Below are 71,790 nucleotides of genomic sequence, written 5' to 3' on the forward strand. Positions count from 1 at the left end.
TTTAGTGACTAGTGAGAGTGATTTGTTGTGTTCGTTTGAGCTCTTGCGCTTGGATCGCTTTCTTCTTTCTCATTCTTTCTTGTGATCAATACTCAATTGTAACCAAGGCAAGAGACACCAATTGTGTGGTGGTCCTTGCGGGGAAGTGTTGTTCCCGGTTGATTTGAGAAGAGAAAGCTCACTCGGTCCGAGGAACCGTTTGAGAGAGGGAAAGGGTTGAAAAAGACCCAGCCTTTGTGGCCTCCTCAACGGGGAGTAGGTTTGCGAGAACCGAACCTTGGTAAAACAAATCCGCGTGTCACACTTCATATTTGCTTGTGATTTGTTTTTCACCCTCTCTCACGGACTCGATTATATTTCTAACACTAACCCGACTTGTAGTTGTGATTAACTTTGTAAATTTCAGTTTCGCCCTATTCACCCCCCTCTAGGTGACTTTCAGTTTCCTTTCGGAAGTTGGAGGGAGTCCCGAAGCAGACGGGCAGATCGAGTTGCCCAAGGGGTTGGACGCGTTTCCCGGGGATGATCCCGTGAAAGGGCGCCGCGCCGGCCCGGATCGAGGACAGATCGATTTGCAGGAGCCCGAGGGTCTCGGCGTAGATGATGTTGAGGCTGCTGCCTCCGTCCATGAGGACCTTGGTAAGCCTGATGTTGCCGATGACGGGATCGACAACGAGCGGGTACTTTCCCGGGCTCGGCACGCGGTCGCGGTGGTCGCCCTGGTCGAAGGTGATGGGCTTGTCAGACCAGTCTAGGTAGACTAGCGCCGCCACCTTTACCGAGCAGACCTCCTGGCGCTCTTGCTTGCGGTGCCGAGCCGAGGCGTTCACCACATGCCCACCGTAGATCATGAAGCAGTCGTGGACCTCGGGGAACTCCTCTGCCTTATGATCCTCCTTCTTGTCGTTGTTGTGGGCTCTGCCACCTTCCGCCGGTGGCCCGACCTTATGGAAGTAGCGCCGAAGCATGACGCATTCCTCAAGGGTGTGCTTGACGGGACCCTGATGATAGGGGCATGACTCCTTGAGCATCTTGTCGAACAGGTTGGCGCCTCCGGGAGGCTTCTGAGGGTTCCTGTGCTCGGCGGCGGCGACAAGGTCTGCGTCGGCGGCGTCGCGTTTCGCTTGCGACTTCTTCTTGCCCTTCTTCTTGGTGCCGCGCTGAGCGGACGCCTCGGGGACGTCTTCCGGCTGGCTCCCCTGAGGCTGCTTGTCCTTCCGGAAGATGGCCTCGACCGACTCCTGACCAGAGGCGAACTTGGTGGCGATGTCCATCAGCTCGCTCACCCTGGTGGGAGTCTTGCGACCCAGCTTGCTCACTAGGTCGCGGCAAGTGGTGCCGGCTAGGAAAGCGCCGATGACATCCGAGTCGGTGATGTTGGGCAGCTCGGTGCGCTGCTTCGAAAATCGCTGGATGTAGTCCCGGAGGGATTCTCCTGGCTGCTGGCGGCAGCTTCGGAGATCCCAGGAGTTCCCAGGGCGCATGTATGTGCCCTGGAAGTTGCCGGTGAAAGCTTTGACCAGGTCGTCCCAGTTGGAGATCTGCACAGGAGGCAGGTGCTCCAGCCAGGCTCGAGCGGCGTCGGAGAGGAACAGAGGAAGGTTGCGGATGATGAGGTTGATCGTCCGTCCCACCCAGCTGGCAGGCCAGCCGGTAGTCCGCGAGCCACAGTTCCGGCTTCGACTCCCCCGAGTACTTGGTGATGGTAGTCGGGGTTCGGAACCGGGTCGGGAACGGTGCCCGTCGTATGGCCCGGCTGAAAGCTCGCGGACCAGGTGGTTCGGGCGAGGGGCTCTGATCCTCCCCACTGTCGTAGCGTCCCCCACGCCTGGGGTGGTAGCCTCGGCGCACCTTCTCGTCGAGGTGGGCTCGATGGTCGCGGCGGTGGTGCTCGTTGCCGAGGCGACCCGGGGCCGCAGGCGCTGAGTTCCGTGTGCGTTCGGTGTGGACCGAGGCTTCCCGCATGAATCGGGAAGTCATGGCGCGATGCTCCGGGGGGTACCCCTGCCTTCGGGAGGCAGAGCTCTCGGCCCGTTAGACCGCGACATCTTCCAGGAGATTCTTGAGCTCTCCCTGGATACGCCGCCCCTCGGTGGTGGATGGTTCCGGCATCGCTCGGAGTAGTATCGCTGCTGCAGCCAGGTTCTAGCCGACCCCACTGGAGGTTGGGGGCAGCCTTGCCCTGGCATCGTCGGCGATGCGGTGTAGGTCGTCCTGGGCCAGATGACGCGCTTCTCCGGCCGGTGCTCGGCCTGCCCACTCCTGCCCGATATTTTGCCGAAGCTGCACAAGTTGTCCTGCTTCCTCGTCGAGCCTGGCCTGTACCTCGCGGATTTGCTCGAGCTGTGCGTCCTGACCCCCCGCAGGGACTGGGACCACAGCTAGCTCCCGAAGGATGTAAACGCGAGGCGCAGGCCTAGGGGGATCACCGTCCTCCGGCATACCAAGATGGTTGCCTTCGTCGAGACCCCCTAGATCGACGTGGAAGCATTCGCGACTTGGGCTACAGTCCTCGTCGCCGAGGCTGTGGCTGCTATCAGAGCAATCGGAGAGGCAGTAGTCACATGCGGTCATGAAGTCCCGCATGGCACTGGGGTTATCGAGCTCGGAGAAATCCCAACCAGTGTCGGGCCCGTCATCTTCCTCGGAACCCGGGGGCCCGCAGGTCGAGATGGCCGTCAGTCGGTCCCAGGTTGACCGCATATGATACCTCGGAGGGTTTGGACATGCCTTTATGAAAGCGTCCACCGAAGCGGGGTCGCTTGGTGGGTCGCAGCTGAATCTAAAAGGCATGGAACGGGAAACAGACGATACCTCTTGGTCGACGGGCGGTGACGAAGTCGCGTCGGGGACGGACTACACCGTTGTCTCAGGTACGAGGCTAACGCCCAGCAAGTCCTTCGCGAGCGTGCTGGCGTCGTCCGTCTGCTTGGGGTTGGCGTGTTGCGGGGAAACAACGCTCGTCTTCGTCTCAGACGCGAGGTCAACGCCCGACGTGTCCCCCGTTGGGGCGCCGGCGCCGTCGACTCGCTCGACAGCCGACGAGGTGCCGCCTCCTGCTTGGCCATGCCTGCCTCGCCTCCTCCTCCGTCGACGGGGAAGGTGACGGGACAGACCCGGATGTTGCTCTTCCGTCACGTGGGGAATACGTCGTCGATTCCGCCGCCGGCGGGCGGGCTGACGGCCGCCATTGTCGTTGTCGCGCGGCGGAGGAAGGAGTATCATGTCGTAGCTGCCATCGAGGGACATGAACTCAAGACTCCCGAAACGAAGCATCGTCCCGGGTTGGAGAGGTTGCTAGAGACTACCCATATGGAGCTTGACGGAAAGTTGTTCGTCAACACGCAGCAGGCCCCTACCTAGCGCGCCAACTGTCGGCGTTTCGACCCCGGGGGGTCCCTGGACCGACGAGTAAATTGTCGTTGTGTGTCCTAGCCCAGATGGGTCGGCACGAGACGGGACACAAAGGGGGGAAACAGTAAGGGGAAACCGTGACCTTCGTGTTGTCCTGCGCCCAGGGCGGATGCGCTTGCAGTAGGGGGTTACAAGCGTTCGCGTGGGAGAGAGAGAGAGAGCGAGAGCCTTGTGCGTCGGCCCGTTCTCCCGCACGGCCAACCTTCTCGTACGAGAGCCCTGGACCTTCCTTTTATAGGCGTAAGGAGAGGGCCCATGTGTACAATGGGGGGTGTAGCAATGTGCTAACGTGTCTAGCAGAGAGGAGCCAGAGCCCTAAGTACATGCCGTCGTGGTTGTCGGAGAGGTTTTGGCGCCCTGTTCATGTGATGTCGTGGCCGTCGGAGGAGCGCTTAAGCCCTGTGGAAGTACAGCTGTCGGGGCTGTCGGATCCTTGCTGACGTCTCCTTGCTTCCGTAAGGGGCTGAGATCCGTCGTCGTCATGGAGCACACGGGGTGTCATCATTACTTGTTTACCGGGGCGAACCAGATGGGTCGCCGGTCTTGTTCCCCGTAGCCTGAGCTAGCTAGGAGTAGGGTAATGATGCCCCCCTGTGACGTGGTCGGTCCGAGCCCGGGGTCGGGCGAGGCGGAGGCTCCTCCGAGGTCGAGGCTGAGTCTGGGCCCGGGGGTCGGACGAGGCGGAGACCGTCTTCCGAGGTCGAGGTTGAGTCCGAGCCCTGGGGTCGGGCGAGGCGGAGTCCGTCGTCCGAGGTCGAGGCTGAGTCCGAGCCTTGGGGTCGGGCGAGGCGGAGTCCGTCGTCCGAGGTCGAGGCTGAGTCCGAGCCCTGGGGTTGGGCGAGGCGGAGTCCGGCGTCCGGCGTCAAGGTCGAGCCCGAGCCCTGGGGTCGGGCGAGGCGGAGCTTCCTATGGCGCCCGAGGCTGGACTTAGCTGCTGTCAGCCTCACTCTGTCGAGTGGCACATCAGTCGGAGCAGGGCAGGCGGCGCTGTTTTCCTGTCAGGTCGGTCAGTGGAGCGGCGAAGTGACTGCGGTCACTTCGGCCCTGTCGACTGAGGAGCGCGCGTCAGGATAAGGTGTCAGTCGATCCTTGCATTAAATGCTCCTGCGATACGGTCGGTTGGCGTGGCGATCTGGCCAAGGTTGCTTCTCCGTGAAGCCTGGGCCTCGGGCGAGCCGAAGGTGCGTCCGTTGCTTGAGGGGACCCTCGGGCGAGACGTGAATCCTCCTGGGTCGGCTGCCTTTGCCCGAGGCTGGGCTCGGGCGAGGCGGGATCATGTCCCTTGAGTGGACGAAGCCTTGACCTGAATCGCGCCCATCAGGCCTTTGCAGCTTTGTGCTGATGGGGGTTACCAGCTGAGATTAGGAGTCTTGGGGGTACCCCTAATTATGGTCCCCGACAACGTCGAAGCAGCGAAATCAGCAGGGTCGACGAGATCAGAAGATCACGAGCAGTCGCGTGCGGACGCTTCCCAAAAACCTTATTCACCCTCTCCCAGTGCAGGATCTCGAGGGCGAAGGGTTCCGGAGACCTGCTCTCCTGATCGCAGATGCACGTTTGCGGTCGGGATGAAGTGAACTGAAGGCGGCTCTGCTGTGAAGAGAGGCGAAAGCGGAAACTGGGATGAATTGGATGCTGGCTGCCATACGCCTTTTATAGGGCCGAGTCCGCGACCAGATAGCTACCTTCGATCTTATCCGCACGCGAAATCGGTTAGGATTCTAAACTTAACAGTCAAGTAACCAAAAAATTCAAACGACAAAAGGAAGCCACGCCCCTGCAAGGCGAGGGGCCGGATTTCGGCGAACCATTCACGCGCATGTTGTGCGCCCTTCGCCCAGGCGAGACGAGCGAGCGCGCGTGTGGCTCTCCACACTCTCTCCTCTCATCCATGACTTTGTGAGTGAGTGTGACTTCCATATTTAAACTAGCTCTACTCCACTAGAACTAGCAATATGGTGCTATTGGTTCCACCATTCCCTAGCCATACACTTATACGAGCTTTTGAGATTTTTCTGGAATTTATTTGAATTTCTCAATTGGGCCTAACCCATAAATCCTAACACATGGTGGTATGCACATACGACCTCGGAGATGACCGCTTTGAGGGCGCGATGGAAGGAAATGCCGAGCCGTTCGCCCTAGACATATACTAGTGTATGAAGCGCGCATATGCGCGCATGGCGATCCGTTTAGTGTTATCATATAATGTATGATGATTATATGATTAACAAAGAGTAAATTAGGATATAAGAGTAAAGACAATGCAGAGGTGACAATTATAGCAGGTACGGTAGTTGCATAGTCAACCGACTTGTTCGTAGATTTGTACAAATTTATATATTACATCATTAGTGGTTCAACGACCGGAGATCTGTTCAATATCTACAGCACTGCTAAAGTTTCAGCAGTTTGGTTATATATACACAAAAGCATTCGCGCTCCAAAAGTGATGATTCACTCCAAAAGTGATGATTCTCATCATAATACTTGTGCAAAAACAGGCCAGCGTTAGTAGTTAAACAGTCTCTAAGTTGTGTCTTTTTTTGTATGGATATGAGAAGAATACTTTGATTATATTGATTAGAAATTATGTATACAACAGGAGAGTAGATGGTGTAATACCTTCATGAGAACATTATCAGATCGTTGATGTAGAACCTAGCTGTGCACTCTTGATCCTATGTGTTTGTTAGTGTTAGTATGAATCAGGATTGATACCTGCAGAATTTAAATAGTGTTTATGATTTGAGTTTAAATTTTTTTTATAGATACATACTTCTTAGGAGGTGACGCGAGGCTGTCTTTATTGAGCTCAGCTGAAACCTGTTCATCAACCTGTAAATAAGTGAATAAGAATTGTCAAGTAACATTGCTGGTATATAATAAAAGTGAAGAAATCATTTTTGTGGCCTTTTTTGGCAATGTTTTTCAAACTATTATTTTATGGCATACTTTGCCTTTCTTATTTTATGGCATTGCCATACAACATTGCCAAAAAGACCATACAACATGTGTAGGTGATTAAGAAAAAATAACCTTCCTTATTTTCGGGGCTAAGAAGTGTACAAGAAGTGCTAAGTAACCTTTCAAATAAGAGGTGCCAGCATGAAACTGTCTTTCCTATTATATGGCATATTTTGCCATAACCTATCTCAGTCGTACATCACTAAACTGACATGGAATAACATACATATATTTGATAGTTAAAAAAAGGGACCATTGCCAGGAAACTCATGGTTGCAAGCTCGTGGCTGCACGTTGAATTGTTTGAGTGGCAGGCAGCAACACATTGGGCCGTAGTACTGGGCCAGCTTTTTACAGCGTGCATGCATGCATGTTTGTGTGAGATAGACCATCCAGCCAGTCATACGGCCGGAATCGATTCATTGGACTACATGATTGTTTGGTGTCTGCACATTTAGCTTCTCATTGCCTCCATTCCTGTGCTACCAAAGCCTTAGATTCCTATGGCTCGACCATTGCCAGGACATGCTAGAGAGTGGCCTAGATGGAGCGGCACAGATGTGGGAGGCAGATGGCATCCAGCAGTGCTTCCAAAGGCTGTGGGTGCTGGATGTGCGCTACATATGCTGTGATCAGATCTTGTCTGGACGGATGCTAGAGTTCATGACTGAGCTGAGGGTGCTAAATGTGATCGGAGCCAAGGATTGGAACATACGCCAGTTACAGGGGCAGCTTCCTAATATTTGCAAACTTGGAGTAGCAAAGTCTACAATTCCATGTGGTACAACTCTCTGGAAAGATGACTTGTTGGCAGGATCGAAAAGCTTGCGGTTTCTTGACCTCTCTGGTAATAACGAAATAATTAGTGGAAAGAGTTGCATATCTGCCACAGAAAAAAGCTGCAGCCTGGAGACCATCGTCATTCATCAAGGATGTGCTGGACTAGAGAAGATCTCATTGGCTGGGTGTGCTAAGCTAGATAATGTACTCTTGACGGGATCATTCAATGAGCTCGTGAGCCTTGATATCTCAGGATGAGCTATGAAGAGGCTGGATCTCAGTGCAATGATAGTGCTGAAACTTGATGAGATCATTCTACTAGACTGCAACATGCTGCATGCAATCCTATGGCCTCTGAAAGGAAGAAAGAAAAGATATCCTAGCAAGCTGCGCATTCAAACAAAAAAGGGATGTAGTCGATAGCAGAACAGCCAACTAAAGTTGGATGTGCTTTCATTTGTAAGAAAAAATGGCATCCAAAACTTCAACAAAATATTTGTTTCATATGGTCTAGGAGCAGAATATCCCTATATAGCATACTGGATAATAGCCGTGCTGATAGCAGCAGTTAAACTTGGTAAACCAGCAAGTGTAAATACTATTATGTGGACTTTGAGCTTATGACGTGCAGTTGCTGGGTGCTGACTGTTTTGAGTTTTCCTGAACAGGTTCTGACCCAGATTGTTGCGGCGGTGAAGGTGAAGCAGCGGTGCTCCCTATGTACAGCTTAGCAATTCAGTGTGGAAGGGCTTTGTGCTTACTGATATAGCTTAGATCCATACTGAACTCTTCCAGTAGCTTTTATAGCTATCTAGTTTAGGAGTCCAGATTTGTGATTTTGGCAATTTAGGTGTTCAGTTTTTTTGTACATTGGTTGAGCTAGTTGTGTGTAGTTGATTTATTTGAGAGTTTGTAGGAACATGTGTAATTCAAATGTATGAAAATAACATACTTACATTTGTGTCCTGTAGCATCTCAGAATACGTAAGTCTGCGTCGTGGCTGCCAAAATACAGATGATGAGTTCATATAGGTATATATAAGTTGATACAGAATAATTGTAGTTAATATTAAGAAATATCTTACCACATTTTCTTGTTTGGTAGAAGTGGATAGTTTGGCAAACGATGTTGCTGGAGATTCTTGTGTGGTTATGACATCAAGTATGTTGTCCTGTGTTAACATCTGTTGTTGGGAAAGGTTTTCTGTGGCACATGGTATCGATGCTTGTCTTCCATGATTTGTTAGGACAGAAAGGATAGAAAAGACTCGATTTGTGACAGAGAATGCAGACATGTTGATGGTAACTGCAAATGTGAATTTGAGGGAGACAATGGCAGCTAGGTCTGGAGGAGGACCCCGAGAAACATCTGATGTGCTAAAAAGGGTTTGACAAGATTTTCCTACTATTCGTTTAGCTATAGTATCAAAGCAAAAGAATTCTGCTTCGGATGTTCCATCAGTGGCAATGAAGCTGAGTTTATATCTGCGAGCTATGAATTGTTAGTGTTGTATAGCAGTTATTAGATAACTATGTCTACACGCAAAATCATAACTGGTTTGGTGTTTGTGTATACGGTTACCTGAACTCAGTTTCTGTCCCATTGCACGATGTACATTGGTACCCAGTAGATGTCTAGGATGAAGACTTGTTGCACTTGATACAGGATGGGAACCACCATCTACCATCTTGTACGAGGCGTGATATAGTGACAGTGCATTTGAAACCTTGTTGCTGCATTTTGGAAAAGAAGTCTGTTGTCAATAAATATATTGCACTTTATATACTGATGAAATCTAATAATAGAGAAACATGTGGTTATTACAGGGAACATATCCGGATCTAGCTGAAGTAGTTCTTCAATGGTCTTGTCTTCGATGTTGAGTGTTTGAGAAGCCTGGAATTCTTGCTCAGTCGCTTCAGGGCGTATCATTTGAAGCTTAGTGTTTACCAACCTTTAAACGATATAGTAAGAATGATGAGATATTATCAAAGAATTGTGTAATTAGGAAGGAAAGTAAACATTTATGTTTTTATTAACGAAATGTGTAGAAATTTGTTGTTGTAATGATATTGAATGGATTAGAGAAGCATTGTTATTTTTCTTGGAATAATGTAGCAGCAAAGTGTGTACTGTCTATAAAAGATCAAAGAAAATTAAGATAATTCTGAAATGTACATCGGTTTTAAAATATGTACTGAGAAGAGACAGAGTTCGAAGAATTCTCTAGAAAATTGTGGTAATAAATAATGGAGTTTTGTAACAAAAAGAATGGCTTTGGTAAAATTTCCTATAAGAGGTTTGTGAAACTAAATGTGAAGATAAATAATCACTTAATGAGTATCCATTTAGTTGTTTAAATTATAAGTATATATTGAATAATTTAATTTGAAGTATGTGTTTTTAGCAACAAAAATATCTGAACAACTTCAGACTAAAGAGTTGGTATAGTTCAGTTTTGAAGTCACTGATAAATAACTGCATGTATTGTATGCTATTTAAAAGGTATTCAATGAGCATACAACCAGTTGTCTATTAAAAATATAAAAAATGTCAAAGCTTACAAGGTGTAGGCGTACCAATAATTTTTATTACGAGGAGCAATGGTGTGGAGATTATTTATGAATAAAATATAACTACAAAGATAGGTAATGTTTGACTTTTTTCCCTTACTTGCTGTAATACACCTGGGCTTCAGGAATGTCTGGGTTGAAATACCATGTACATGCTGCCGTGGCACTTAGATATGCTTCTCCTACATTGTGAGTAACACACTTGTATTGTATCTATAAATGTAGATAGTGTAACTGTAATTTTAAAGTGTTTAGTACACTACCTTTGAATCGTTTAGCAAGGCATCCAACAAATAGTACGACAACAGGTTTGTTATCATTCTCGTCGCAGTTGTTGTCGACAGAGAAGCTAGATGCTTGGTGTCCCCAAAGCGTCACTTTTGTAGAGGTATTGCTGGTGCAATAAAATTAAAAAGCGTTTGTGCAACCAAAAAAAAGGAAAGCATGTTGATGAAAATGTTACTATGAGAGAATTATTTTTTTGCATGATTTGATAATAATGCAAGAATACAGTGAAGCTATTCTTACTTTATGTCCTTGAGAAATATGTCTCTGATGATATTTGAGTTGTTGTAACCAACATGGTGTAAAGATCCAATTTCTGTCAAGATTCCTAGAACATCTGTTCAGTTGCCAAAGAAGCAATATATGAATTTAACAGAGTAAACAACTTTGCATAGGGAACAATGACATAAAAATTTATGAATCGTGTCTTACCAATCAAGTACGTTTTGTTGTCAACATTGTTGCCTATATTTTCGAAAGATGTGAGTTTGTAGGCGTATCTTGGAAAGGTGGGTGGTGGATCTTGGACTAACTTTGCTTGAGTGTAAAGAGTGAATTGTATCATCATACTGTTGTCAACAGGTTTGTAATAGTTTCTGGATGGAGCAACACGAAAGCGTTTGAGCTCATAGACTTTGTCAATTTGGATTAGTGAGCCTTTGTCAGCTACTAGGGCGGCTTGAATCTCAGCGTGGATGGCTGTTCCCTGGTATTAAAATAGGTTAGGATGAGTCTGTAAGATGTTCCAGTATAGTGAGTAAGTAATACAGCTACACTAACAAAAAAGCTATAATGCATGAAGTCTATAGTGTGATAAATGCGAATTGAATATATTTATTTATAAATTTGTAGTTTGTGTAATCAACTTTGTACTTGGAAATGGTATGAAGTCAATGTTTATAATTACACTGTATGACTGATAGTTAAATTTTTTTTGTAAGCATTGTTATATGAATTTTAGTTCATAAATGAGCATGGTGTGATACACATACCATCTTAGAACTATGGATGTTATCTGCGTGCCTGTGTTATTGTTACATGTGGAAAATATTTTCTATGGTGACAAGAATGTTGTTAAACATGTAAAGAATTGTATTGTATAGAATAAGTTTTGGTGCAGTGTACGTTGTTTAATGTAATACCTGTTCATCAGCTAAGATGAGGTTGACATGGCGCAAAGGCCCATCATTTGTTGCGCCTCGGAATTCCCACTTTCTAATGATACGCACTCTTATTGCAGCATTTGTACTTTTAGGATCCAATTCTGCAATAGGCGTGAACAACATTGTTGAAAGTTATTATACCTGCACATAGAGAAACATAATATTTTAATAAGCTGTTGGTAAGGTGCCCAAAAAAAACGAATATAAAGTTTCATTGTACAAAGCGAACAAGGAGATTAGTAATAATATATATTATATATGTCTTACCTATCATATATGAGGTAGTCTGTATGCTCTATATATATATTATGTTTGATGTTCTTGTATATAAGCATGAGAGCAATGTTATGTTTATATACACATGCATGATAATAGAAATACATAATGCTATTCATGAGGATCTTGTTCGGCAATACGCTCAAAAACCTCTTTGTATACTATGTTTCGGGTTATAGAACTGCAATTGCCTGATTCATCTTCAATGAGAATAGAAAGACCTTTTTTTGATGTAACTCTTGATATGGCAACGTAGAGCTGACCATGTGTAAAAATTGGTTTTTTGAGATATATGCCAACCTTTGAAAGCGTTTGTCCTTGGCTCTTGTTGATTGTCATTGCATAACACACTTTTATCGGGTATTGGCGTCTTTGAAGGACAAATGGCCACTTCGTATTTTTCAATGTCAATGATACACGAGGAATGAGCACAATTTTTGACTTGTGAGTACCTGTCATTATTTGGCCTTCAATAACCTTGTCACCTAAAGAAGTTATAAGCAATCTTGTTCCATTACAAAGGCCTTCAGATTGGTTCAGATTTCGAAGTAGCATTACTGGTGTACCCTTTTTCAAGACTATTCGATGCTGTGGAAAATTATTTCCATTCAATGTATTCAAAAATTCGACGGGGTACAAAAGATCATAAGAGTCATGTGTATTAGGTGCTTTGATTACTTTGTCACAGCTTAAGTACTCCTTTGTTTGCTCAGGGATAAGGGAAACAATATAATCATTTATGGAATCAACAACATCATTTGTGGGTGTTAATATGGCACGAGCTTTTAGATATTGAAGGTCCATGTAATTAGTTTGCAGGTCTTCATAGACCTTTTCAACAATACATGCAGTTTTGTCACCTTGAGGCATTAGAAGAAATTCTTCGGGTATTTGTATCCATGTTGGCTCATCTTCGCCTTCTCGTGATGTAGCATGTATCTTTCCTTCTCCAATGTCGAGCATCCATTTGCTAAACTGAGACAATTCTTCTCGATCTTCTTGAGACAATGATGTTGACGAAAGCCTCATATTATGGGTAAGACGTAGGATATGGACATGAGACCAAAGAGAAGAGTTGATTATTGCTGAACTTACAATCTGTGAACGATTACCCCCTTCAATTACTGGCAAAATTTGTCGTAAATCTCCTCCAAGAACAACAACCTTTCCACCAAAGGGTAAATTGGTAGCCATAGGAGATGAAGATGATAAGATATCCCGTAAAGATCTGTCTAATGCTTCAAATGCAAATTTATGTGTCATCAAAGCTTCATCCCATATTATTAAAGATGTAGTTTGAATTAGTTCACACAACATTGTGCCACGTTTGATGTCACATACTGTTCCTTCACATGGTATTTTGAAACGAGAATGCGCTGTTCGGCCACCTGGTAGGAGTAAAGAAGCCACACCTGAAGAAGCGACAGATAACACTATGTGTTTGCGGCTGCGTAAGAATGTTATGATGGAGTTCCATAGATATGTTTTGCCTGTACCACCGTAACCAGAGACAAAGTAGAAGCCTGGTCTTTTTGTTAGAACAGTTTCTGTAATAGTTTTGAAAGCATGTAGCTGATCATTGTTTAGCCTTGAGATAAGCATTTCTGATTCGGATTGCATAGCATTAATATCATATGTAAGTTCATCATCAATAAGGCGAATTGTAGGCACTTGAAAAGACGAATTTGTTCTACATGGTAAGTTGAAATCCTGAATTCGACTTCCTCTTTTGCTAAATAAAGTTTCAAGTTCCTCTATGAGCTGATTTTTAAGTGTTTCATCAGGCATCTGGTACTCTGGGTGATTAAGCGTTTGTCTAGTGTTATATTGAATATCATCAGCTAATAATCTCCAAACTTTCTCAAAGAAAGACAATTCATCACCCACTTCACAGAAAAGAAGCATCGTGACAAAGAGTTGGTGAAGCTGATTTGATGTGGCCCAAGACGCAGCCTCATCGAAGGCGTTGTACCATTCTTGGTCATCTTCTAGGAGTCCATGTGCTCTACAAGCTTCTTTGAATGTTGGATGTAAAATATGATCGTATGTTCGTAATGATTCATAGCTCTGAGCTCCTTTTACAACCATTAGAAGCATTCTGACATAATATCTTTCTCCTGCAGATGGATGCACAAAATGTATGCGGCCTATTTTACCATGGCGTTGCCTGTGCTCCCATAATCTTTTCTTTTCATCCCATCTCCACTCGGATGGGAAGTCAGGGTAAGTTAGGGATCTAGCGTTCTCATGTCTTTGATTAGCAACAAACCACTCAGTTAGCATGGTTCGACGTAAGAATTCTTGTGATAGGATTTGCGACATGTTGGCATTAGCATGGTATGTAATGTAATTTTCATTAGGTAAGTGAACCGGCAATCTCTCCACGGGAGGAAAATGCCGATGGATTTCAAAACCAAAAATCCTCCAACATGAATCATATGGACATATAAATCTAGCATCTAAATATTCCTTGACCTCATTCCTTGTATTTGTCTCCTCATCAATAGGAGTGTCCTGACCATCTATAATCTGTTTCAAATACAACTTGCTGCGATCTGGACCCTTTGTAACATATTTGAAAAGGTACTTAATGAATATGCTTTTGTTACACCATTCTACATTGATGTGGGCCTGATATTTTTTGAGTAATGTCATGTTGTAGGGAACAACCCATCTATTGTCTAGCTTAATGTTAGATTTCATGACGAATCTATCATTATTTGATCGTTTGTAAACTGCAAATCCATTCATATCAACTACAGTTTCAATGTTAAAGAGCTTAGGATAGTGCTTGGAGCATTGATTTCTTTTCATGCAAGGCGAATTTTGATTGTAATATCCACATGGTCCATGGACCATATGTTCTGCAAGCAAGGCATATCCTAATGGATCAGTAGCCGGATCTGGTATCTCAGCAGTTATGTAAGAGTCTATAAGGTTAGCACTTGGCTGTGAGGTATCAGTTGACACCCAGAAAATGATATGTGCATGAGGTAATCCACGTTTCTGGAATTCTACTGTATATAGGACTGCATCGTGTAAAAAAAGAGATGAAAGTATTAGGAAAGCGCATGAGGTATTCTATGTTTCTGGAATTGTACTGTATATAGGACTGCATCACGTAAAAAAAGAGATAAAATGGTTAGAAAAACCTATAGTAGTTAAGTTTTGACATTTGTTGTAGTAATGGTATTAACAGACTCATCACTATTATGTATGGATTCGTGTTACTGATAGGTCTAATAAGAAAAGAACAAACTAAACAAAGAAGCCTGTATAGTGCAACTCATCATGTTGACAGCCATGAAAAATATTATTCATGCAAATGGCAAATGGAGCAAAGAGACAAGGAGCACAAAACTTTCGATAAATAAGTTTGATTATGTATAATATTGCAAGGGTATTAGTAGGCATGGCAATATTGTTTATAGGATTGCATTGTACGGAAGGTTGTATACGGGGAAAGCACGAAAATAGTAGGAAAACTCTTGGCAAGTAATTTTGCGTTTGTAATAGGTCAATGTTATTAATGGTCTTGTCAACATTTCTGTGCATTTGTATTAAATGTTTGGACAATCAAGGTTTCAATATGTACTATGTAAATGTTTTGAATCATAGGGTTGTATTCTAAAAAAGGACTGGACAAGGTGATATAGGTTTAGTGGATCATGGATAAATAAGTAGATCTAACCTTTGTACTAAGCTAAGAAGGTTATATTAGACGAAGTGATCTAAACTTAGTGTATAAACGATGAATAAGTAAATTTAGCCTTTATACTCAAATTGTGGGTTGGCAGCATAGATGGTAAAGTAGCAATATTGGAATACAGATTTGTAATGTATTTTTTTACTGTAGATAAAGTAGAAAAACGAATTAGTACAAGAAAGTTTGTTTACGAATAATTCTAAATAAACAATTAAAGCGAAGTTTATGTTTGTATAAAATTGGAAACAAAATATTCGCACCTGCTTTGCATGGTCCAAATATGTTTCCAGATTTTATATCATGTAGCAGTTCTTGTAATTTCATATGGAATATTCTTATCGCAATATCAGGTGCGTCAGAATTTTTTTGTCCACAGTGGTAAAGACTCTCAATAATTTCAGGCCACTTTGCATTACATGTGAAAGTTACGAAGAAGTCAGGTGGGCCATGAACTCTGCAGATAGCTATGCTGTCGTGATAGTTTTGTATCATGTATCGTCTTCCACCGATATGCGATGCTGGAAGCACAATTGTTTTCCCCATCTCTTCCCCGTTTATGCAACCTCTACTAACAGCATCTGATATACCTTGTAAATTTTCTATTCTTAATTTGTCCTGATTATTCAGAATGTAAGTAAGCCTATTTTCATCAATGCAGGCACGAGCATCGACCTTAGCTTGATTTGATAATATCCCATAAGAGAGAAATGGATTGGGTTGCCCAGGCTTATAATGAAATTGATAGCAATAGTAGTCTTGCATTGTCATATGGATTCTTGAATTTGGCTGTTTATTTTGTATCCCGCTATACATGACACCAACTTGGAAACCTCGCTCTCCATAAGGAAATAGGAGTGGATATTGAAGGGCCATATAAGCCGGATGTAACGATGAAATACGTTTCAATTCAGAATTTCTGGTTTCTATGATAATGTCCCGTTTAAAGGTTTCGAGGGAGAAATCACCGATAACAAGCATGGCTAAATCATCAGTTGTTGGCATGTCATATTGCACGGGATCTCCTTCTTTGGCTCCAATTATTCTGATGATAAATTCCTCATTTGCGTGTTCAGTAAGCCTTTTCTTAGCAATTCTGAATTTTTTAGCAAAAGGATTATGGGTGTCCAACATTTGTAATAGTTCATTAACAATCTGTGGCTGTATAGGAGAATCAGGAGCATCGTCACTTGATAAAGACCGTATTCGATTGTTTACCTCATGTGATGTATCATATACATAAAGTTGAAGGAATTTGGGGGGCTGGTCGGTCATTGGTAGTAGTGAGCCTATTCGATGATGGATCTGACCACATACCTTGAAGACTGGTGGGCCGCGACCATCATTCAATGATCTATCAATATGAGCGCCCATAGATGTAAATGCAAACAAGCAATTGTACTGCCTTATATTTTGCATGAAGGTCTTTGAAACCACATCGCCATCAAACCTTGCTAATGATAATAATGGTTCAGGCCTGGGTCTATAAGCAGGTATGCGGACTTTACCACCTTTACAACAACTATTGTAGATGACGGATCGTGTTCCCACAGATGACCTTATTCTCTCGCCGTGCCAAAAAAGTGCGGAGCAATGAATACATTGGTATGATGGTCTTCCATAATACGATCGATCATGGTATCAAAGCTGCAAATTTCGTCACCATGTATAGAAATAATGAAGGAAATTAAGAAAAGGCCAGTAAGAATTTATTAACAAAACATTTTTCGTTCTAACCTTACGATTCTTAAATAGTATTATTATTTGTTGTGTAGTTATCTTCTTAGCAACATTAACTAATTAATGGATTGACTAATTATCATAATTTACCTTTGATCGTTTTTACAAAATCTGGATCGAAGTGTCCGCATTGCAATGTGGGAGTATGCTGAGAGGGCATGCTGGATCCTAGTACAGTTGTATTAATTCCTCAATATTAGATATTGTTTAAAAATATTGGGAAAAAGGTGTGTTCATTGTCTTACCTGCTAATGCTAGTTTTCGCTGATCTAGCACTCGCTTACGTATACGCCTTGCTTCTGCATGAGATAAAGTTGATGGGGCGTAGCATGCATTGTTATAATCTGTCACGACAAACTTGTCATGAGCATATCAAAAGCTAGACTTTTGTTGTTTATTAAGGATTGTACTAAAGGACTTACTCCGCTTTCTGTGGCTGTTTGGATTTACGGGGTCCATGTCAAAGTAGTTCCCATAAATTCGCACCTATTTTTCCTAATTATATATGCCAATCAATATCACTACACCTTGTAGATGAAGAATAGGATAGTATTATATAGATCTCCTAGATCATACATGTATATATATATATAGTTGGTATGATCTCTCTCTCTCTCTTTCTATATACCATGTGGTTATATATATATATATTATATGTACATGTTTGTACAGATCAATTATATAGTGATCATCAGATATGTATAACCACATGGTTGTGTTAACAGTTTACAAAGCACGGGGAAAATGCAAACTGTGTAGATTGTTAACTGTACCTTTTTTGGAATGAACTATTCATGGTACTTTTGGTGTACACATATAATTAGCCAATTCGGTAGAGGAGGAAGTAGAGAGAAATCATATACATAGCAGATGCATTGGTTGCTACCCAAGGATAAATAGGTTGATGTCTTCATCACTAATTAGGAAACAGTGTATGAACAAAACTATTAAATTTGTTGTTAGAAAGGGATCACAGTACATAGCAAAATCAGTACATGAACCAAGTGGGTTGGGATGAAATGCTACAAAATGGAATAATTCACGCAGCAGTGCAATAGAACCCAAGGCACTTCGAAACAGAAGGTATGAAAAGACTTACCTCACGAATTTTGTCTTCAGCAGAGGACGAATATGACCTACATGATGAAAATTCAGAACTTAGAAGCTGGGCAAAAACCTTTATATCCTACGACACATAAACCTTTATATTCTACAACACATAATTAGAAGGCATCGCCATTTGGCACCTGAAGGCAGAAAGTGTTATTTTTTTTCCGGGGTCTCCCAACTTCATTGAGGTAAATAAGTGAAACCGAAAAAGCACACGTTGTTAGAACCAGTTTATTTATAACCATTAAAAAAACCTCACTGAGGTGAAGAAGAGAAACCGAATTACAAACCAAATAATATGTAAATCGACGACGGGAAAAAAACACGTTGTCGGAACCAGTTTATTTGTGACCACAAACAATTCACACATGTTTAATGTCCAGACAGAACACATTCTAAATCTAGTAACAATCTATTTGTTTTGTTCGCATAATACGCCCATAGGATTGTCTCTATCAGTTACAAAAATTTGTACGGTCATCCAATGAAGTTATTGTCTCTTGTTCCAAACTTAACTAAAATACCAAACTGTGGCGAGAAAATTTTCTCAATAATATTCCACGCTTACAAATGGCATGCGTGTTACTACATTGTAATCCATCAGATGCCTACCACTAGGTTGGTGACATTACGTAATAGCATCGGGCTGCAGTGCTAAGATTTTCCATGATACATACATGGAACTATGGCATACTCCAAAGGACTTCCAGATTCTGGAGAAACGGAAAACTGGATTTTAGTGGCGCCTTCACTCTTCAGCACCTGAAGGCATGAACTCAAGACAGTAACATCGAACAGCACTATGGCACTGTTACTACTACTACAACATCGGGCACATTACCACTTTGCAAGCACCACGATTCACACCTACACATATTCAGACACAAAATTGGGCAGCGATGGGCATGGACATTTCATTGAATAGAAAAAGCACACCTATTTGGGGGGTAAAAAAAATCAATTAGAACAACGATGGAGACGCCATCGAGCGGGGGCAGCTCGAGCGGGTTGGCCAGGTGGCTGGCGGTGATGCGCTGGAAGAGGAACTCCCCCACGATGGCCATCCAACCGCGGCACTACTCCAGCCACCCTAGCACGTCCCTCTTCCCGCCCCGCGGCTCCGCCATCGCCGCCGCCGGATGAAGTGCCAGCCTTGCAGTTGCCTGCAGGGGCGGAGTCGAGTCTTTGAGAGGAGGCGACGCCCTCGTGCGCGCGGCAGAGGCGAGGCGTGGCGTGTGTGGTAGGCTGCGGACAGAAGGACTGGAGGGAGGAATGGCGAGCAGCAAGGTCACCGATTTGGGGGGTAAAAAAATCAAACAACGAACCGGCAGATCTGCTGGTTGTTGCTGCTCAGTGCAGCGGCCCACGCAATGAGGAGGTGGAGGGAGGAATGTCGAGCAGCAAGGTCACCGATTTGAGGGGTAAAAAAAATCAAACAACGAACCGGCAGATCTGCTGGTTGTTGCTGCTCAGTGCAGCGGCCCACGCAATGAGGAGGTGGAGGGAGGAATGGCGAGCAGCAAGCTGAGCAAGGTCACCGATTTGGGGGGTAAAAAAATCAAACAACGAACCGGCAGATCTGCCGCAACTATACAATTCGGGGGAAAAAAAGAAAGGAAAGCAAACCTGCTGGAGTGCTGGAGACGGAAGACGCGGCGGAGGCTCGAGACGGAAGACGCGGCGGAGGCTGGAAACGGAAGACGCGGCGGAGGGAGCAAGGATGAGGGACAAGATGGAAGTTTGACTGTGTGAGGACTGAGGAGAGGAAATTTCCAGAAGCAGCGAAGGTAACGAGGGAGTGGTCTTCAGAGATATGTGAGCCGTTGATCCACAATCGAGTAGCTAAAAAAATTTCCGCTGACGTGGATAGCGTGAAGAACGCCGCTTTGAACCGGTATTGTATTTCCAGAAGCAGCGAAGGTAACGAGGGAGTGGTCTTCAGAGATATGTGAGCCGTTGATCCACAATCGAGTAGCTAAAAAAATTTCCGCTGACGTGGATAGCGTGAAGAACGCCGCTTTGAACCGGTATTGTATATGTACATGTTTGTACAGATCAATTATATAGTGATCATCAGATATGTATAACCACATGGTTGTGTTAACAGTTTACAAAGCACAGGGAAAATGCAAACTGTGTAGATTGTTAACTGTACCTTTTTTGGAATGAACTATTCATGGTACTTTTGGTGTACACATATAATTAGCCAATTCGGTAGAGGAGGAAGTAGAGAGAAATCATATACATAGCAGATGCATTGGTTGCTACCCAAGGATAAATAGGTTGATGTCTTCATCACTAATTAGGAAACAGTGTATGAACAAAACTATTAAATTTGTTGTTAGAAAGGGATCACAGTACATAGCAAAATCAGTACATGAACCAAGCGGGTTGGGATGAAATGCTACAAAATGGAATAATTCACGCAGCAGTGCAATAGAACCCAAGGCACTTCGAAACAGAAGGTATGAAAAGACTTACCTCACGAATTTTGTCTTCAGCAGAGGACGAATATGACCTACATGATGAAAATTCAGAACTTAGAAGCTGGGCAAAAACCTTTATATCCTACGACACATAATGAACACCTTTATATTCTACAACACATAATTAGAAGGCATCGCCATTTGGCACCTGAAGGCAGAAAGTGTTATTTTTTTTCTGGGGTCTCCCAACTTCATTGAGGTAAATAAGTGAAACCGAAAAAGCACACGTTGTTAGAACCAGTTTATTTATAACCATTAAAAAAACCTCACTGAGGTGAAGAAGAAAAACCGAATTACAAACCAAATAATATGTAAATCGACGACGGGAAAAAAACACGTTGTCGGAACCAGTTTATTTGTGACCACAAACAATTCACACATGTTTAATGTCCAGACAGAACACATTCTAAATCTAGTAACAATCTATTTGTTTTGTTCGCATAATACGCCCATAGGATTGTCTCTATCAGTTACAAAAATTTGTACGGTCATCCAATGAAGTTATTGTCTCTTGTTCCAAACTTAACTAAAATACCAAACTGTGGCGAGAAAATTTTCTCAATAATATTCCACGCTTACAAATGGCATGCGTGTTACTACATTGTAATCCATCAGATGCCTACCACTAGGTTGGTGACATTACGTAATAGCATCGGGCTGCAGTGCTAAGATTTTCCATGATACATACATGGAACTATGGCATACTCCAAAGGACTTCCAGATTCTGGAGAAACGGAAAACTGGATTTTAGTGGCGCCTTCACTCTTCAGCACCTGAAGGCATGAACTCAAGACAGTAACATCGAACAGCACTATGGCACTGTTACTACTACTACAACATCGGGCACATTACCACTTTGCAAGCACCACGATTCACACCTACACATATTCAGACACAAAATTGGGCAGCGATGGGCATGGACATTTCATTGAATAGAAAAAGCACACCTATTTGGGGGGTAAAAAAATCAATTAGAACAACGATGGAGACGCCATCGAGCGGGGGCAGCTCGAGCGGGTTGGCCAGGTGGCTGGCGGTGATGCGCTGGAAGAGGAACTCCCCCACGATGGCCATCCAACCGCGGCACTACTCCAGCCACCCTAGCACGTCCCTCTTCCCGCCCCGCGGCTCCGCCATCGCCGCCGCCGGATGAAGTGCCAGCCTTGCAGTTGCCTGCAGGGGCGGAGTCGAGTCTTTGAGAGGAGGCGACGCCCTCGTGCGCGCGGCAGAGGCGAGGCGTGGCGTGTGTGGTAGGCTGCGGACAGAAGGACTGGAGGGAGGAATGGCGAGCAGCAAGGTCACCGATTTGGGGGGTAAAAAAATCAAACAACGAACCGGCAGATCTGCTGGTTGTTGCTGCTCAGTGCAGCGGCCCACGCAATGAGGAGGTGGAGGGAGGAATGTCGAGCAGCAAGGTCACCGATTTGAGGGGTAAAAAAATCAAACAACGAACCGGCAGATCTGCTGGTTGTTGCTGCTCAGTGCAGCGGCCCACGCAATGAGGAGGTGGAGGGAGGAATGGCGAGCAGCAAGCTGAGCAAGGTCACCGATTTGGGGGGTAAAAAAATCAAACAACGAACCGGCAGATCTGCCGCAACTATACAATTGGGGGGAAAAAAAGAAAGGAAAGCAAACCTGCTGGAGTGCTGGAGACGGAAGACGCGGCGGAGGCTCGAGACGGAAGACGCGGCGGAGGCTGGAAACGGAAGACGCGGCGGAGGGAGCAAGGATGAGGGACAAGATGGAAGTTTGACTGTGTGAGGACTGAGGAGAGGAAATTTCCAAAAGCAGCGAAGGTAACGAGGGAGTGGTCTTCAGAGATATGTGAGCCGTTGATCCACAATCGAGTAGCTAAAAAAATTTCCGCTGACGTGGATAGCGTGAAGAACGCCGCTTTGAACCGGTATTGTATTTCCAGAAGCAGCGAAGGTAACGAGGGAGTGGTCTTCAGAGATATGTGAGCCGTTGATCCACAATCGAGTAGCTAAAAAAATTTCCGCTGACGTGGATAGCGTGAAGAACGCCGCTTTGAACCGGTATTGTATATGTACATGTTTGTACAGATCAATTATATAGTGATCATCAGATATGTATTACCACATGGTTGTGTTAACAGTTTACAAAGCACGGGGAAAATGCAAACTGTGTAGATTGTTAACTGTACCTTTTTTGGAATGAACTATTCATGGTACTTTTGGTGTACACATATAATTAGCCAATTCGGTAGAGGAGGAAGTAGAGAGAAATCATATACATAGCAGATGCATTGGTTGCTACCCAAGGATAAATAGGTTGATGTCTTCATCACTAATTAGGAAACAGTGTATGAACAAAACTATTAAATTTGTTGTTAGAAAGGGATCACAGTACATAGCAAAATCAGTACATGAACCAAGTGGGTTGGGATGAAATGCTACAAAATGGAATAATTCACGCAGCAGTGCAATAGAACCCAAGGCACTTCGAAACAGAAGGTATGAAAAGACTTACCTCACGAATTTTGTCTTCAGCAGAGGACGAATATGACCTACATGATGAAAATTCAGAACTTAGAAGCTGGGCAAAAACCTTTATATCCTACGACACATAATGAACACCTTTATATTCTACAACACATAATTAGAAGGCATCGCCATTTGGCACCTGAAGGCAGAAAGTGTTATTTTTTTTCTGGGGTCTCCCAACTTCATTGAGGTAAATAAGTGAAACCGAAAAAGCACACGTTGTTAGAACCAGTTTATTTATAACCATTAAAAAAACCTCACTGAGGTGAAGAAGAAAAACCGAATTACAAACCAAATAATATGTAAATCGACGACGGGAAAAAAACACGTTGTCGGAACCAGTTTATTTGTGACCACAAACAATTCACACATGTTTAATGTCCAGACAGAACACATTCTAAATCTAGTAACAATCTATTTGTTTTGTTCGCATAATACGCCCATAGGATTGTCTCTATCAGTTACAAAAATTTGTACGGTCATCCAATGAAGTTATTGTCTCTTGTTCCAAACTTAACTAAAATACCAAACTGTGGCGAGAAAATTTTCTCAATAATATTCCACGCTTACAAATGGCATGCGTGTTACTACATTGTAATCCATCAGATGCCTACCACTAGGTTGGTGACATTACGTAATAGCATCGGGCTGCAGTGCTAAGATTTTCCATGATACATACATGGAACTATGGCATACTCCAAAGGACTTCCAGATTCTGGAGAAACGGAAAACTGGATTTTAGTGGCGCCTTCACTCTTCAGCACCTGAAGGCATGAACTCAAGACAGTAACATCGAACAGCACTATGGCACTGTTACTACTACTACAACATCGGGCACATTACCACTTTGCAAGCACCACGATTCACACCTACACATATTCAGACACAAAATTGGGCAGCGATGGGCATGGACATTTCATTGAATAGAAAAAGCACACCTATTTGGGGGGTAAAAAAATCAATTAGAACAACGATGGAGACGCCATCGAGCGGGGGCAGCTCGAGCGGGTTGGCCAGGTGGCTGGCGGTGATGCGCTGGAAGAGGAACTCCCCCACGATGGCCATCCAACCGCGGCACTACTCCAGCCACCCTAGCACGTCCCTCTTCCCGCCCCGCGGCTCCGCCATCGCCGCCGCCGGATGAAGTGCCAGCCTTGCAGTTGCCTGCAGGGGCGGAGTCGAGTCTTTGAGAGGAGGCGACGCCCTCGTGCGCGCGGCAGAGGCGAGGCGTGGCGTGTGTGGTAGGCTGCGGACAGAAGGACTGGAGGGAGGAATGGCGAGCAGCAAGGTCACCGATTTGGGGGGTAAAAAAATCAAACAACGAACCGGCAGATCTGCTGGTTGTTGCTGCTCAGTGCAGCGGCCCACGCAATGAGGAGGTGGAGGGAGGAATGTCGAGCAGCAAGGTCACCGATTTGAGGGGTAAAAAAATCAAACAACGAACCGGCAGATCTGCTGGTTGTTGCTGCTCAGTGCAGCGGCCCACGCAATGAGGAGGTGGAGGGAGGAATGGCGAGCAGCAAGCTGAGCAAGGTCACCGATTTGGGGGGTAAAAAAATCAAACAACGAACCGGCAGATCTGCCGCAACTATACAATTCGGGGGAAAAAAAGAAAGGAAAGCAAACCTGCTGGAGTGCTGGAGACGGAAGACGCGGCGGAGGCTCGAGACGGAAGACGCGGCGGAGGCTGGAAACGGAAGACGCGGCGGAGGGAGCAAGGATGAGGGACAAGATGGAAGTTTGACTGTGTGAGGACTGAGGAGAGGAAATTTCCAGAAGCAGCGAAGGTAACGAGGGAGTGGTCTTCAGAGATATGTGAGCCGTTGATCCACAATCGAGTAGCTAAAAAAATTTCCGCTGACGTGGATAGCGTGAAGAACGCCGCTTTGAACCGGTATTGTATTTCCAGAAGCAGCGAAGGTAACGAGGGAGTGGTCTTCAGAGATATGTGAGCCGTTGATCCACAATCGAGTAGCTAAAAAAATTTCCGCTGACGTGGATAGCGTGAAGAACGCCGCTTTGAACCGGTATTGTATATAGGAAAATGCTTAGCGAGGGACATAATATACCGAGCAAGATGTATAAGGAATTAAGTGGTTTTTATTTTTTTATCCATTCAAGGCATTTTGCAAATCCGCGTTGACATGGAGTTGCTCTAAACTCAGAGTCGTAGTTAGATCCGCGTCAATAATCTCGACAAATCATATATCCACATACATGGAATGTCGTTGCAATGAAGCATGTATCCAAGTAAACACGATTGTAACATGAGTTAATAGAGGAGATAAGAAGCTGAGCTTGCATAAAACCAGCATGTCCTTCGATAAACATCCACAAGGTCGTTTCCCCAAGCTCCAGCACCCAAAAGACGATGATAGTAGCCGTATATACTCTTAAGGCCTAGATGACACAGTTATTAGATTTTGGCAACGACTAATATGCAAGCAGGTACTACGTGCAAACGTGCAAGCACACTTTTAGTCCGTTAGATCTGTATCCAACGGTATATACAATTGTGGTTTGTTAGAGAGTTTTTTGTAAAGCTGTAACAGGTGGTGCTGGAAGAGTTTAAGTGCTAAATATAACATACTGTTAGATCTAAATCTAACGGAGTAAAAAGTCTGCTTGCGTGCTTGCACCTAGTACCTGCTTACATATTAATTGTCCGAAGCAAAATTTAAAATAGTAGAGACTTTTCTGATTATTCTTTAATTATTTATTTTGAATATATATTACTGATATGAAAAATTTATATATATATATATATATATATAATATTTATATCAAACAATAATTAAATAAAAGATAAGTATTACGATATTTTCTTAAAATGTTTATTCTAACATGTTGAAATGTGGTTGGGTCAGAGTGTCATAGACACGTCGATGTTGCCAACTCTTTAATACTCGTTACTAGACTATTGAGCTCTATATATATATATAGTAACTACCAAGTATATAATTAGGATCTGGGGCCTGGTGCGGTCACTCCTTTGCCCCAGCCTCAAGGCCCGCACTAGAGATGGCCAAACGGGCCGTCTGGTCCGGTCTGGCCCGGTGAAGCCTGGTTCGTTTTGAATCAGACCCGTTAGGCACGGTTAGAAAATCCGGACGGACTGTCTAAGCCCGTGGGTTTGTTTTCTTGTCAGAGCCTGGCCTGCCGCGGGCCTAAACGGGTCGGGTGGGCCCGTTTAGCACGGAAAAAGTGGGTCGAAAACGAGCTAAGAGGGCCGGTAAGCACGGTTTAGTGCAAAAAAAAAACGGGATTAGAGGTAAACGTGTCATGCCGGGCTAGCCCACCGTGACTAGTTTTCTGTCCGAGTCCGGCCCGTTTATTCGTGTCGGGCCGGCCCGAACCCGCATAGAACCGAGCCATGCCGGGCTCGGATCGGGCCCAAACAGCGGGCTTCGTGTCGGGCTCGCGGGCCTCGTGCTTATTGGCCATCTATAGCCGGCACTAGCCTAGTTCGGTACTCTTGGAATGAGAGGAATTGGAGTGGATCAAAAGATATTGAGGGCGATTTTGCTCTATTGAGTGGATTTAAATACCATCCAATTCCCTTTGAACCACTCCAGTTGCGTACCCAAACGTACTAGGCCCAATAGGGGCCGGCCAGGAGCCTGCACATTGTAATTGTAGGATGTCTCGGAATTGAGCAGGATGTTTTGTCGCCTTGACGAGGCTGTGGTAGCATGCGTGCAAGCTTGTGATGTTTGGGATGTGCCTGCCGCTGTGCCCCAAATCCAAATCCAACAGAGCGGCAGCATCTATTTCTAGGCAACAACAGAGTGACAAGCAGTTGCGTGAATCCCCGACGTGCGTGGCGTGGCGTCTATAATTCGTAGGGCCATCGTTATTCCTGCCTCGCCCCCACCTGTCAGCCAGCGCCCGCCCTCCTCCTTTATAAGGATCGAGAGGACGGACGTGGCGCTGCAGCCTGCAGGAAAAGGAGCGAAGAGAGAGAGAGACGCAGGACCGCCGGCGACGATCGAGGAGGGAGGAACCAGATACCCGGCGGCGGCGATCGATGGCTCCGCGCAGCTCATCGGCGGCGACGTGCCTGTGCCTCGCTCTCGCCGCGGCCACGCTGGCGCTGGCCCACGTACGGTGCTCGGTTCCATTGGTCATTCTCTGAATATTAGTGGCTCCGCCGACGATCCATCATGTCGAACCAGCAGTCCAGCATGCAGCTCTTCTGATGCATGCCATTGCCATTGTCGCTGTCGAATCCAGGGGGCGCAAGGAGGAGGACCATCGGCATCGGCGGCGGACCTGGACAAGGTCACGGCCGAGACCTTCTTGGACATCGAGATCGACGGCAAGCCTGCAGGTTCGTACGTGCGTGCGCCGTGCGGTGCATGCATCATGTATGCATGGATATATATACGTCGTCGGACCCAGCCTTCTGCCTGCATGCATGTACGCGTTGTTGCCGGCCGCTCCTAATCACAACTCAATTTCACATGTACACACATCTACGCAGGCCGGATCGTGCTGGGACTGTTTGGGGACACCGTTCCTAAAACAGCAGGTATATACGCTATATATATATAGTTCACAGATCATCATCGTCGCGACAAAATGTCGTCGTACGTTGTTGCTAGGAACCCCTAAGGCCCTAACTGATACACCGTCCATGCATGCCATGTATGCATGCGTTTTCTTTCTTCCTTTTTTTCGCAGAGAACTTCCGAGCACTTTGCACAGGTACGCTAGCTTGTGTTCATGCATGGGACACTGTATGTGTACAAAGAATCCGTCGTCATTATATATATATAATACACACACGTACACACGTACGTATACGCACGCACGCGCAGGGGAGAAAGGAATTGCCAAGTCCGGCAAGCCTCTGTGGTACAAGGGGTCGACGTTCCACAGGATCATCCCGGGGTTCATGATCCAGGGAGGCGACTTCACCAACGGCAACGGCACGGGGGGCGAGTCCATCTACGGCAGCACCATCTTCTCCGACGAGAACTTCAAGCACACCCACGCTAAAGCCGGTACGCTAGCTACTAGCTGACCCTCTGATGATCAATGGGAAGCATGCATGCTTGCGCTCATGCGTGGACGACGACGACGTCTGAACACTGTCTGTCTTCGATCAGCGCTGATGGTCTGCTGCGCTGCAGGTACGCTGTCCATGGCTAACTACGGGCCCGACTCCAATGGCTCCCAGTTCTTCATCACCACCGTAGACGAAAACCGGTAACAGTAGTCATAGACAGATCTCGATCCCCTCTTGCATGTGTGATGTCTTTTTTTTTTTCTTGAGCACATGCATGCAGATGTGTGATGTTTTTTTTAAAAAAAATTAACGTGTGCATGCGAAATTGCAAACAAAGGTTGCCCAAGAAGCTGGACGGGCGCCACGTGGTGTTCGGCAAGGTGGTGAAAGGGATGGACGTCGTGCGCAAGATCGAAGCCGAGGGCCAGCTCACCGGCGTGCCCAAGGCCAAGGTCGTCATAGCCAACAGCGGCCAGCTGCCAGCGCCCGCCGCCGCCGGCCATCGTGACCTCTGATCGATGACGAGGAGAACGACTCACTGCACGATCCATCAATCCGATCGATCTGTCTTGTTCGTTAAGAAACCAAACGTGTGCATGGTTAATTATATAAGACGTGCTCTTCTTCAGATCATGGTGAATTGAAAGACTGCCAAATTAAGGCCACTTGTGTTGCTTTGATTGTACGGAGAGATCATGCTGACGTGTACGTACGTGTACCGAGATCCGTTTCAAATGCATGCTTTGATTGTACAGAGAGTGGCTCGTTTGGCATATAGCTCCGCTACATGATTCTCTAATAGGGTAATTCCGTGTGATTCTCTAACAAAAGTGAATCTGCTATTTGATGAAAACCGTTTGCCAAATGGGTCGTGAAGTGATTGCTGAGGGCTTAGAGGGCGGAGAGCAGGTTTTTTTGGCTCTCACTTTCTAGTACAAGATAGAGACTATATTCACTCCACTTCCACCATGAAGTAGTTCAGTTTTTTACCATTTAGCTTAATGGGAGTGATTCTCGCTGGGAGCAAAGCTGTGGGAGCTCTGCCAAACGCCCTAAGTATGAATTTCACAAGCAATTAATTAATAAAATCACTCGAATTCGACTCTAATGGGGTGTTTGGTTTGAAGAATCACTCTATCCAAAATGAAATGAGGTGGTGCATTATGGTTCCCTTCCTCAAATTTGATGAAATGACTCTATTCCTCATATTAGTATTGTCGGATATAGTAAATATGGGTACCTAGATTACACCCCTAAAACATGCTTAACCTCTAAACCACCATCAAGGTACATTCCTCCGAGGACGAATGATCATAAGCCATGCTTCACCTGAGGCCCCTCTCAGTGGTCACCATAACTTCGCCTCGTCCGAGCCTGCCCTCGGACTAGGTGTGTTCTTGGGAGAATCCTCGTCCTGACCGAGGTCCCCTTTCCCAGAAGGGCAGTCTTCGCCTCGCCTAAGCTGGCCTAGGGTAAGTAAGACAAACTCAGGGCAAGACTAAGCCGAAGTTCGCAGGGGACAGGGGCATTCAATGCGCATACTATCGGTGTTTGGAGCCCGACCGCGCACCCGGGGTTACCCCTCGAGGTGCTTTTGGGTAGGACGGTGTTGCTAACTGTAACTCAATGGTTCGTGCAAGACGCACGAGAGATGGTAGACAATTTTCTACAGGTTCGGGTCGCTTTGAGATGCATAATACCCTACTTCCTGGTGTAGATCTTTATGTGGTGGGTTACAAGGGAGTTCTCCAGTATGGAGAAAGCTAATGAACTGAGTAGACGGCTGATGAATGACCTGTTTTTGATGGAGTGCCCCCTAGGCCTTATATATCCGACCGTGGGGCACTACATGTGTGTATGATATTGATGTATACCTAAGTAATAGTGAACCGGCTGAACTTACCTTCCTACAATCTTGTCGACTTATTCTCATTTGGTTCCGATGTCCAAGGGTGTCGCGCGGGAAGATCGGATTAGCGCTGTGGATAACGCTTAAATCCCGCGAGACGCCTGGTCCCGCGTCCGCTCCTTCCATGCGTCGGCCCATTCTGCGAGCAGTTCTCCCCTGGCCCACGAGGGGACGGCCTTGCGAGATAATAGACCCAAAACCTTTCGTGAGGCCTTCTAACCTTCTAGTGGACCCGGGGATATCTGTCCCCCACAAGCCCCCAATCTTTGAGTTGATTTTGAAATAATCGGCCCAAAGATTCTAGGTCCAGCTTGCGGTTTTGATTTTCATTTTAGTGATAGGCGCTTCGAAGGTGCACCTATTGAACGTTGCTTCTGAACTCTGAGTGACTCAGTAAAAAACAATCTTCTGTTGTCCTCCTTTGGTACATTCAATGATCTTCATCTCATGCCTCAGAAATCGGCGCTCTGTTATCAACTTATGCCTTAGAGATCAACATTCTATCCTTTGGAGCTAAGGATTCATTGGGCACACTGAAGGTGCACCCAATGGGTGTAGCCCCCGAGCTTTGAGTGGATTGTTGAAAATAATCCATTCAAAGATCTTCATCTCATGCTTTAGGGATTAGCATTTTATCTTCGTCTCATGCTTTAGAAATCAACATTTTATCTTCATCTCATGCTTTAGGGATCAACATTTTATCTTCGTCTCATGCTTTAGAAATCAGCGTTTTATCTTCATCTCTTGCTTTTGCGAACTCAAACAACGTGGTCTGCCCATGCCTTGTTAGGTTTGAAATTTATTTGATTGGCGACAGATTGGATGTCTGGTAGATGGCTCTTGGCTGGTCTTCATTTCGCTTTGTGCTTCAATGCTTTTGCTGACTAGACTTGCAGTTCAGTAGCTATATTTGGCTTTCCTTTGATCTCTATCGATATCTTCCTTCTGTCTCAATACATTCATTGTGTATACTGTATGGATGTGACTTGTTCAGAAAATCTATAGAAAATTCCTGGCCGTCTCCCCCTAATGGGTGTGACCAATTGGTATGCAGAGCGTTTAGCACATTGTCCTAGAGTAGTAACTTGATGTGACCGCGGGGCGTAATCATATCGCCTGAGCAGTTGACCTTAGTCCAAATGGTGCCGTGTTACGTGAAGTGGCGTCTGCTACCTGACTTGCTTTCAGGCGGTTTGAATTGCTTATTGAATACTCGCGACTGTTCAGTGAGCATGGTAGGAGATGAACAGTTGCCTCTGGCCCCTATAAATAGCCTGCTTGTACCGTTGTTCTCTTCACAGTTCACACATCCTCCGATCGTCTGTTGCTTCTTTTCCAACTTCCTCTTTTCTTCCATCTGATCATGGGCAAAGACAAGAAAGGTTCGCCGTGTCGCTCCGGCGACAAGCAGAAGCATGAGCCAAGTCCTCCCTCGGAGGACTTCGATGACTCCGAGTACTCAGAGGAGGAGTTTTCCTCCGAGTCAAAGGGATCGCCGGTCTATGCTTCCCCCCGGCGTCGTCCGACGACTCGGACGACTCCCAAGGGATAGCTGCCGAGGTGTGGACGTACATCTGGTCCGTCGAGCATGCCGGGCTCGAGGGCTCGAATGAGTCGGAGGTCTCCTCGGACGAGGAGAACTCTTCCAGATCGTCCGAGGAAGGGAGCGGCGGCGACAGCGACGATGAATGCGACAGCGGCGGTGGTGGTGGCGACGACGGCAGCAAGGGCGGCGGTGGAGGCAGCGGCGGCAGCAGGAGTGAAAGTTGCCTAGAGGGGGGGTGAATAGGCAAGTTAAAACTTTTTCAACAAAAACTAGAAGCAAACTGGGTAAAACTGAATTGATCTCGAAATTCACCCAGTTAACTTTGGAAATGAGATGTTCTAAATGATCCACAGGGTTCAAAGTAGTAGATCTGAGAATGGCACTTCTCAAAATCCACACACCAAAAAGATATAAACAAATCTTCCAAGCAATGGTGAGAGAACGAAGAACACAAACAAACACAATGAGCAAGAACACAAGAGACACAAGATTTATCCCGAGGTTCGGTCACACCACCAAGGTGCCCTACTTCCTCGTTGAGGCGCCCACAAAGAGCCGGGTCTCTTTCAACCCTAATCCTCCCTTTGCCGACCACAAAGGTCAAGCTCACACACTAATCTTTGCTCAAACGAGCGGGTAATACAAACTTTCTTGTGGTCTTCCACAAGATTTGGAGACTCACAAGAGACACCTAGTCGTCTAGGAGCTACAAGCTCCAAGAGTAATGAATCCACAAAGAACTCGATGTAGTACCAAAGCTCGAATCAAGAAGAAGAGCAAGAGAGATTTAGAGATGAAGCACAAAACCGCAGCTCTCAAGCTCACTCAAAGATTTCTCTCCAAAGATTTGAAATGGGAGAGGCAAGAGATGTGTGTGAGAGAGAGGGAGGTGTTTCTTGGGTTAGAAATGGAGTTCAAATCGTGCTCACTACTTTGGGGAGAGAGGTAGGAGGTAGTATATATAGTTGGAGCTCAAAACTAGCCGTTGGGCCGATTTTTCTGTTTGAGGGCGGTTGAACCTCCCCCTAGGGCGGTTGAGCCTCCCCTGGCAGGCCTGGCAGCCTGTCTGCCAGTCTGACTGGCAGACTGACGCGCAGACTGACCGCAGACTGGTCAAAGTTGACCAAAACCAGTTGAACCGCCCAGGGGGGGCGGTTGAACCGCCCCTGACAGCTCCTGGCGACCTGTTTGCCAGTCTGACTGGCAGACTGCAGATCAGAGGTCAGAGGGGTCAGAGACCAGCTGAACTGCCCCTCAGGACCAGTTCAACTGGTCTTGACCAGAGAGTTTAGGAGAGAAAACCCCAGCTCAACTTCCCGGAGGCAAGTTCAGCTGGTGTATGGTCAAAGAGGTTCACAGCTGAAGTCGAGTTCAGCTGAAGTTCAGCCCAGCTGAAAAGCTCAGCTCAGCTGAAGTTCAGCTCAGCTGAAAAGCTCAGCTGTAGCTGAAGAAGCTCAGCTCAGCTGAAGAGCTCAGCTGCAGCTGAAAGAGCTCAGCTCAGCTGAAGTTCAGCTCAGCTGAAAAGCTCAGCTGTAGCTGAAGAAGCTCAGCTCAGCTGAAGTTCAGCTCAGCTGAAAAGCTCAGCTGTAGCTGAAGAAGCTCAGCTCAGCTGAAGTCCAGCTCAGCTGCAGCTAAAGGAGCTCAGCTCAGCTGAAGTCCAGCTCAGCTGAAAAGCTCAGCTGCAGCTGAACAAGTTCAGCTGCTTTTCAGCAAGAACACTCTAGGTTTCTCAAACCTAACCATGGTCAACCAAATAATGTTAAAGAGATTTTTGTTTTTTTTTCAAAAATAGCTTTTGAATATAGAGGTTTGAGCTTTGGCAAACACCAACCTTCTTTTTGGATCCCCCTTTATAGTACGACGATTCCTATACTCAAGTTAAATAAAATAAATTGAAGTAAACTCCTTGAGTCATTGGTGTATCATGTGTGATTTCTCCATGGCATTGCTTCATAAGGATCACAAACATCTTTGTCTCACCTTTTGAAGCAAACTCAAATCAAACCCAGTGACTTGTACCATATCACCTTATATGAGTTCAAATCATGGCTTCAAGTCACCTTACTGATGCATCAACATGTTATAACTCTTCATAGCTGATTAGTTCATCGACTTAGTGCAAGTACTCTCTTCTTCACCTTAGCCATGGTACCTCGGTCTACAAGCCGTCGCTTGACCTTCACCTTCGCTTAGTTCCTCGAAGCCCTTTCCTTGCTATCTTCACCCTATCAAGCCATTCTTGAGTCACATCAAATTGAGCATCCATTGAGAGAATCATTTCTTCAATATTGTGAACCTTGCTTGAATGTCTTCTAGATATAATTGTCAAGATCAATCAAGCTCTAGTTTGATTCTCATAGAAGCATATATGGACTGATAGTAATATGGTCAAGCCAATTCATGATTCCTCATATCTTATTCTCTTTGGCTTGACCAATCCTCTAAATCACTTTGTCCTCTATTCTGGTCATATGTATGTAGTGATTTCTCAGGTCTTGTCCATATATTCAAACCAATATAGAGATCATATTATATCCATTTGCATTGTCTCATTGGTTATTTAACCTCGTGTTGAACCTTTGTTCACTGATCATTATACACTATTCAAGTATGTTCATCATACTGAATTTCCTGTTCAACACTTAGCAAACTCGTTAGACCTTTAAATGTGTTGTTATCCAAATCACCAAAACTCACAAAAGGGATGAATGCACTTTCAATCTCCCCCTTTTTGGTGATTGATGACAACACATTTAAAGCTTACATAAGATTTGATAAATGAGATTTTTGAATCCTATGATATAGTTTCCTCCCCCTAAACATGTGCATTTCAGAAAATAACACTTTTGTACTCAAATGCCAAAAGCACATATTTAGGTCAAAGTATAGACAACTTATATCATACTATTCATAGGGTGCAGTGTGTCATAAAATAAACGTGATGCTCATGACATGGAATGCACTTATCAACTTTCTTCATCTTATGTTTTTCTTATGATTCCCCCTTTTGTTAATTATTTCTCCCCTTTTCTAAAATAAAGATAAGCTTTAATGCAAAATTTCTCCCCCTTTGTCATAAATCTCCAAAAAGGATACAAAGAATATAAAGGGTAGAAATTATGATTTAAGCAAGATGTGAACACACTATCATGAAAAGGATCCTTAGAAGACAAAAAAATAATGTAGAAGTGACATGAAGTGATGTACCTTTGTGTTTTACCTTTTCAAGGGGGTGTTCCAAACTTGTGTTGGATTTAGAATTCATTTGCACGCTCTTGTTGGTATAGTTGTGACATAAGTCGAAGATATCAAATGAAGATTGTCATACTAAATCGAAGGTGAAACTTGATACCTAGAGTCTAGATGTCACCTAGCATTTTCTTATCACAACAAGAGGCAACATGAAAATTGCACAAGTATGGATTATGCAACTAGTGATCATGTATGAAAAATATCAATTGAAAAACACCAATTGATACAATTTGATAGATAAGCAGATCACTAATAGCATATTACACTAAGTTCTCCTCAAGTTTTAGTGCACACATATATATGAATTCAATTGATACCTGTTGAGAGTACTTATTTGCAACTTAAAGTACCATTGGCATACAAGGAGTATCAATTGAACATAATCATGCAACATAAGGAATATGTGCACTATTTAATCAATTAAGTTCTAGATAGGAGAATTTACAAGCTATGCTACTTCAGACATTTGCAATCCAAAAGGATGTGATACATATTTACCAATTTTAGATGACATTGGAGTAGCATATACAAGAGAAACTCATTCTCTTATGAAATGTATAGAAGATACATTTATTGGAGCAAAGAATCTTTGATACCCATCAAGTTTTGTAGTGGAAGCGATTGTCTTTGCTTGAAGATTCCTTTCTAATTTGAGACTACACACATAGTAGACTTGAAAATGAAGTTAGTCTCAAAGATTCAAATTATAGACCATTCTCCCCCTAAATGTATGCATACAAGTGATGAATACTTGTTTAGCTTATGCACTTGGACTTGTGAGGCCCGGGGATTAAGTTCTACAATTTGAACCTTGGTACAAATAAGATATAAACAAGTGAAATTGTACCAATTTAAGGAATTACTCATAATCAAAAAGGTATACTAATAGACATGATATGCAATATTTTAAGCCAAGATTCTTGAGAAGTTAGCATGTTTGACTCATACCTCACTAAGATGACTTAAGACTAACTTGTGATATCACCACAAGAGGTATTAATCAAATATCTAGAGATTCTTTAATCGTCACCACAAGTGCAACCTTATGATGTGACTTAAGATATTGCATATACATGCACACACTAGCATGTAAGAGCCTAGATACACAAATGTAATACAATAATTCATGGAGTGACACACCTTTGTTCTACGCCACATGGTCTCCATTATAATCATGAATTTCCATCTTAGCTTTTGATAGGCTTGACATTTCAAATAGAAACTTATCCTCTTTAAACGATCAAGAGAAACTCATTCTCTTCAAAGAACTACACAAATTCACTAAAAGAAAATGTTAGTCTTTAAGGACACAAGATATAGAATGACCTCCCCCTAAATGTATGCATCAAGTACTCGAATTACTTGTAACATGCACTTGATTCAATTAAGATTCTTAGAGGAGTTCATCATATATCTTGGTCAAGGCATAATATATTTGAAACAATTGAATTTATGCTAGAGAACACCTATCGTTCCCCAATAGAACTAATCCATGGGGTGACATGTGGTAAATATTTGATCATTTCTTTGGAACCACTCATCCTCATTTGATGTTCTTCTTTCACCAAGGTGTGAGACTACATAACATGAACTTGAAAGAAATCATTAGTCTCACAAGATATAGGCTAAACTCTCCCTCAATTTGTGCATGCAAGAGTACACAAAGTACACTTATGCACATCAACAATATGAGGTTAAAGAAGATGTTTGTACTATATCTTGGTTTAACATAACATGCTTTACATAGATGATGAAAATTAAACCAATTGAAAGTTTAAGAACTTAAAGTATATCAATTGAAATTCTGAAGGGTAAAGCATGCTAATATGAACCTCAAACCTCATAATGAAGGATATCATATAAATATGTCACTACATCTTCATTATTAGGTTGACAAAAAGTGTAACTCCCTTCTTGAATCACTGTGATTTCTTTTCTCTTTATGATTTCATCCAACCAGGTGATCTTGAACTTCATTGATCTTGGCTTGGTTCAATCATACTTGATATGAGACCCATTGAAACTCAATGATTGAAACAACCAAGACTCTTATATCCGTGGATTTTGAATCCATCTTGAAAACACTTGGAAGGACCTTATTGAAACACTTAGAAAAGAGAGCATTAGAAACACAAGAGAGGGTTTCACAAATGATGATCCTTATATGTGGATCGCAAATGAATCATCATTCTTAGAACCCAAAAGGATAGATTAAATTCCTTTAAATTAGTGCATACATATAGTTGATGTCAAAGTTTTATGCATCATTTAACATTTTACATTGCAAGGAATTTAACCTATACTATGGTACATCCCACTAAGGATAGAAAACTAAAACAACTGAAGGAGAGGAAGTTTTCATACCTTGGCCTCTTATCAACTTCATCTTACTTTAGTTGAATAGCATCCTTTAAGCTTGTGATTTATCCAATGTAAAACAAGCACCATCTCTTAACATAGATTTTCTATGGATAAACTCAACATAAGAGATGGCATTAGTAGCACAAGCACTAGTTTCTTATTTAGCAACCCTTTATATGTGCGAGTTGCTAAAATAGAGAAACCTCATAATATGGACTAAATTTCCTTGAACCCTCATGCACAATATATTTTGAATGACATGGATAATATGCATGGTTATTCAATGAAGTCTAAAGGGTTGACTTAATCCATGTTATGGTGAGTGTCTAATAAAGAAGAATCAAATCCAAATTAACTAGATAGAGAATACGTCACATATTTTTGGATTGTTCACCATATGATAATATTCATTCAACTTCCAATTAGACCTTTATTTCATAATCAACAACTGATGTATATCCTCAAGTGCTTCTTTTCCCTTAGTGGCTACACAAGTCACAAAAGAGATAAGATTTGAAAATAATTTGCACTTGAGATTCAGTTGTTACCACCCTTGCTACTATCTTCAAAGATGATTTATACATTCATTATCGAGCACCCAACTTGATCCATTGAAGGAGTGATCCTGCAAAACAAGTTTAAGCCTCATATCTTGGTACCCAATTTGAATTGGGTCCTTTGAGATTAGTAGTAAGAGCCTTGGGTACCCACACATTTCTTATTGTGGCCTTTCTCTTTGTGTAGGCACCAACATATACTTGACAACCATCTTACATGGTTTCAAGTCAATATTTAATCACATAGATAAAAACTAGAGTTAAGAATAGGAGCCTTTTCTCCTTTTATTAATACATCATTGTGTTGCCTTCTTGATGATGAACCTACCTTGACTTTGGGTGCACCTAGCTTATCAAGGTTAGTCGCACAAGCATTCATATCATAAAGACAAGTTATGCATGGAATTTACAACTTAGTGATCCAATTCAATGTGAAGCATATGGATACCGATTGAAGTAGATTTCTAAGATATCAAAATATGGGTTTCCAAAATTTAGAGAGTATGGATCACTAATTGTACCTTTTACAGTTTAAAAATCATATCCATGTTAGTGCATATGTATGTGATGAATATCAATCAAAAAGATTCTTATGCACTTTTAGAATTAATGACAAGGGAATTTTAAACTGCATCAAGAGTAGCTATTTAGAAAACAAAGATTACAATCCATATGAATGAGATACAAATTTACCATTTTGGATTGTCTTAGTATAGCTTACTCAAGTGAAACTTATTCTATGACACAAGATATATAATGTTCTCCCACTAGATATGTGCATCAAGTATTTGAATGACTTGCCACATGCACTTTCAATTCAGTTAAGAGTCTCATGAGGAGTACATTACATATCATGGTCAAGGCATGACAAATTTGCAATGAATTAACTTATGCCTAAGAATACTTACCACCATATAAAACATACCATTTGTTATACCAATTTGATAGATCTTACTATCTGTGGTGGTGTCACCTTAGTATTCTTCTTTTCTTCATTCGTGGAGACTTCCTTCTTTAGCTTGTTATCTCTTTTCCTTTTAAAACTAGTTGAAAAGCACTTTGAAAAGAGGTATTAGTAGTACAAGGAAGTATTTAATGAATGATGATATTTATATATGAATGGCAAACAAATCATCATTTATGAGGCATAAAGGCATAAATTAAATTCCTTTTAAGTTAGTGCACATGGATGAGTGAATTAATATTATGCACCAATTTACAAATTTAAGCCAAAAAAAATTAACTTTCATATTGACATTCCTTTCCATAGAATATATTATTACCAATTGAAAGAATGCCACTTGGAAGGAATTACTATTGATCAACTACCAATTGAAGCAATTGGTTCCATACCTTTGCCTTGAGCATTCCTAATCTTTCTTTTAGGTGAAGATTAACCTTTAATGCTTGTGATTTTACCAATGAAAGAGCACAATCTCTACTTATGAATTTCCATGGAATATCTTAAAAGAGATTGTATTAGTAACACAAGCAATAGTTTCCTATTTAGCAACCTCTAGTATATGAATGACAAGAAGGTTACTAAAACAAGGAAACCTCATGATATGAACTAAATTACCCTTACAAGCATCATGCATAACATCAATTGTAAAAAAAGATGAAAGTAGCATGATTATTTAATTAAGTTTACATGGCAAGTTTAATTCATAGCATGGTGAGTGATTAATGTAGAAGACTCAAAACCAATTTAAGAAAGAATGAATACATCACATAGTATTGGTTCGATCTTCTTTGAATGTTGAATGGCACACTCCATTTGGGAAACACATTCTCATGTTGTGAAACTACATAAATCACTTAGATAAAAACATTAGTCTCACAACTCTAGTCATATAGAGAATTTCCCTTTTGGTAAGTGCTTTAAGAATTTGAATTTCTTACTTAGCACTCTATTCATTTAAGAACATGGGATAATCCTCTTTATGTCTAGGTCATGGCAATAATACGATAATCAATTTGAAATATGCCACAAGATACATACAACCAATTTAAAGCATGTAGATTGTCATAATATAAAAATATGAACTTGCAATCTACCATATAATTAGATCCTTTCCAAAGCAAGGTAAAATCTTTTAAGTTCATTCTCAAGTGCTTCATTTTTCCTATGTGGCTACAAAAGACACAAAGGAATATACCAATTAAAAGCAATGTGCACTTAAGAATTAATTGTTACCATCCTTTGAATATCACTTGGTTGTAGGCCTTTTGCTTGATTCCCACAAAGGTTAATCATTATTCCCTACAACATAAGTTCTTGCTAGAGATGAATATGAAGTTAGTGATATAACAACTCAATTCATCTTTGGGTCAATCTTAAAGGATAGACAATGTAAGATTGATAGCTTGAGATAAGAATTGAGTTAAACCGCTCAAGCACTCCAAAGCTTCATATCATCTCTGGGTACCTGCAAAACTTCTTAAGTACATTTTGGTACCCATTTTTGGATGGGTCCACCAAGGTTAGCTAATAAGTACTTAGGCACCCAAATGGCCTTTGTGCTAGTTTTAGGTGAACTAATTACCTTTCTAGCACAAGTGTCATTTTTGGGTCTCCTAAGCGAATATGAATGAATTGACATGGTAGACTTAGGATACTTACTCATGGGACAATCCTTGCAAAGGTGTCCCTTTCTTCGGCAAGTGTAGCAAATATGATTTTTAATTTTGCAAGACTCCTTCTTGCCTTGCTTCTTGTTTGCTACATGGTTAGTGAGCCTCTTTCTTTCCAAAGTTAAACCACTATCTTTTATGTAAGGACATGACTTAATCTCATGTCCCTTCTCATGACATTGATAACACTTTCTACTGCATCTTCTCTTATTTGGAAGAGTGGCTTGTTTGTTACCTTGTGTGGAGCATGTGGAGGCATGGTTGAAGCACTTGTCATGAGCTTTGGCTTTCTTCTCTTGATGTTTGCTCATGCCTTTCTTAGGGAACTTAGCATTATTTTGAAGCGGGATTGTGCATGCTACGGTTGTCCCCTTCTCAAGCTTCTTCACCATGTTATCACGGTTATCGTGAGAAGGTTGAGCATGACACTTTCCCTTCAAAAAGGTTAAGCTCCTTCTTAGCCTTCCAACTTCTTCCTTGAGCTCTTTATTTTCTTGTGTGATAGAAATATCACTAATTCCTGAAATTTCTAGCTCAATGGAAGATTGGCTTGCTTGATAACAACAATTGTTAGCACATGGTAATTTAGTTTCAATTTCAACACATGTGCACATGTGAGGTTGGTATGATTTCAAATTAGTTAACACAACCTCATGAGCCATTTCTAACATGATATGTGAATCCATAAATTTATTATGAGAGCATACAAGCATATCATGTTTTTCTTGCAAAGCTAGATTTTCAATGTTTAGCTTTTCTACCGTGTTCTTGAGCATAACATTTTTATTTTCTAATTGAGCAATATAAGATGAATGATTAATAGCTTTAATTTGCTCAATTGAAATGTCTTCATACCTTTGGACCAAATCATCATGAGAGCACTTTAGCTTCTCATGCTCTTTGGTCAACTTCTCCAAGTCTTTGATTTTTTCGATGAGGACATCTTCTTGCTTATGAAGCATTTCCTTTTGTTCTTCCGCTCTTTTCATGAGTTTGAGCAAGCTCATCCGGTTCTTCTTACTTAGTTGAGCGAAGAATTTTTGAAGATCATCCTCATCTTCACTATCACTTTCATGCTCCTCCTCATTCTCACTTTCGCTTTCACTGTCACTCCCATTAGCTATAAAGCACATATGAGAAGTGGATTTGAAAGACGAACCTTGTGAAGAGGTGGATTCGTCGTTTGGTCTCCATCGATCATTTTCTTCTTCTTCAATCTTGTTCTTCGCCTCATCTTCTTTCATTTTGAGGAACATCCTTTCGGCGATTTTCATGGCAAGATCTATTGCCCTAGGATCAATATCTGCACCAAAAGATGAAGTCGAGACAACCTCAACTTTTTCAAGCTTAGAAGCACTTTCGTTTCTTAGTCCCCCCGACATGATCTTTCCTCACGCGGTTAAGCGTTAGAACGAGGATTAGGCTCTGATACCAATTGAAAGTTGCCTAGAGGGGGGGTGAATAGGCAAGTTAAAACTTTTTCAACAAAAACTAGAAGCAAACTGGGTAAAACTGAATTGATCTCGAAATTCACCCAGTTAACTTTGGAAATGAGATGTTCTAAATGATCCACAGGGTTCAAAGTAGTAGATCTGAGAATGGCACTTCTCAAAATCCACACACCAAAAAGATATAAACAAATCTTCCAAGCAATGGTGAGAGAACGAAGAACACAAACAAACACAATGAGCAAGAACACAAGAGACACAAGATTTATCCCGAGGTTCGGTCACACCACCAAGGTGCCCTACTTCCTCGTTGAGGCGCCCACAAAGAGCCGGGTCTCTTTCAACCCTAATCCTCCCTTTGCCGACCACAAAGGTCAAGCTCACACACTAATCTTTGCTCAAACGAGCGGGTAATACAAACTTTCTTGTGGTCTTCCACAAGATTTGGAGACTCACAAGAGACACCTAGTCGTCTAGGAGCTACAAGCTCCAAGAGTAATGAATCCACAAAGAACTCGATGTAGTACCAAAGCTCGAATCAAGAAGAAGAGCAAGAGAGATTTAGAGATGAAGCACAAAACCGCAGCTCTCAAGCTCACTCAAAGATTTCTCTCCAAAGATTTGAAATGGGAGAGGCAAGAGATGTGTGTGAGAGAGAGGGAGGTGTTTCTTGGGTTAGAAATGGAGTTCAAATCGTGCTCACTACTTTGGGGAGAGAGGTAGGAGGTAGTATATATAGTTGGAGCTCAAAACTAGCCGTTGGGCCGATTTTTCTGTTTGAGGGCGGTTGAACCTCCCCCTAGGGCGGTTGAGCCTCCCCTGGCAGGCCTGGCAGCCTGTCTGCCAGTCTGACTGGCAGACTGACGCGCAGACTGACCGCAGACTGGTCAAAGTTGACCAAAACCAGTTGAACCGCCCAGGGGGGGCGGTTGAACCGCCCCTGACAGCTCCTGGCGACCTGTTTGCCAGTCTGACTGGCAGACTGCAGATCAGAGGTCAGAGGGGTCAGAGACCAGCTGAACTGCCCCTCAGGACCAGTTCAACTGGTCTTGACCAGAGAGTTTAGGAGAGAAAACCCCAGCTCAACTTCCCGGAGGCAAGTTCAGCTGGTGTATGGTCAAAGAGGTTCACAGCTGAAGTCGAGTTCAGCTGAAGTTCAGCCCAGCTGAAAAGCTCAGCTCAGCTGAAGTTCAGCTCAGCTGAAAAGCTCAGCTGTAGCTGAAGAAGCTCAGCTCAGCTGAAGAGCTCAGCTGCAGCTGAAAGAGCTCAGCTCAGCTGAAGTTCAGCTCAGCTGAAAAGCTCAGCTGTAGCTGAAGAAGCTCAGCTCAGCTGAAGTTCAGCTCAGCTGAAAAGCTCAGCTGTAGCTGAAGAAGCTCAGCTCAGCTGAAGTCCAGCTCAGCTGCAGCTAAAGGAGCTCAGCTCAGCTGAAGTCCAGCTCAGCTGAAAAGCTCAGCTGCAGCTGAACAAGTTCAGCTGCTTTTCAGCAAGAACACTCTAGGTTTCTCAAACCTAACCATGGTCAACCAAATAATGTTAAAGAGATTTTTGTTTTTTTTTCAAAAATAGCTTTTGAATATAGAGGTTTGAGCTTTGGCAAACACCAACCTTCTTTTTGGATCCCCCTTTATAGTACGACGATTCCTATACTCAAGTTAAATAAAATAAATTGAAGTAAACTCCTTGAGTCATTGGTGTATCATGTGTGATTTCTCCATGGCATTGCTTCATAAGGATCACAAACATCTTTGTCTCACCTTTTGAAGCAAACTCAAATCAAACCCAGTGACTTGTACCATATCACCTTATATGAGTTCAAATCATGGCTTCAAGTCACCTTACTGATGCATCAACATGTTATAACTCTTCATAGCTGATTAGTTCATCGACTTAGTGCAAGTACTCTCTTCTTCACCTTAGCCATGGTACCTCGGTCTACAAGCCGTCGCTTGACCTTCACCTTCGCTTAGTTCCTCGAAGCCCTTTCCTTGCTATCTTCACCCTATCAAGCCATTCTTGAGTCACATCAAATTGAGCATCCATTGAGAGAATCATTTCTTCAATATTGTGAACCTTGCTTGAATGTCTTCTAGATATAATTGTCAAGATCAATCAAGCTCTAGTTTGATTCTCATAGAAGCATATATGGACTGATAGTAATATGGTCAAGCCAATTCATGATTCCTCATATCTTATTCTCTTTGGCTTGACCAATCCTCTAAATCACTTTGTCCTCTATTCTGGTCATATGTATGTAGTGATTTCTCAGGTCTTGTCCATATATTCAAACCAATATAGAGATCATATTATATCCATTTGCATTGTCTCATTGGTTATTTAACCTCGTGTTGAACCTTTGTTCACTGATCATTATACACTATTCAAGTATGTTCATCATACTGAATTTCCTGTTCAACACTTAGCAAACTCGTTAGACCTTTAAATGTGTTGTTATCCAAATCACCAAAACTCACAAAAGGGATGAATGCACTTTCAAGGAGCGACGACGACGGCGAGGGCGGCGGCAGCAAGGCCAGTGGCAAAGCGCCACTGGCTTAAATATTAGTATAGGTAATTAGTAGTAGCAGTAGTAGTAATGGAATAATTTAGTAGTAGTTAGTAGTATAATATAGCGTGAGTAATGTAATAAAAAGGGGAAAATGCTGATTCATAATGGGCTAGTCTTTGAGTTTGTGAAGACCCCTTCCACTATGTAATGAAGAAGCTTCGGTTGCTCCGAGCGAACTTTCGCTTTTTTGCCGCTCCTTCTTTATAATCGCTTGATAGTTCGTCCTTGCGCCTAACGCTACCGACGTTTGAAAGGGAAATGTGCCTTTGGGCCATTTCTATAATGTTTTGGTGATTAAGTGCCCAACACATATTCTTTAAATCCTAACGTGCCAAAGATTGAAAAAGAGCAAATCAAGGCATGAGGTATGTTTCTAGACTTAGTACATTTGTTTTTGAATACTAATGAAGTTATCTAAGTGCTAGAAACAGTGAGAAAAGAAGAAGAAAAGAAACCAAAAAGACTTGGCTCGGTGCAGCCAAAACTCAGCTCAGTCTGGCACACCGGACTGTCCGGTGGTGCAGGCTTGTCTCCGGTGAAAAGGCCGCTCTCAGGAAAAAATCGGTGGCGTACGACTATAATTCACCAGACTATTTGGTGGTGCACCGGACTGTCCAGTGAGCCAACGGTCGGCCGCGCAATCCGCGGGCGACGTGTGGCCTGCACCAACGGTCGGCAGGGGACACCGGACTGTCCGGTATGCACCGGACAGTGTCTGGTGCGCCAACTGGCCCGGAGCTGCAACAGTCGTTTGTGCTAGAAAAGGAAGGCAATCGGCACCGGACAGGCTACAGTAGATGTCCGGTGCATCACTCGACAGAAGGCAAGGATGGCCTTCCTTGTTGGCCTCCAACGACTCCTAGCTGCCTTGGGGCTATAAAAGGGACCCTTAGGCGCATGGAGGAGACACGCAAGCATTCACTAAGCATCCTAAGGCATCCAAACTCTGTTCCCGTGCATTCGTTTCATTGTGTTAGAGATTTGAGCTCTATTCGAGTCAAGGACTCCCTGTGTTGTCATTTGAGCTCAAGTCTTCTCTTGTGTGCGTGGGTGTGCTGCGATTTGTGTCTTGTGTGTGTTGCTCATCCCAACCTTACTTCGTGCTTTCATTGTGATCTTTGTTGTAAGGGCGAGAGACTCCAATCTTGTGGAGATTCCTCGCAAACGGGAATAATCATCTAAAGGAAAACCGTGGTATTCAAGTTGATCATCGGATCACTTGAAAGGGGTTGAGTGCAACCCTCGTCCATTGGGACGTCAAATGTGGAAGTAGGCAAGTGTTACTTGGCCGAACCACGGGATAAAAATCGCGTGTCTTGTGTTGATCTCTCTGTGATTGTTTGTGTTCACAAGAACTCGCTTCAAGTGATTTAGCCGTACTAACACTCATAACTAAGTTTTGTAGCTATTAGTGATTGAATTTTACGAGATCACCTATTCACCCCCCTCTAGGTGCTCTCAATTGGTATCAAAGTTGTTCTCTTCATCTAAAGGACTAACCGCCCGAAGAGATGGATCCTAAGGGAAAGGGGATGGTGGTCAACGACAAGGAAAATGAGTCCTTCCTCAATGAGCCTAGAGACAACAAGCCAACCGACTCAGGCTCGAGTCACAAGAAAAGAAACAGGAAGAAGAAGAGGCGCATCAAGAAGATTATCTACTATGACAGTGATGCCTCGTCTTCTTCACCACACGACGTCGACGATGACTCCTCGTCAAAGAAAAAGACGGTTAATCAAAATGACTCTTTTGACTATTCTCGCATGTTGTATAATTCGAATGCACATTTACTTTCTATTCCACTAGGAAAACCTCCACACTTTGATGGAGAGGACTACTTATTTTGGAGTCATAAAATGCGTAGTCATCTATTTTCTCTCCATCCTAGCATTTGATAAATAGTGGAAAATGGGATGCATTTTGATAGCACTGATAACCATGTATTCATTAATGAACAAATTCATAAGAATGCCCAAGCTACTACTGTCTTGTTAGCTTCGCTTTGCAGAGATGAATACAATAAAGTAAGTGGCTTGGACAATGCCAAGCAAATTTGGGATACCCTCAAGATATCACATGAGGGAAACGACGCCACCATGATCACCAAAATAGAGTTGGTGGAAGGCGAGCTGGGGAGGTTCGCGATGATTAGGGGATAGGAGCCAACACAAACATACAATAGGCTCAAGACCCTGGTCAACAAGATTAGAAGCTATGGAAGCACAAGATGGACAGACCACGACGTCATCCGACTAATGCTCAGGTCCTTTACAGTGATTGACCCCCATCTTGTGAATCATATCCGTGAAAACCCCAGGTACACAAAGATGACGCCCGAGGAGATACTCGAAAAATTCGTAAGTGGGCGCATGATGGTTAAGGAGGCAAGGTATGTAGATGACGCCTTGAACGGCCCACTGCCCGTCTACGAGCCGCAGCCCATAGCGCTCAAGGCAACAAGCAGCAAGGAGGCGCTACCAAGCAAGGTAGCTCAAGTGGAGGCTGTCGGCCTCAATGAAGATGAGATGGCGCTTATCATCAAGCGCTTCAAGACCGCTCTTAAAGGACGCAAGGAGTACCCCCAACAAGAACAAAACAAGGGGAAAGCGCTCCTGCTTCAAATGCGGTAAGACTGGTCACTTTATTGCAAATTGTCCCGATAATGATAGTGACCAGGGACAAGAAAAGAGCGGGAAGAAGGAGAAAAAGAAGTGCTACAGGAAGGCAAAGGGTGAGGCGCACCTTGGAAAGGAATGGGATTCAGACTGCTCCTCTTCCGACTCCGACGACGAAGGACTCGCAGCCTCGGCCTTCAACAAGTCTTCGCTCTTCCCCAACGAACGTCACACTTGCCTAATGGCTAAGGAGAAGAAGGTACATGTTCGGGACACTCCCAAGTATACTTCTTCTAGTGATGAAGAGTCATCTGATGATGAAGTAGATTACACTGATTTATTTAAGGGTTTAGATAGAGCTAAAGTAGATAAAATCAATGAGTTAATTGACGCTCTAAATGAAAAAGATAGATTGCTAGAAAGGCAAGAGGACATTTTGTATGAGGAACATGACAAATTTGTTAGTGTTCAAGAGTCTCTTGCCTTAGAACTTAAAAAATGAAATGCTTTCTTCTGAGTTGTCTGCCTGTCAGGAATCTGTCTCTAGTCTAAAGAATCTGAATGTTGAATTAAATGCTAAACTAGAGGAAGCTAATGTAACAAAATCATGTATAGAGCATGTTGCTATTTGTAATAGATGCAAGGATTTTGATATTGATGCTTGTGATGAACATCTTGCGTCCATTACTAAATTAAATGATGAGGTGGCAAGTCTTAATGCTCAACTTAAGACTTGCAAAATTGATTTTGATAAATTAAAGTTTGCTAGGGATGCCTACACTATTGGTAGACACCCCTCTATTAAGGTTGGACTTGGTTTTTGAAAGGAAACCAAGAACTTAACAAGCCAAAAGGCTCCCGTTCTCAACAACGAGAAAGGGAAGGCTCCTATGGCTAGTAGTTTTCAAAAGTGTCATGCCTACATTTATGATAGAAAATTTTCTAGGAATTCTCATTATAATAGGAGTTATGATCATGATGCTTTTAATTCACATGCTATGTTTGCTTCTAGCTCTACTTTTGTGCATGGTAGAAGTAGGCCTAGGAGAAGTAATGTTATGCCTCATGTGCCTAGGAGAATGTGCAATGAATCTTCTACCATTTACCATGCTTGCAATACTTCATTTGTGCTTTTATGTAAGAATGAAAAAGTAGTTGCTAGAAAGTTGGGATCCAAATGCAAGGGATACAAGACTTGTATTTGGGTTCCAAAGGCTATTGTGACTAACCTTGTAGGACCCAACAAGAGTTGGGTACCTAAAACCCAAGTGTAAATTGCCTTGCAGGTTTATGCATCCGGGGGCTCAAGCTGGATTATCGACAGCGGATGCATAAACCACATGACGGGGGAGAGGAAGATGTTCACCTCCTACGTCAAGATCAAGGATTCACATGATTCGATCATCTTTGGAGATGGGAACCAAGGCAAGGTTAAAGGATTAGGGAAGATAGCCATTACATCCGAGCATTCTATCTCCAATGTGTTCTTAGTTGAATCGCTCGGGTACAACTTATTGTCTGTGAGTCAATTATGTAACATGGGTTATAATTGTCTATTTACTGAAAGGGAAATGTGCATGTGGGCCATTTCTAGTATATTTTGGTGATTAAGTGTCCAACACATATTAAGTGGGTTATTATATGCCAAATGATGAATGAAGTGCAAATCAACAAGAAGGTATGTTTCTAGACTTAGTTCATTTGTTTTGGGTACTAATGAAGTTACCTAAGTGCTAGAAACAGGAAAAAGAAAAAGATTGGAAGAGAGTGCATGTGTGCAGCCAAGACTCAGCACAAGTGTCCGGTGCGCCAGGCTGGTCTCCGGCAAACTGGCCACTCTCGGGAAACTTTGGCGGCGTACGACTATAATTCACCGGACTGTCCGGTGAGCCAACGGTCGCCAGCGCAACGGTCGACCGCGCAATCCACGCGCGACGCGTGGCCCACGCCAACGGTCGGCTGGGGGCACCGGACTGTCCAGTGTGCACCGGACATTGTCCGATGCGTCAACCAGCCCAAAGTTGCAACGGTCGGCTGCGCTAGGAATGGAAGGGAATCGCGCACCGGACATGAACAGTGGTTGTCCGGTGGCACACCGGACTGTCCGGTGCACCACCCGACAGAAGGCAAGATTAGCCTTCCAAGAATGCCTCCAACGCTCCTAGCTGCCTTGGGGCTATAAAAGGGACCCCTAGGCGCATGGAGGACAGACCCAAGCATACTTTAAGCATTTTAAGTCTTCCACACTCCGTCTTCGCGCACTTGAGTGACTTTGTTAGTGATTTGAGCTCTGTTCTAGTAGTGAACTCGTTGTGCTTCATTCGAGCTCAAGTCTTGGCTTGTGTGTGTGCGTATTGCTGCGGATTTGTGTGTGTTGCTTCCCACCCTTACTCTTGTGCTTTCACTTTGATATTTGTTGTAAGGGCAAGAGACTCCAACTTGTGGAGATTCCTCGCAAACGGGAAAAGAGATAAGCAAAGAAGAACACCGTGGTATTCAAGTTGTTCATTGGATCACTTGAAAGGGGTTGAGTGCAACCCTCGTCCATTGGGATGCCACAACATGGAGGTAGGAAAGTGTTATACTTGCCGAACCACGGGATAAACTCGCGTGTCTTTTGTGATTGTTTTTCTGTGATACTTGTGTGGTCGCAACGGCTCGCTACTTAGCCATTCTAACACTTAACCAAGTTTTGTGGCTATTAGTTGTTGAATTTTACAGGATCACCTATTCACCCCCCTCTAGGTGCTCTCAATTGGTATCGGAGCCGTTCTCTTCACAAAAGGGATTAATCGCCCGAAGAGATGGATCCTAAGGGAAAGGGGATGGTGGTCAACGACAAGGAGAAGGAGTCCTTCCTCAACGAGCCGAGGGACGACAAGCCCACTGACTCTGGCTCAAGTCATAAGAAGAAGGATGGGAAGAAGAAGAGGCGCATCAAGAAGATCGTCTACTACGACAGCGACGAATCTTCTTCTTCCCCAAGAGACGACAACTACGACGAGAAAAAGAAACCGGTTAACTCAAATTTTTCATTTGATTATTCTCGTATTCCGTATAATTCCAATGCCCATTTGCTTTCTATTCCTCTTGGTAAACCTCCACACTTTGATGGAGAGGACTACGCTTTTTGGAGTCACAAAATGCGTAGTCACCTTTTCTCTCTTCATCCTAGTATTTGGGAGATAGTTGAGAATGGAATGCAATTTGATAGTACGGATAACCCTGTATTCATTAACAAATAAATTCATAAAAATGCACAAGCTACCACTGTTTTGTTAGCATCGTTGTGCAGGGATGAATACAACAAGGTGAGTGGCTTGGACAACGCCAAGCAAATATGGGACACCCTCAAGATATCGCATGAGGGGAACGATGCCACCATGATCACCAAGATGGAGTTGGTGGAAGGCGAGTTGGGAAGGTTCGCAATGATCAGGGGAGTGGAGCCAACACAAACGTACAACAGGCTCAAGACCCTGGTCAACAAGATCAGGAGCTATGGAAGCACGAGATGGACGGACCATGACGTCGTCTGACTTATGCTCAGGTCTTTTACTGTCATTGACCCTCATCTTGTGAACTTAATCCGTGAGAATCCCAGGTACACAAAGATGACGCCCGAGGAGATACTCAGAAAATTTGTGAGCGGGCGTATGATGGTCAAAGAAGCAAGATATGTTGATGATGCTTTAAACGGCCCAATGCCCATCTATGAGCCTCAACCTGTTGCACTAAAGGCAACAAGCAGCAGCAGGGAGGCGCTACCTAGCAAGGTGGCACAAGTTGAAGCTGTCGGGCTAAATGAAGATGAAATGGCCCTCATCATCAAGCGCTTCAAGACGGCGCTAAAAGGACGCAAGGAGCATCCCAACAAGAGCAAAGCAAAGGGAAAGCGCTCCTGTTTTAAATGTGGTAAGACTGGTCATTTCATAGCAAATTGTCCCGATAATGCTAATGACCAGAAACAAGAAAAGAGCGGGAAGAGGGAAAAGAAGAAGGCCTACAAGAAGGCAAAGGGCGAGGCGCACCTTGGCAAAGAGTGGGATTCGGATTGCTCTTCGTCCGACTCCGATAACGAAGGACTTGCCGCCTCGACCTTCAACAAGTCGTCTCTCTTCCCCAACGAGCGCCACACCTGCCTCATGGCAAAGGAGAAAAAGGTAAGCGCTCGAGAAACCCCTAAGTATTCTAATTCTAGTGATGAGGATTTTAGTGATGATGAAGTAGACTATACTAGCTTGTTCAAAGGATTAGATAGAGCTAAAGTAGAAAAGATTAATGAATTGATTGATGCTTTAAATGAAAAAGATAGACTACTATAGAGGCAAGAAAACATTTTGTATGAGGAACATGACAAATTTGTTAGTTTCAAAAGTCACTTGCTTAGAAATTAAGAGGAATGAATTACTATCTTCTGAGTTATCTACTTGCAATGAATCTATCTCTAGTTTAAAGACTTTGAATGATGATCTAATTGCTAAGCTAGAAGTAGTTAATAAAACTAGTTCTTGTGTAGAGCATGTTGTCATTTGTAATAGGTGTAAGGATTTTGATGTTGATGCATGTGTTGAACACCTTACTTCTATTACAAAATTAAATGGTGAAGTGGCAAGTCTTAATGACCAACTTAAGACTTGCAAAAATGACTTTGATAAGTTAAAATTTGCTAGGGATGCCTACACCATTGGTAGACACCCCTCAATTAAGGATGGACTTGGCTTTCGAAAGGAAGCCAAGAACTTAACAAGCCAAAGGGCTCCCATTCCCAACAAGGAGAAAGGGAAGACCCCTATGGCTAGTAGTAATCTAAAGAATCATGCTTTCATGTATAATGATAGAAAATGTTCTAGAAGTTCTCATTATAATAGGAGTTATAATACTTTTGATTCACATGCTATGATTGCTTCAAGTTCCAATGTTAATGGTAGGCCTAGGAGAAAATTTGTGTCTCAAGCTCCTAGGAAAATGTGTAATAAACCTACCTCTGTCTATCATGCTTGCAACACTACGTATGTACTTTCATGTAGAAATGAAAAAGTAGTTGCTAGAAAGATGGGGTCCAAATGCTAAGAAGACAAAACTTGCATTTGGGTCCCAAAGACTATTGTAACTAACCTTGTCGGACCCAACAAGAGTTGGGTACCTAAAACCCAAGCCTAAATTGTCTTGCAGGTTTATGCATCCGGGGGCTCAAGCTGGATTATCGACAGCGGATGCACAAACCACATGACGAGGGAGAAGAAGATGTTCACCTCCTACGTCAAGAACAAGGACTCCCAAGACACGATTATCTTTGGAGATGGGAACCAAGGCAAGGTCAAAGGCTTGGGAAAGATTGCCATCACAAATGAGCACTCTATTTCTAATGTATTTTTAGTAGAGTCGCTAGGCTATAATCTCCTGTCTGTTAGTCAATTGTGCCATATGGGGTACAATTGTTTGTTTAAAAATGTTGATGTATCTGTCTTTAGAAGGAGTGATGGTTCATTAGCGTTTAAGGGTGTACTAGATGGCAAACTCTACTTAGTTGATTTTTCGAAAGAGGAGGCCGATCTAGATGCATGCTTAATCGCTAAGACTAGTATGAGCTGGCTGTGGCATCGCCGTCTAGCACATGTTGGGATGAAGAACCTCCACAAACTTCTAAAGGGAGAGCATGTGTTAGGACTAGCAAATGTATGTTTCGAAAAATATAGACCTTGTGCAGCTTGTCAAGCAGGTAAACAGGTGGGAAGTACTCATCACAGCAAGAATGTGATGACCACATCAAGACCTCTGGAGCTACTTCATATGGACCTCTTCGGACCCGTCGCCTACTGTAATACCCAATTTGTAATTTGTTAGGAATAATATAAATAGAGAAACAATTTCTCCTTATGTGAGTTTGACCTTTAGACATCATCACATGTGAACACCATATTCAAAAACAAATAATTAATAAAAGACATGCCACTAAATCGTGCATCAGGCTGGATTTTATTTTGTGTGCATTTTGTGTGATATTACAAAAATAATGTAATGCTCAAATTAGAATTTAAGTTCCAAAGGAAACCCTAGAAATTAAGGAAAGAGAAAGAAAATATTATGAGGATAAAAAAATAAGTATAAAAAAAATATACATAAAAAAATATTATTTCTATACTAGGATTTGAATGTGTACATTTGACTCAAGGGTGAAACTCATATGCAAATTCAAATTTGGAGACTCAAATAAAAAGGGGAAAATTCAAATAGGAGTAAAAAGAAAAGAAGAGATAAAAGAAAAGGAAAAGAAGCTTGCTTTGGGCCGCAGAACCAATTTTTGGCCCACTTAGCCATTGCACTCGGGTGGCCCAGCTGGTGCTCGCGCGGTATGGCGCCGACGGGTGGGCCCCGCGCGTCAGTCTCTTTCCCCTCTGCTGTGTCCGGGTCGTCCCTCACCTCCGCCAAAGCCGCGGCCATGCCGCCATTGCCGCGCACCCGTGGACCGGACCCTCAACCACCTCGCCTGCCTCGCCTAGGCTGTTATAAAGGAAACCTAGCCGCTACCCTTTCCCCCTTTTACTCTCGTCTTCCGCCTGGTGCCGTTCGAGAACATCAGGCCGCCGTGTGAGGACCGCCGCCGTCAGGCTTCCTCCGCGACTACGGTCGGCTGTTGGGCGGATTCGTGAGGGTGGGCAGGAGCGGTGGACCCAGACGCGCGTCTTCATCGCCGAATCAAGCTTCGTGGGCACCCCTGGAGCTTCTGGCCGCGCTCACCAGTGCGGGCGGAAAAAAAGGCAAGCCGCCGCGGAAGTCACGCTAGGCAACCTCTCAAACCTCGGGTGTTGGACCGGGAGCATCATCGGACCATGGCGGTGGTGAATTCGGGCTCGCCTCGGCGAATCCTTGACCAGAGCACCGGGAATCGCTCGCCGTAGCAAGAGAGTCACCGCCGGGCCGCCGTTCGCTGTGAGCAGGGCGCTGTGCGGCATAATCCGCGGTAAGACATCAAGCAATATGTTCAGATTTTTGCCGGCATCGCGTAGAACTGCTCGGGTTGTCGGTCGGAGCCTTCCGTGGCTGGGCCATTGCTGGCCGGCTTCGCCTCGCGCCGCCGCTGGTCGGGGTTGCGCCGCCGCTTCTCAGGTCGGGCGGAAAACAAGAGTTCCTGGCCGCTCGATACAAAATGGACGCTAGGGATTAGATCTTAGGTAACGATTCGGCCAGCGACGTAGAACCGTCCGATTTAAATCGTACGCCTATAACTCAATCCTAGGTATTTAAATCCCGTCCGTTGATTGCAGATCCAGTGGCCTGCCTTGCGTACCGATTCGACCTCGTGTTGATTTAATCAGAGCTGTAGAATTCTAATCTGATGGCCGAGGATGCTCCATACCCCTTCGGTCCTGTAAAATTGCGTAAGAGACCCTAGGTTATTACAAAATAGAACCCGCCGTCCAGAGCTACAACGCTCTGAGTCTCAGGAATATTTATAGAATAACCCCTGCCTTCTCTGGGAATTGAGGCCCAGTCCAGGAATTAAATGAAACCAGAAAATAGATTTAGAAATTGATTTTGAGTATAAAAATAATTATAAAACTTGGGTAATTCATAGAAAATTCATATTAAGCCCAAATTAATTCGTTCCAATTCCTATAATTTTGTAATATTATTGTATATCATCTAATACCACTGTTTTGATATGAAAGTCACATTAGAATTTATATCCCATTTAATCTTGTACAAAACACATAAGAATCTTCAGAAAATCATAACTCCTCCGTTTTAACTCCGATTTGATCCGTTCGAGTTGCGTTAGTCTCGTAGCACCGAGTATATCATTATTATGCAGTATGTTCTTATGTTTGGTGTGATGTTAATTTTATCTATATCATGTTTGCTTGTATTGCTACGACTAGCGCGAGGACGTGTGTCATCTGAAAAGCAAGTTGGTACCTGGATTCTCAAGTGCCAGGCAAGTTGTGCCCTTGATCACTTACTTTTTCCCAGCCATGTTCTTATTAACTATAATGATCTGCATAGGATAATTTTGATGGGACCCAATAGGTTACCCTAGTTTTGGCTATCTTTATACCTTGTTTACCACTGGAATATTTCTTTGGGTAGTACCTGCTATTGCTTTATGTGGATTTGGGTATGAAGATACTTTATTCATAATTACTCTTTTATTCTCTTTTATTATTACTGTTCATGTTAAGATCATTATGTTAATTGGAACATGGAGCGACCACCCGGGAAAACAGTGCTACCACAAGGGTATAATGGGACGCCCTTGGCTGATTAACTAGGAAAGCTAGTGGAGGTCTTCCTTACCCAAAAGGGGCAAGGGCAGTAGGGGAGTGGTCAGTGTAGGGAGGTCCTTGGTTGATTTTGCTGCGATGGCGGTCAGGCAAGAACCCTGCATTGGAGCTTCCTATAAACTGTAGCGGGATTTCTGAAGCTAGTGGAACTTTGTAAAGGCCTCGTAGTGTTACCCTGCCTCGCCTCCTCGGTAGAGGTGTATGGGATTGGCCATCTCTTGGCAGATGGGTAACATGACTTGTGGGTAAAGATGTGCAACCTCTGCAGAGTGTAAAACTGGTATACTAGCCGTGCTCACGGTCATGAGCGGCTCAGACCCTCACATGATTAATTTATGGAACTTAAATTTAATTGGACATTTGCATCGCATTTGGGATTATTTTACTATTACTTTATTTATTATTATTAAGGTTTGGTATTTACTTACACTTAGTAATTGCTAATAAAATTTTGACCAACTTATAAAAGCAATGCTCACCTTCAGCCTTTATTCCATTGATCAGCCTTACACTTCATGAACTCCCACCTTTGGTGAGTTCATGCCACATTATTCCCCACAACTTGTTGAGCGATGAACGTATGTGAGCTCACTCTTGCTGTCTCACACCCCCCCACAGGAGAAGACAAGGTGGTTCAGGAGGAGCCACAAGGCGAGGAGTATGATCTGACCTAGGTGGCGTTTCTCAGTTGACATTGGCGCCGACGATCCTTAGTTCGTTTTACATTTATTCTTTTATTTTGTAATAAGACTTCCGCTATGTAATAAATACTCTGATGTTTTATGACATTTATCTCTATACACTCTGTTATTATATATGTTGTCTTCTTGGCGCATGTATGAGATGCACCCGGCTTTGTCCTTTAAAACCGGGTGTTACAGAAGTGGTATCAGAGGAAATGTTGACTGTAGGACGAAACCTAGATAGAAATGGACAAAATCCTTACCTACTTACCTTCTTCTGATTCATTCTATACTCACCTTACTCTGATTCTCTATATACTTATCTTAATCCTGTCTCACCTTCTACTGTTCTACTCTGATGATTCTTACCTTTTCTGCTCCGAGACGATAGATTTCACACCTTGGAATCCTACAGTTATGGCCTTTTTAGAGATATGAGACCTAAGACAAAAATTAAAATTATTTTCTCTATTAAAAATGTTGGTTGATTGTTCTGATGATCAATGTCTGATTTGCTTCTTTGATTGATTGAAATAGTATAGACGGACATCTTAGCATGTACCACCATAAGGTAATGAATTAGCTTTAGTAGGCAACACACTTAACTAATGAATCCCCCAAAGTAACATGATTCGAAATTACCCGTCTTGTCTACAATCCTTTCTTTCGTACCCTGTGTTTCTAACCCAGATGGGCTACCCCTATAGTGTTAGAAGAGAGCACTATAGACATGATCCTTGGTATGTCATGGTTAAGAAATGCAAAGGCAGTTTATACACTGTGCTAAAGGAACCATAGAACTCACCAGTTCCAAAGGAGAAAGATTTGAAGTTGGAATTGCAGTAACTACCGCCACCAAACTAGCGGCATTCTTAGTCGATGGGAAGTTTGTTGGTGACAACATCTGTGTGGTTAAGGATTTTCCGAATGTCTTTCCAGAGGAGTTACCTGGGACTGCCCCTACTTTCAAACGACCATACAGGATGTCCGTAGAAGAACTAAAGGAACTTAAGAAGCAATTAACGGATCTACAAGAGGCTGGGTACATTGGTTCGAATTCCTCACCTTGGGGAGCGCCAGTTCTAGTTGTACAGAAGATAGATGGATCGCAAGGGATGTGCATGGATTATATGACCCTTAATGATGTAACCGTGAAGAACAAGTACCTGTTACCCTGCATTGAGGATTTATTTGATCGGATGAGAGATGCTAGGGTATTCTCGAAGATTGATCTCCGATCGGGTTACCATCAAATAAAGATTAGGCCATCGGATAATTCCAAGACGGATTTCTCGACCTGATATAGTTTATATGAGTTCACTGTTATGTAATTTGGACTAACTGATGCACCAACCTATTTTATGGATCGGAAGAATAAGGTGTTCATGGAGTATTTGGACAGATTCGTCGTAGTATTTATCGACGATATTCTTATCTATTCTAAGAGTGAAAGTGATCATGAGGAACACCTGAGATTGGTGCTACAAAAGCTAAGGGATAATCAACTCTACGCTAAGTATAGCAAATGCGAGTTTTGAATTGGCGAGGTGCCATTCCTTGGACATATCATTTCTAATGGAGGGATATCAGTGGATCCTGCTAAGGTCAAGGAGATTATGGAGTGGAGAGTGCCCACTACAGTTACTGAGATTCGTAGTTTCTTGGGGCTTACAGGATATTATCGGAGATTTATTGAAGGATTCTCTAAGATTGCCAAGCCTATGACCTCACTTCTGGAGAAGGGAAGAGAGTTTAAGTTGGACGAGAAGTGCCAAGATAGCTTTGATCAATTAAAGATGAGATTAATGTCATCACCAGTGTTGGTTATGCCAGATCTACAGAAAGGATTTGACGTTTACTGTGATGCCTGTGGCCAAGGACTTGGATGTGTGCTCATGCAAGAAGGACATGTGATTGCCTATGCATCTCGTCAGTTGTGGAAACATGAATTGAACTACCCCACGCATGACTTGGAATTGGCAGCCGTTGTGCATGCGCTTAAGGTTTGGAGACATTATATCATGGGGACCAAGTGCCAAGTGTACACGGATCATAAGAGTTTGAAGTATATATTTACTCAGAAGGATCTCAACCTTAGGCAACACCGTTGGTTGGAGCTTATTAAGGATTATGATTTGGAGATTCACTATCACCCGGGTAAGGCAAATTTGGTTGCAGACGCCTTGAGTCGCAAGGAGCATGTTCATTTAGCTATTGTTGCCCAGCTACCCGATGAGATTGTTGAGGATTTCAGGAGACTTAACCTGGGGATAGTTGCTCATACTGAAGGAGTTACTATTGATGTGGAACCTACTTTGGAGCAATAAATTCGTAAAGGTCAAATTGGTGATGCTAAAATAAAAGAGATTAAGGATCTGATTACTGAAGGTCGAGTTCCGGAATTCACGGAAGATGAGCAAGGCACCATATGGTTCAAGGACAGAATGTGTGTTCCTGATATTAAAAGCCTTCGAGAGACTATTTTAAAGGAGGCCCATGAGTCGGATTATTCTATTCATCCTGGTAGTACTAAGATGTATCAGGATTTGAAGCGGAAGTATTGGTGGTATGGATTGAAGAGAGATGTAGCGGCACATGTGGCTATGTGCGATGTATGTCAAAGAGTTAAGGCTGAACATCAGAGGCCAGCTGGACTATTGCACCCATTGAAGATACCCGAGTGGAAATGGGAAGAGATTGGTATGGATTTCATCACTGGATTGCCTCGCACCCAGAAAGGATATGATGCTATATGGGTGATCGTGGATAGATTGACTAAAGTGGCTCACTTTATTCCTGTGAAGACTACTTATAAAGGTTCTCAGCTAGTAGAATTATATATGGCTTGGATTGTGTGTTTGCATGGAGTACCAAAGAAGATCGTGTCTGATCGAGGTTCACAGTTTACCTCAAGATTTTGGAGAAGCTTTCATGAGAATATGAGTACGAAGTTGAGTTTTAGTACAGCTTATCACCCTCAGACTGATGGACAGACTGAAAGTACTAACCAAGTGCTGGAAGATATGTTAAGAGCTTGTGCCCTTAAGCATGGTGGAAGTTGGGATAAGAGCTTGCCTTTATGCTGAGTTCTCTTATAATAATAGCTATCAGGCCAGTTTGAAGATGTCACCGTTTGAGGCTCTGTATGGCCGAAAGTGCAGGACCCCACTGTATTGGGATCAAACTGGTGAAAGGCAGTTCTTTGGGCCTGAACTTATTCAAGAAGCAGAAGAACAAGTCCGCATAATCCGGAAGAAGTTGAGGGTAGCTCAAACCAGACAAAAGAGCTATGCGGATAATAGAAGACCACTGGAATTTGAGGAAGGTGATTATGTGTACCTCAAGATGTCACCACTTCGTGGAATGAGGAGATTCAAAGTTGAGGGCAAATTGTCCCCTCGCTTTATTGGACCCTTTTGAGTTTTTAGGCAAGTTGGAGAGATGGCCTATCAACTCGAGCTACCTGATAATCTATCTGATGTGTATAATGTACTCCATGTGTCTTAACTTAAGAAGTGTCTCCGTGTCCCTGAGGAACAGTTACCAATGGAAGAGCTCAGTGTTCAGGGTGATTTGACTTACACAGAGTATCTGATCAAGATTCTTGACACTTTGATTCGAGTTACAAGGAATAAGGTGATAAAGATGTGCCAAGTGCAATAGAGTCATCATGGAGAAGATGAAGCTACTTGGGAAAGAGAAGAAGAGCTTCACATAGAATTTCCCCCTCTTTTCCCTAGTCCTTCCTAAATCTCGAGGACGAGATTATTTTTAAGGGGGGTAGGATTTGTAATACCCAATTTGTAATTTGTTAGGAATAATATAAATAGAGAAACAATTTCTCCTTATGTGAGTTTGACCTTTAGACATCATCACATGTGAACACCATATTCAAAAACAAATAATTAATAAAAGACATGCCACTAAATCGTGCATCAGGCTGGATTTTATTTTGTGTGCATTTTGTGTGATAGTACAAAAATAATGTAATGCTCAAATTAGAATTTAAGTTCCAAAGGAAACCCTAGAAATTAAGGAAAGAGAAAGAAAATATTATGAGGATAAAAAAAATAAGTATAAAAAAATATACATAAAAAAATATTATTTCTATACTAGGATTTGAATGTGTACATTTGACTCAAGGGTGAAACTCATATGCAAATTCAAATTTGGAGACTCAAATAAAAAGGGGAAAATTCAAATAGGAGTAAAAAGAAAAGAAGAGATAAAAGAAAAGGAAAAGAAGCTTGCTTTGGGCCGCAGAACCAATTTTTGGCCCACTTAGCCATTGCACTCGGGTGGCCCAGCTGGTGCTCGCGCGGTATGGCGCCGACGGGTGGGCCCCGCGCGTCAGTCTCTTTCCCCTCTGCTGTGTCCGGGTCGTCCCTCACCTCCGCCAAAGCCGCGGCCATGCCGCCATTGCCGCGCACCCGTGGACCGGACCCTCAACCACCTCGCCTGCCTCGCCTAGGCTGTTATAAAGGAAACCTAGCCGCTACCCTTTCCCCCTTTTACTCTCGTCTTCCGCCTGGTGCCGTTCGAGAACATCAGGCCGCCGTGTGAGGACCGCTGCCGTCAGGCTTCCTCCGCGACTATGGTCGGCTGTTGGGCGGATTCGTGAGGGTGGGCAGGAGCGGTGGACCCAGACGCGCGTCTTCATCGCCGAATCAAGCTTCGTGGGCACCCCTGGAGCTTCTGGCCGCGCTCACCAGTGCGGGCGGAAAAAAAGGCAAGCCGCCGCGGAAGTCACGCTAGGCAACCTCTCAAACCTCGGGTGTTGGACCGGGAGCATCATCGGACCATGGCGGTGGTGAATTCGGGCTCGCCTCGGCGAATCCTTGACCAGAGCACCGGGAATCGCTCGCCGTAGCAAGAGAGTCACCGCCGGGCCGCCGTTCGCTGTGAGCAGGGCGCTGTGCGGCATAATCCGCGGTAAGACATCAAGCAATATGTTCAGATTTTTGCCGGCATCGCGTAGAACTGCTCGGGTTGTCGGTCGGAGCCTTCCGTGGCTGGGCCATTGCTGGCCGGCTTTGCCTCGCGCCGCCGCTGGTCGGGGTTGCGCCGCCGCTTCTCAGGTCGGGCGGAAAACAAGAGTTCCTGGCCGCTCGATACAAAATGGACGCTAGGGATTAGATCTTAGGTAACGATTCGGCCAGCGACGTAGAACCGTCCGATTTAAATCGTACGCCTATAACTCAATCCTAGGTATTTAAATCCCGTCCGTTGATTGCAGATCCAGTGGCCTGCCTTGCGTACCGATTCGACCTCGTGTTGATTTAATCAGAGCTGTAGAATTCTAATCTGATGGCCGAGGATGCTCCATACCCCTTCGGTCCTGTAAAATTGCGTAAGAGACCCTAGGTTATTACAAAATAGAACCCGCCGTCCAGAGCTACAACGCTCTGAGTCTCAGGAATATTTATAGAATAACCCCTGCCTTCTCTGGGAATTGAGGCCCAGTCCAGGAATTAAATGAAACCAGAAAATAGATTTAGAAATTGATTTTGAGTATAAAAATAATTATAAAACTTGGGTAATTCATAGAAAATTCATATTAAGCCCAAATTAATTCGTTCCAATTCCTATAATTTTGTAATATTATTGTATATCATCTAATACCACTGTTTTGATATGAAAGTCACATTAGAATTTATATCCCATTTAATCTTGTACAAAACACATAAGAATCTTCAGAAAATCATAACTCCTCCGTTTTAACTCCGATTTGATCCGTTCGAGTTGCGTTAGTCTCGTAGCACCGAGTATATCATTATTATGCAGTATGTTCTTATGTTTGGTGTGATGTTAATTTTATCTATATCATGTTTGCTTGTATTGCTACGACTAGCGCGAGGACGTGTGTCATCTGAAAAGCAAGTTGGTACCTGGATTCTCAAGTGCCAGGCAAGTTGTGCCCTTGATCACTTACTTTTTCCCAGCCATGTTCTTATTAACTATAATGATCTGCATAGGATAATTTTGATGGGACCCAATAGGTTACCCTAGTTTTGGCTATCTTTATACCTTGTTTACCACTAGAATATTTCTTTGGGTAGTACCTGCTATTGCTTTATGTGGATTTGGGTATGAAGATACTTTATTCATAATTACTCTTTTATTCTCTTTTATTATTACTGTTCATGTTAAGATCATTATGTTAATTGGAACATGGAGCGACCACCCGGGAAAACAGTGCTACCACAAGGGTATAATGGGACGCCCTTGGCTGATTAACTAGGAAAGCTAGTGGAGGTCTTCCTTACCCGAAAGGGGCAAGGGCAGTAGGGGAGTGGTCAGTGTAGGGAGGTCCTTGGTTGATTTTGCTGCGATGGCGGTCAGGCAAGAACCCTGCATTGGAGCTTCCTATAAACTGTAGCGGGATTTCTGAAGCTAGTGGAACTTTGTAAAGGCCTCGTAGTGTTACCCTGCCTCGCCTCCTCGGTAGAGGTGTATGGGATTGGCCATCTCTTGGCAGATGGGTAACATGACTTGTGGGTAAAGATGTGCAACCTCTGCAGAGTGTAAAACTGGTATACTAGCCGTGCTCACGGTCATGAGCGGCTCGGACCCTCACATGATTAATTTATGGAACTTAAATTTAATTGGATATTTGCATCGCATTTGGGATTATTTTACTATTACTTTATTTATTATTATTAAGGTTTGGTATTTACTTACACTTAGTAATTGCTAATAAAATTTTGACCAACTTATAAAAGCAATGCTCAGCTTCAGCCTTTATTCCATTGATCAGCCTTACACTTCATGAACTCCCACCTTTGGTGAGTTCATGCCACATTATTCCCCACAACTTGTTGAGCGATGAACGTATGTGAGCTCACTCTTGCTGTCTCACACCCCCCCACAGGAGAAGAACAGGTGGTTCAGGAGGAGCCACAAGGCGAGGAGTATGATCTGATCTAGGTGGCGTTTCTCAGTTGACATTGGCGCCGACGATCCTTAGTTCGTTTTACATTTATTCTTTTATTTTGTAATAAGACTTCCGCTATGTAATAAATACTCTGATGTTTTATGACATTTATCTCTATACACTCTGTTATTATATATGTTGTCTTCTTGGCGCATGTATGAGATGCACCCGGCTTTGTCCTTTAAAACTGGGTGTTACACCTACCTCAGCATCGGGGAAGTAAGGATGGTCTTGTTATTGTTGATGATTTTTCCTGCTTCACTTGGGTATTCTTTTTGCAGGATAAATCAGAAACCCAAGGGACCCTAAAGCGCTTTCTAAGGAGAGCTCAAAATGAATTTGAGCTCAAGGTGAAAAAGATAAGAAGCGACAACGGGTCCGAGTTCAAGAACTTACAAGTGGAGGAGTACCTTGAGGAGGAAGGAACCAAGCACGAGTTCTCAGCTCCCTACACACCACAACAAAACGGTGTGGTAGAGAGGAAGAACAGGACGCTCATAGACATGGCGAGGATGATGCTTGGAGAATTCAAGACGCTCGAGCGGTTTTGGTCGGAAGCTGTGAACACAGCTTGCCACGCCATAAACCGGCTGTACCTTAATCGCCTCCTCAAGAAGACCTCGTATGAACTTCTGACTGGTAACAAACCCAACGTCTCATACTTTCGTGTATTTGGGAGCAAATGTTACATTTTGGTGAAGAAAGGTAGAAATTCCAAATTTGCTCCCAAAGCTATAGAAGGGTTTTTACTAGGTTATGACTCAAATACAAAGGCGTATAGAGTCTTCAACAAATCATCGAGTTTGGTTGAAGTCTCTAGCGACGTTGTATTTGATGAGACTAATGGCTCTCCAAGAGAGCAAGTTGATCTTGATGATGTAGATGAAGATGACGTTCCAACGGACGCAATTCGCACCATGGCGATTGGAGATGTGCGACCACAGGAACACCAAGTGCAGGATCAACCTTCTTCCTCAACAATGGTGCACCCCCCAACTCTAGATGATGAACAGGTTCTTCAAGAGGAGGCGTGTGATCAAGGGGGAGCACAAGAAGATCAAGTTATGGAGGAAGAAGCACCACGGGCCCCTCCAACTCAAGTCCGAGCGACGATTCAAAGGAATCATCCCGTCGACCAGATTCTGGGGGATATAAGCAAGGGAGTAACTACTTGCTCAAGACTAGCTAACTTTTGTGAGCATTACTCGTTTGTCTCTTCTATTGAGCCTTTCAGGGTAGAAGAGGCCTTGCAAGATCCGGACTGGGTGTTGGCCATGCAGGAAGAGCTCAACAACTTCAAGAGGAATGAAGTTTGGAGCCTGGTGCCACGTCCCAAGCAAAACATTGTGGGAAGCAAGTGGGTGTTCCGCAACAAGCAAGACGAGCACAGGGTGGTGATAAGGAACAAGGCTCGACTTGTAGCAAAAGGTTATGCCCAAGTCATAGGTTTGGATTTTGAGGAGACTTTTGCTCCTGTGGCTAGGCTAGAGTCTATTCGCATTTTGTTAGCCTATGCCACTCACCACTCTTTCAGGTTGTTCCAAATGGATGTGAAGAGCGCTTTCCTCAACGGGCCAATCAAGGAGGAGGTGTATGTGGAGCAACCCCCTGGCTTTGAGGATGAACGGTATCCCGACCATGTGTGTAAGCTCTCTAAGGCACTCTATGGACTTAAGCAAGCCCCAAGAGCATGGTATGAATGCCTTAGAGATTTCCTAATTGCTAATGCTTTCAAGGTTGGGAAAGCCGATCCAACTCTTTTCACTAAGACTTGTGATGGTGACCTATTTGTGTGTCAAATTTTTGTTGATGACATAATATTTGGTTCTACTAACCAAAAGTCTTGTGAGGAGTTTAGCAGGGTGATGACACAGAAATTTGAGATGTCGATGATGGGCGAGTTGAACTACTTCCTTGGGTTCTATGTGAAGCAACTCAAGGATGGCACCTTCATCTCACAAATGAAGTACACGCAAGACCTTCTCAAGCGGTTTGGGATGAAGGACGCCAAGCCCGCAAAGACGCCGATGGGAACCAACAGACACATCGACCTCAACAAAGGAGGTAAGTCCGTTGATCAAAAGGCATACCAATCTATGATAGGTTCATTGCTTTATTTATGTGCTAGTAGACCGGACATTATGCTTAGCGTATGCATGTGTGCTAGATTTCAATCTGATCCAAGGGAATGTCACCTTGTGGCCGTTAAGTGGATTCTTAGATATTTAGTTGCTACGCCTTGCTTCGGGATCTGGTATCCAAAGGGGTCTACCTTTGACTTGATTGGATACTCAAACTCCGATTATGCTGGATGCAAGGTTGATAGGAAGAGTACATCAGGGACGTGCCAATTCCTAGGAAGGTCCCTATTGTCTTGGAGTTCCAAGAAACAAACCTCCGTTGCCCTATCCACTGCTGAGGCCGAGTACGTTGCCGCAGGACAGTGTTGCGCACAACTACTTTGGATGAGGCAAACCCTCCAGGACTTTGGCTACAATCTGAGCAAATTCCCACTCCTATGTGACAATGAGAGTGCAATCTGCATGGTGTATAATCCTGTTGAACACAGCCGCACTAAGCACATAGACATCCAACATCACTTTTTGAGAGACCACCAACAAAAGGGAGATATCGAAGTGTTCTATATTAGCACCGAGAACCAGTTAGCCGATATCTTTACTAAGCCTTTAGATGAGAAAACCTTTTGCAGGCGGCGTAGTGAGCTAAATGTCTTAGATTCGCGTAACTTGGATTGATTTATAGCATACATGTGTTTTATGCCTTTAGTCATGTTACTTTATACATTTATGAGATTTGTTGTTTATTTCTGGTGCTCAAGTTGTGCAAGGGACCCTCGGACCTCACAAGTCCATGTGTGAGTAATGCACATATCTAGGGGGAGAAGTGCTACAACTTGACCCTTTGAGACTAACATTTGTGCCTGAGTTTACTTGATGTAGCCTCAAAGGTGAATTGAAAGGGAAAGGTGAACTTGGACCATGCAAAGACTTCCACTGCACTCCGATATAAGTGTACTAACCTCCAAGTTCATTCTCAAGCTCCTATTGCCTTTTTGCTCTTAATTGACATTTTTTGTGAGGCAATAGGGTTATAGGGCCAAGAATGATCCCGTTTTGGTGCTTAATGCCAAAGGGGGAGAAAATAAGGCCAAAGCAAATGGATCAACTACCACTTCTGAAGTAGAACTTTTGATTTGTCAAAATACTCTTACTGTCAAAATTTGGTCTCTTGTGGGGAGAATGTTTGATTATGGGAAAAAGGGGGAGTTTTTGGCTCCTAATCATTTTTACTCTTGGATTATCTCTCTTTGTGCCCAAACAAGTGTGTTTGACTTAGAGATAGGAAAATGAATTTGATTTGCAAAAACAAACCAAGTGGTGCCAAAGAACGATCCAAATATGTCAAATCTTGTCAAAGACAATTTTTGTTCTAAATTGCATTGATGTTGCACTTCTATTTGTTGGTTTTTGATCTGTTGGCATAAATCACCAAAAAAGGGGAGATTGAAAGGGAAATGTGCTCGTGGGCCATTTCTAGTATATTTTGGTGATTAAGTGTCCAACACATATTAAGTGGGTTATTATATGCCAAATGATGAATGAAGTGCAAATCAACAAGAAGGTATGTTTCTAGACTTAGTTCATTTGTTTTGGGTACTAATGAAGTTACCTAAGTGCTAGAAACAGGAAAAGAAAAAGATTGGAAGAGAGTGACTGTGTGCAGCCAAGACTCAGCACATTCTGGCACACCGGACTGTCCGGTGGTGCACCGGACAGTGTCCGGTGCGCCAGGTTGGTCTCCGGCGAACTGGCCACTCGCGGGAAACTTTGGCGGCGTACGGCTATAATTCACCGGACTGTCCAGTGGTGCACCGGACTGTCCGGTGAGCCAACGGTCACCAGCGCAACGGTCGGCCGCGCAATCCGCGCGCGACGCGTGGCCCGCGCCAACGGTCGGCTGGGGGCACCGGACTGTCCGGTGCGCCAACCAGCCCGAAGTTGCAATGGTCGGCTGCGCTAGGAATGGAAGGGAATCGCGCATCTGACATGAACAGTGGCTTTCCGGTGGCACACCGGACTGTCCGGTGCGCCACCCGACAGAAGGCAAGATTAGCCTTCCAAGAATGCCTCCAACGGCTCCTAGCTGCCTTGGGGCTATAAAAGGGACCCCTAGGCGCATGGAGGAGAGACCCAAGCATACTTTGAGCATTATAAGTCTTACACACTCCGTCTCCGCGCACTTGAGTGACTTTGTTAGTGATTTGAGCTCTGTTCTAGTAGTGAACTCGTTGTGCTTCATTCGAGCTCAAGTCTTGGCTTGTTTGTGTGCGTATTGCTGCGGATTTGTGTGTGTTGCTTCCCACCCTTACTCTTGTGCTTTCACTTTGATATTTGTTGTAAGGGCGAGAGACTTCAACTTGTGGAGATTCCTCTCAAACGGGAAAAGAGATAAGCAAAGAAGAACACCGTGGTATTCAAGTTGATCATTGGATCACTTGAAAGGGGTTGAGTGCAACCCTCGTCCATTGGGACGCCACAACATGGAGGTAGGCAAGTGTTATACTTGCCGAACCACGGGATAAACTCTCGTGTCTTTTGTGATTGTTTTTTTGTGATACTTGTGTGGTCGCAAGAGCTCGCTACTTAGCCATTCTAACACTTAACCAAGTTTTGTGGCTATTAGTTGTTGAATTTTACAGGATCACCTATTCACCCCCCTCTAGGTGCTCTCATTTACCAATATAGATGTATCTGTCTTTAGAAGGAGTGATGGTTCATTAGCTTTTAAGGGTGTATTAGACGGCAAACTCTACTTAGTTGATTTTTCGAAAGAGGAGGCCGATCTAGATGCATGCTTAATAGCTAAGACTAGTATGGGCTGGCTGTGGCATCGCCGTCTAGCACATGTTGGGATGAAGAACCTTCATAAACTTCTAAAGGGAGAACATGTGTTAGGACTAACCAATGTTTGCTTCGAGAAAGATAGACCTTGTGTAGCTTGTCAGGCATGGAAATAGGTGGGAATCACTCATCACAACAAGAACGTGATGACAACATCAAGACCACTGGAGCTTCTTCACATGGACCTCTTCGGACCCGTTGCCTACCTTAGCATCGGGGGAAGTAAGTATGGTCTTGTAATTGTTGATGATTTTTCCTGCTTCACTTGGGTGTTCTTTTTGCAGGATAAATCAGAAACCCAAGGGACCCTAAAGCGCTTTCTAAGGAGGGCTCAAAACGAATTTGAGCTTAAGGTGAAAAAGATAAGAAGCGACAACGGGTCTAGGTTCAAGAATCTGTAAGTGGAGGAGTATCTTGAGGAGGAAGGCGTCAAGCACGAGTTCTCTGCTCCCTACACACCACAACAAACGGTGTGGTAGAAAGGAAGCACAGGACGCTTATCGACATGGCGAGGACGATGCTTGGAGAGTTCAAGACGCCCGAGCGGTTTTGGTCGGAAGCTGTGAACACAGCCTGCCACGCCATAAACCGGCTATATCTGCATCGCCTCCTCAAGAAGACCTCCTACGAACTCCTTACCGGTAACAAACCCAATGTCTCTTACTTTCGTGTATTTAGGAGCAAATGCTACATTTTGGTGAAGAAATGTAGACATTCTAAATTTGCTCCCAAAGCTATGGAAGGGTTTTTACTAGGGTATGACTCAAATACAAAGGCGTATAGGGTCTTCAACAAATCATCGGGTTTGGTTGAAGTCTCTAGCGATGTTGTATTTGATGAGACTAATGGCTCTCCAAGAGAGCAAGTTGATCTTGATGACATAGATGAAGATGATGTTCCAACGGCCGCAATGCGCACGATGGCGATTGGAGATGTGCGACCATAGGAACAACATGAGCAAGATCAGCCTTCTTCCTAAACAATGACGCATCCCCCAACTCAAGATGATGGACATGTTCCTCAAGAAGAAGTGCGTGATCAAGGGGGACACAAGAAGAACGAGTTATGGAGGAAGAAGCACCACTAGCCCCTCCAACTCAAGTCCGAGTGATGATTCAAAGAAATCACCCCATCGATCAGATTCTGGGTGACATAAGCAAGGGAGTAACAACTCGTTCACGTTTAGCTAATTTTTGTGAGCATTACTCGTTTGTCTCTTCTATTGAACCTTTCAGGGTAGAAGAGGCCTTGCAGGATCCGGACTGGGTGTTGGCCATGCAGGAAGAGCTCAATAACTTCAAGAGGAATGAAGTTTGGAGCTTTGTGCCACGTCCAAAGCAAAATGTTGTGGGAACCAAGTGGGTGTTCCGCAACAAGCATGACGAGCACGGAGTGGTGACAAGAAACAAGGCTCGACTTGTGGCAAAAGGTTATGCCCAAGTTGCAGGTTTGGATTTCGAGGAGACTTTTGCTCCTGTGGCTAGGCTAGAATCTATTCGAATATTATTAGCCTATGCCGCTCACCACTCTTTCAGGTTGTTTCAAATGGATGTGAAGAGTGCTTTCCTCAACAGGCCAATCAAGGAGGAGGTGTATGTGGAACAACCCCCTGGCTTTGAGGATGACAGGTATCCCGACCATGTGTTCAAACTCTCTAAGGCGCTCTTTGGACTTAAGCAAGCCCCAAGAGCATGGTATGAATGCCTTAGAGATTTCTTAATTGCTAATGCTTTCAAGGTTGGGAAAGCCGATCCCACTCTTATCACTAAGACTTGTGATGGTGATCTTTTTGTGTGTCAAATTTATGTTGATGACATAATATTTGGTTCTACTAATCAAAAGTCTTGTGAGGAGTTTAGCAGGGTATTGACTCAAAAGTTTGCGATGTCAATGATGGGCGAGTTGAACTACTTCCTTGGATTCCAAGTGAAGCAACTCAAGGACTGCACCTTCCTCTCCCAAACGAAGTACACTCAAGATCTTCTCAAGAGGTTTGGGATGAAGGACACCAAGCCCGCGAAGACACCGATGGGAACCGACGGGCATGTCGACCTCAACAAAGGAGGTAAGTCCGTTGATCAAAAGGCATGCCGGTCTATGATAGGTTCCTTGCTTTATTTATGTGCTAGTAGACCGGACATTATGCTTAGGGAATGCATGTGTGCTAGATATCAATCCGACCCAAGGGAGTGTCACCTTGTGGCCTATTGGGCCCATGCTTCGTCGCCGAAGGTCCTGAAGGAAGAAACACCTTCGACAAAACTTGTTTATACGTGACACCGAAGCTACCGCTCATGAAGCTTCGATATTATAGCGTATCCGAAGATGAAGGATCGAACCGACTTAAAGATGGAATGACTTTTTAGTCCATGAGGGTCTGAGTCATAATTGTAATCTCTTGTAAAGGGTATGATTGTAATTTCTTACAGGCCACGTCCTGTGCCTATAAATAGTGAACAGTACTCCTTTACTGTTCACGGAATCCTGTAATCACTAACGCATTGCTCTGGAGTTATTGTTTTCTGTCAAGGCGAAGGTATAAATGTAATTAAACATCATGTCTTAATATTTCAATTTATATTATAAAATGAATGAATGATGTTATTTACTCTTGATATTTTTTAGCGTTCTATATTATATATTTCATATTTTATTTCACATTATTTTACTTCTGATCACGAAGGTAAAACCTTCGTGATTTATCATCCATAACCTTCGTCCGAAGCTCATTAAATCCTCAGGGAAATAATGCTTCAGCGGACGAAGGGCTTTAACATTTAACATTTTATGTTGCCTTGTTCTTAATTCATAGCATTTGAGAAGAAGTCCCCAACATTGGCGCCCACCTCCGGTGAACTCACTTCCACTTTCTTAAGACAATGGCTTCGTTCAAGAACCAAGCTGGAACTGCTTCGGCTCCGAAGCTGATTCTCCCGATAACAGGCGGTTCATGCTCAGAGCCGGCTAACAAGAAACAAAAGAAGGAGGCACAGAGAAGAGTACAACATGTAGGGGTACAAGGACCCTTCATCAAGTCAAGATGGTCTCACATTCCAATTACCTTCTCTCAAGAGGATCTTCAGCTCAAGGATTACCCACACAATGATGCTATGGTTATCTCTTGTGTGATCAAAGGATTTTTGGTCCATAATGTTTTGGTTGATATAGGCAGTGCAGCGGATATTATATTTGCTAAGGCCTTCAGACAAATGCAAGAGCCCGAAGATAATATTCATGATGCTACGCACCCTCTTTGTGGCTTCGGAGGAAGACAGATTGTAGCGCTCGGTAAGATTACCATGCCAGTGACCTTCGGATTCGTCAACAATACAAGGACTGAGCAAGTTGTGTTTGACATTGTCGACATGGAGTATCCTTACAATGCTATCATCGGTCGTGGAACACTCAATGCTTTCGAAGCAATTCTTCATCCAGCATATCTTTGCATGAAGATACCTTTGGATCAGGGACCTATTGCTATTCATGGGAGTCAGGAAGCTGCCAGAAAGGCCGAGGGGAATTGGACTGATTCAAAAGCAATCCACAATATAGATGAAGCCGAAGCTTGTGAGCAGTACAAGTACAGAAGGGAGAAGGCTGCTTCGACCGATCAGCCAAAACCCATGCTTTTATGCGAAGATATCGCAGAGCAGAAGGTGCTGCTAGGATCTCAATTGTCTGAGCAGCAAGAGAAAACTTTGATAAGGTTTCTCTTCAACAACAAAGATGTTTTTGCATGGTCAGCTAATGATCTTTGTGGAGTCAACAGGGATGTTATTGAACACTCACTCAATGTTGATCCATCTTTCAGACCCAGAAAGCAGAGGCTTCGGAAGATGTCTGATGATAAGGCCGAAGGTGCTCGGAATGAAGTGAAAAGACTTCTCAGCGCCAGAGTTATCAGAGAGGTAAAATACCCAGAATGGCTGGCTAACACTGTTATGGTAAAAAAGGCCAATGGCAAATGGAGGATGTGTATTGATTTTACTGATCTCAACAAGGCCTGTCCGAAGGATGAGTTTCCATTGCCAAGGATAAATTCCCTAGTTGATGCAGCAGCTTCAT

General features: G+C 43.7%; 3 protein-coding genes and 1 long non-coding RNA gene across 7 annotated transcripts; 1 reads left to right on the forward strand and 3 right to left on the reverse strand.

The window, feature by feature from the left end:
- Nucleotides 1–5,573: 5,573 nt before the first annotated feature.
- Nucleotides 5,574–22,529, reverse strand: LOC118472016 (uncharacterized). 4 transcript variants are annotated; one of them, XM_035959049.1, is made up of 14 exons: nt 22,134–22,529; nt 20,494–20,530; nt 18,002–18,038; nt 11,163–11,324; nt 10,453–10,726; nt 10,264–10,357; nt 9,999–10,129; nt 9,836–9,917; nt 8,987–9,116; nt 8,744–8,895; nt 8,247–8,646; nt 8,118–8,162; nt 6,194–6,252; nt 5,574–6,095 (listed from the first exon to the last, which is right to left on the reverse strand). In XM_035959049.1, the coding sequence occupies exons 4-10, from the start codon at nt 11,304–11,306 to the stop codon at nt 8,797–8,799; spliced, it is 954 nt and encodes a 317-aa protein (XP_035814942.1). In that variant the 5' UTR covers nt 11,307–11,324; nt 18,002–18,038; nt 20,494–20,530; nt 22,134–22,529; the 3' UTR covers nt 5,574–6,095; nt 6,194–6,252; nt 8,118–8,162; nt 8,247–8,646; nt 8,744–8,796. The 4 variants fall into 4 exon arrangements, with proteins under 4 accessions (XP_035814942.1, XP_035814943.1, XP_035814941.1 ...); XM_035959050.1 differs by lacking the exons at nt 20,494–20,530; nt 22,134–22,529 and adding an exon at nt 19,639–20,059; XM_035959048.1 differs by lacking the exons at nt 5,574–6,095; nt 6,194–6,252; nt 8,118–8,162; ... (6 more) ...; nt 10,453–10,726; nt 11,163–11,324 and adding exons at nt 15,324–16,809; nt 16,993–17,070; nt 17,148–17,246; nt 17,325–17,397.
- LOC109939436 (ATP-dependent DNA helicase PIF1-like) lies at nt 11,571–12,263 on the reverse strand. Its single transcript, XM_023300064.1, has one exon. It carries the CDS (start codon nt 12,261–12,263, stop codon nt 11,571–11,573), a length of 693 nt encoding a protein of 230 aa, XP_023155832.1.
- A 458-nt stretch (nt 22,530–22,987) lies between the features above and the next one.
- LOC111589269 (uncharacterized) lies at nt 22,988–25,021 on the reverse strand. Its single transcript, XR_002748268.1, has 2 exons — nt 24,629–25,021; nt 22,988–23,025 (listed from the first exon to the last, which is right to left on the reverse strand). It is a non-coding gene; the product is annotated as an uncharacterized lncRNA (long non-coding RNA).
- A 1,923-nt stretch (nt 25,022–26,944) lies between these two features.
- LOC107522027 (Peptidyl-prolyl cis-trans isomerase CYP20-1) lies at nt 26,945–28,860 on the forward strand. The gene is made up of 7 exons (NM_001322122.1): nt 26,945–27,104; nt 27,236–27,332; nt 27,486–27,533; nt 27,686–27,709; nt 27,823–28,008; nt 28,138–28,213; nt 28,351–28,860. The coding sequence occupies exons 1-7, from the start codon at nt 27,030–27,032 to the stop codon at nt 28,526–28,528; spliced, it is 684 nt and encodes a 227-aa protein (NP_001309051.1). The 5' UTR covers nt 26,945–27,029; the 3' UTR covers nt 28,529–28,860.
- Nucleotides 28,861–71,790: the final 42,930 nt, after the last annotated feature.

This window comes from Zea mays, chromosome 5 (genome assembly GCF_902167145.1).
Source record: "Zea mays cultivar B73 chromosome 5, Zm-B73-REFERENCE-NAM-5.0, whole genome shotgun sequence".
NCBI classification, from domain to species: domain Eukaryota; kingdom Viridiplantae; phylum Streptophyta; class Magnoliopsida; order Poales; family Poaceae; genus Zea; species Zea mays.

Excerpts from the sequence above, each read along its gene's own strand:
- LOC118472016 (XM_035959048.1), bottom strand. The coding sequence starts at position 16,581 with ATGCAAAATATAAGGCAGTACAATTGCTTGTTTGCATTTACATCTATG.
- LOC109939436 (XM_023300064.1), bottom strand. The coding sequence starts at position 12,263 with ATGGACCTTCAATATCTAAAAGCTCGTGCCATATTAACACCCACAAAT.
- LOC107522027 (NM_001322122.1), top strand. The coding sequence starts at position 27,030 with ATGGCTCCGCGCAGCTCATCGGCGGCGACGTGCCTGTGCCTCGCTCTC. Across the intron at positions 27,105-27,235 it reads CCACGCTGGCGCTGGCCCAC|GGGGCGCAAGGAGGAGGACC; the intron begins GTACGGTGCTCG and ends TGTCGAATCCAG. Across the intron at positions 27,333-27,485 it reads GATCGACGGCAAGCCTGCAG|GCCGGATCGTGCTGGGACTG; the intron begins GTTCGTACGTGC and ends ACATCTACGCAG.